The sequence below is a fragment of the Terrapene carolina genome, unplaced genomic scaffold, assembly GCF_002925995.2.
Source record: "Terrapene carolina triunguis isolate 2854851 unplaced genomic scaffold, T_m_triunguis-2.0 Scaffold247, whole genome shotgun sequence".
Lineage (NCBI taxonomy): Eukaryota > Metazoa > Chordata > Testudines > Emydidae > Terrapene > Terrapene triunguis.
This window is the reverse complement of record NW_020664598.1, coordinates 13,736,439-13,808,214: the sequence shown is the minus strand read 5'-3', so window position 1 is coordinate 13,808,214 and position 71,776 is coordinate 13,736,439. Positions and strand designations below refer to the sequence as shown.

General features: G+C 43.9%; 2 protein-coding genes across 2 annotated transcripts; one reads left to right on the top strand and one right to left on the bottom strand.

The window, feature by feature from the left end:
* Positions 1-1,724: 1,724 nt before the first annotated feature.
* Positions 1,725-20,379, top strand: DENND11 (DENN domain containing 11). Its single transcript, XM_024195731.1, has 9 exons — positions 1,725-1,949; positions 13,479-13,578; positions 14,789-14,947; positions 15,795-15,948; positions 16,331-16,469; positions 17,021-17,152; positions 17,461-17,611; positions 18,150-18,218; positions 19,380-20,379. Exons 1-9 carry the CDS (start codon positions 1,745-1,747, stop codon positions 19,573-19,575), a joined length of 1,305 nt encoding a protein of 434 aa, XP_024051499.1. The 5' UTR covers positions 1,725-1,744; the 3' UTR covers positions 19,576-20,379.
* Positions 20,380-27,626: 7,247 nt separating this feature from the next.
* Positions 27,627-64,449, bottom strand: AGK (acylglycerol kinase). Its single transcript, XM_024195733.2, has 15 exons — positions 64,370-64,449; positions 58,201-58,240; positions 52,727-52,806; positions 51,364-51,439; positions 49,927-50,019; positions 48,889-48,921; positions 46,794-46,888; positions 44,557-44,626; positions 43,642-43,721; positions 41,149-41,206; positions 38,568-38,715; positions 37,267-37,364; positions 34,804-34,874; positions 29,983-30,067; positions 27,627-28,408 (listed from the first exon to the last, which is right to left on the bottom strand). The coding sequence occupies exons 1-15, from the start codon at positions 64,447-64,449 to the stop codon at positions 28,205-28,207; spliced, it is 1,311 nt and encodes a 436-aa protein (XP_024051501.1). The 3' UTR covers positions 27,627-28,204.
* Between the last annotated feature and the right edge of the window lie 7,327 nt (positions 64,450-71,776).

Here is a 71,776-nt window from a genome sequence, read left to right as displayed (position 1 = left end):
GCCAGATTACACTTCAATAGCTATGTCTATTTTGGTTACCTTTGTACTAATTGTTATTAATATATATGGAGTCTTAATAGTGCTCAGTGTTATGCATAACACAGTGGAAGTCACAAGGCACAGTCCCAAGGAAACTACATCCTTAAGTACTAATTCTGCAAAGAAGTCTGTGCAGGAGTCCATACTGACTTCAATCGGGCTCTCTGTTGGTATAATGGGGTGCCCACACTCATCCACTTTCAGGATCAGGACCTATATTAGCACAGACAATATAGTTCAGAAATATTGCAGCAAATGACAGTCTAATGTTTGGATCAGTGGCACAAATATCTGTTTTTCAAAAAATAATATCAAAATAATTTTATAATTGAATCTATCTATAAGATCTACAGTGCATGCCACTGAAAAGTTAACATCTCCTGGTACAGTATAAATAACACATATTTATAATTATCTGATTGCACATCCCACTATGCCAGTTGTATTTAACAGGAATGATGAAACTGACAGTTTAGGTTCCAGGTTGTGAGGATGCTAATCTCAGTAGAGAAACTGACTTGCACAAACTCCAGGTCACTTGAAATCCAGCAGTTTCTCCACTCTTGGGGTATAAAACTCATCTCTGAGTTGTGGCCCCAGCTGCACGCTCTAGGAAACAAACAATGTAGATTTAATTCCTCTTAAGAAAGGAACTTTAATCTGTGAGGAAAGAAGATGATAATTTAGTTTTTCTTCCCTGAGGGAACTGATGTACTTCTAAGTTTAAGTAATGGCACCTAATACAATGGGGATGGATATAAATATCCTAAAACAAAGAGCAATAAAAATAATACTATAATAAAAATATTCTAGGCAATAGCACAGTAGCATCATACTACAATACAGCATTTACTTTTTAATAGCACCCAGTATGTCAAATCTATCCAGGGCAGTGGTTTTCAACCTTTTTTCATTTGCAAACCCCTACAAAATTTCAAATGGAAGAGCAGACCCCTTTGGAAATCTTATCTTAGGCATAGTCTGCAGACCCCCCAGGGGTCCACAGACCACAGCTTTGAAAACCACTGATTTAGGGCCCCAGTCTTGTAAATGGCACTGCACTGATGGACCCCTCCACTTCAGCCCACTTATGCAAAGCAGTTTGCAGGGTCAGGACCTAGGTGTGTTTTCATCTCTGTGCTTTTAGACCCGTGGTACTGAACTGAAGTGCCAAGGAGATGATGTAACTGCTTGTACTTGTGGGTAATGTCACTGGCTCCCCTTGGTTAGCTTTGCAGCGCTCACCAGCGCCCTCAATCAACGCTTGCCATGTAGACACAAGCGACCCAGCCAGTGATGCACGAACACCCAGAGCAAAGAGGAACGCCAGCGCGGCTACAGCGCCCTGGGGACCCCCGAAGGGAACAGCTCTGCTGCTCCGAAGCGCTCTCCCCGGGCCCCGGGCTGAGCGTGCCCAGCTCCCGCCTTGGAACGCGCCGCGCGCCGCTGCCCGCTGCCCCGCTGCGACTCCAAACCACACCCCCACCTCGCCCCGGAAGCGCGCGGTCACGTGACTGAATGTGACTGGCCCCTATCCGACTGCCCGGTTGACCCAAGCGGGCTGCGAGATGGAGCGTTTTCACAGCCCGGAAGCCCCGCCCCCAAGCGGGTTTAGCCCCGCCCCCTGCTCCGCGGCCGCCCGCCCCTTCTCCCCCTCCCTGCCCGCCCGCCAGGCTCTCCGCGGCGCAGTCGGCGGGCCGAGGCCATGGGGGAGCCGGCAGACGAGGCGCCGCTGCTCTTCTGGGCCGAGGGCCCCGCGGTCTCCCTGCCGCAGGCCGAGCCGGAGCGGGGCGGCTGGAGCCTGGCCCCGGGGGGCGGCGCGGCGTGGGGCGGCCCCGGGGAGCTGCCGCGGGGGCCGGAGGCGGACCAGATCGTGGCGGTGTTCGTGGTCACCTTCGATCCCCGCTCCGGTAAGGGCGGCCCGGCCCGCGGGGATGCTGCGCCCCTCCATGCGCTGCCGGGGGGGAGCCGCGGGAGCCCCTCCCGCATCCATCCCCGCGGGCTCAGCAGCCGGGCTCCGCTGTGATGGGAAACGCTGCTGCCCCCTGTCGCCTCCTCCGTGACCCCCACCCCGGCGATGTGCCTGCTGGGGATGGGGGAGACTGGGAATCTCCCTTCTCTTTCCCCACCACCACGCTCCCAGGCTGAGCTCCCAGGTCATCGCTGTCGTGAGTTGGGGAGGCCTCGGCAGGTCCCCAGGAAAACGCTGCCTCCCCTCTCGTCCAGGGGGTGAGAGACACCTTGGGAATCCTGCTCCTCTTCCTTCCTTTCCCCCCCCACCCCTCGGGTTGAGCAGCCTGGTCATCGCTGTGATGAGTTGTGGGGGGCTCAATAGGTCCTTTCTCAAGGGAAATATTGCACACCTCACACATCTAGTGCTCATGCCCACAGGGGGATGAGAGAGAAACCGTGTGGAAATCTCTTTCTCTCCTACTCTCTCCCTCCCCTACTCCCTGGCTCAGCAGCCTGATCATCACTGTGATGAGTTGGGGGGTGGAGGTCAGCGGGTTCCCAGAAAACACTGCTACATTCCTCCTCTTTAAATCCTCGCCATCACCCACTGATTTTCATGGGGTGATGGAAAAGCCCTGGGAATCTCTCCCCACTTCAGCACCCTCTATTCTGGTGATGAGCTGAGGCGGGTCTCTGCAGCTTTCTCTCACAGGAAAATATACGGTGTGTCCCTGTTTTCCCCATAGCTATTTATTGGTAGTGAGTTGAGGCAAGCCATGGAAGCCTCACCCACCAAACATTGGCTACAAACAGTCACTTGCTGCACATACAGTGTGTTAGATGGTGATGAACATAGCCACCATCACTACAGTATCTGACCACTTCCCCAGCTTGCATGTTGTTTTCCTGTGGCTTGCACTATATTTGTCGAGTCTAGCGCAACAAAGTGCGATTTACTTCCGTTCATGCAACTTTGAGATCTTGGTGTTGCTTTCCCTTCCTCATCATGGGACCTGTGCAGATTAGTAACACTCTGCTTATCTATAGCATCTTTCTTCTAGGAATTTCAAGTGCTTTACATATGCTAAGGAATTAAGCCTCTCAGAATTCCTGTGAAATAGGTAGAAGAGTAGTACAGATGAGGAAACAAGCACAGAGAAGCTCTCTTGTCTGATGACCATGCAGCAAGTCAGTGGCAAAGCTGGGATAAGAATTCAAGATCTTTGACTTCCATTCTCACTAGATTCACTGCCTTTTTACTGATTCTGCACATCCAGAGGGGATGGGGGGAGGCAGGGCGGAGAATGTATGTAGGTAGGTGTGTTGCCACATCAGAATAAGTAAGTGGGAGAAGAGGGCATATGGGAAATAGGGGTTAGCACTAGGATTTAATTTTCTATTCGTGCAGGAGGTGGCTTTCTCTAAGGTGCAACCAAAATAGGTGATCTCAGTGGTGTTACGTCAGTGTAGTGGACCCCACAATATAATAATCAAGGGGATGGGGTTTAGCATTCCAAATAAGTGTGATGTTAAATATGATTAGAGTCTCCCTGGGCAAACCTCAGTTTTTCCTAAAACTCCTCTGCCATTTTGTGAGTAGGCAGTTGGGCACACAGAGTGAAAAGTGGTTCTGCAAAAGCTGGACTACTTTCCAGCTGTACTTTTAAGAACTGGGTAATGGTGGGTAACGTACCAGTACATCTTGTCTTTGGTGCTGGTTTTATCTGCTGTGGAGGGTTGTACTTAAGTGCGTCCACTTATACAATATAATTCACAGGGAAATAGTGAAAATGGGATGTAAGGAAGTGGTCAAATTTGACCTCTATTGTCCACATGCAACTTTTCAAAGGGGGAAAACAATCGCTCTTCATACTTCTCTACAACAAGTAACTTTAGAAAACTATGTCTAGTAGCAATAGTTAAGGCGACAATTATGTCACGAACTCTGTCACTTCCAGAGACCTCTGTGACGTTTTCCGGGGCAGCACCCAGGCAGCAGGGGGCCCTGGAGCTGCCAGCTGCTGTGCAGTGGGGGGGACCCTGGAGCCCCAGCTGCTGTGGGTGCTGGACACTCCTCCCTTCCCATTTTGTCAGGGGATATTTTTAGTAAAAGTCAGGGACAGGTCACGGGCTTCCATGAATTTTTGTTTATTGCCTGTGACTTGTCCATGACTTTTAGTAAATATATCCGTGAGAAAATCTTAGCCTTAGCAATAGTGTCTGTATGGAAGAGTAAATTACGTCCCTTGATGGGCATGTAGAGCATTGACTTGTGCTGCTGCTTCTTAGTGTATACTCAGCGTGCCTCAGGTGGCATGTGACCAGGATTCATCACCGAATTTGGTCTGCTGGTTGGATTATTAGCTTTCCAGCTTGGGCTGGGTATTGACAGGCAGTGCGACGTGAATCCTGATCCATGCCTCCTGACTTCTTCTGACTGTACCCAACAAATCATACATATTTATTGGTGTCATACCTGTCTTGAGTTCTGTCTGCACAGGCGACTCTGATTCTTTTGTTTGGTGCTTAAGAGATTAATGTTTCCCCAAGGAGTGGTGAATTTATCTCTCAACTGTCTTTCATCACACACTTGGGATCCTGCTCAGTCCTACACGAACTTGGTATTAATTCTCTTCTGTTATTGACCTAAGTAAGCAATGCTGAATCATGACACTGAGATTACAGAAAATGCTAACCCCTTCATTGCTAGCCCACCACTGCATCTGCTGTTGTCCATTAACAACTTCCTGTTGGTAGGTTAGAGCATACCTGCCATATACATTCACACATGCTGTGCTCCTGTTCTGTCTGCCTCGATCTAGGGTCTTAGATACATCATTTATGTATATGTTTGTACATACACTTCAGATAGTGTTCTCTTTCCTTCAGTCAGCAGTGACTGGCTTCTTGTGGCTTTGTGTGAGAGGGCCAGGGTGACTATGGCAGAAGGGCTGGGTCACAGTTTTGCATTTTGCTCTGAATACGCTGAAGTTTCTGTGTATCCTGACCTCTTCCGGGAGTAAGTTATGGGCAGTAGCCAAGAAAGTTTGGTCTCCTGCGTGCACAAGCGTTGCTCTTGAGGTTGACAGTCCCATAATACCGCAGGAACCTGGCTCTCACGGGAGGTCACGACCATGCAGGGTGTGATGGTCCCCTGGGTAACTTGTGCCAAGCCCATGGAGGACTCTGAAGGTGAAGACTTCTTCTTTCATATGGCTTGGGGAGGTAACCACAATTACAGATTTATATCTAGATTTGATAGTAGGGACCTTGCTGCAGCAGTGAGCTGGTGAATGTCCTTCAGGCCCCTGGCGAAAGAACAAAGGGAACACTCAGAAATGATGTGCTCCATCATTTGTGCCTGGTGACAACAGTCTCCTACAGGTGTTTGCCTCATTTTCCATTTAAAGAGGGTTTGTCCACATCTCCCAGGAGATGTCCTCATGCAATTAATCTGCACCAGTCTTTCCGACAGAAATCAAAACGCGGTGGTTCCTTGACAGGGTCAACAACGAGCTGTTTGTTTTGAGCAGTCGAAACGCTCCCTGTGGTTCTCCATTTAGCCTCAGCATCAAAGTTAAATGTAAGAGTCTTGATGCGGACCCATAGAGGGTTGTGGGATTTTAATTTTGTCTTTGGTGGGTTCTGCAGGTCATCGTGCAGCAGGGTCTTTGTGTTTGCATTGACGTGATTGAGAAAGTGAGATGTCTGGGCAGCTCTTCTAATCTACGGAGGCTGGATGTGCAGTAGGACCGAGAGCCAGACGACCAGTGTCAGGAACGCTCAAATTGACTCTATGCGCATAGCGTTATTGAGTTGAGTGTCAAGGCATTTAGTGTGACTGCTGTGAGACCACACTGGTGCACAGTATTCAGATGCAGAATGTACCAAAGCAGTTGTTGCGGTTTGTAAGGTCCATGGACTGGAGCCTGATGATGTTCTGGCCAATTTCCTGATAAGTGCGGCATGAGACCTGACCTTATAGCTGGTGTTCTCGAGATGTTGTCGAAAGGTTAAACTCCGGTCCAGTGTAACGCTGAGATACTTTTGAGTTAGCCTCATGGCTGACGCTCTCACTGCAGAACTGCACCACGAGTTTGGTATTAGCCATTTTATTGTTCAGACGGAAAGTGGTCACCATGTTTTTTTTTGTGTTAGGCCTAAGTTTCCAGCTTTGGAAATAATCAGCCATTGTGCTAAGATCTCAGGTTAGGGTGCAGCTGATAGTATGGAGGCTTGTATGCTGAACAGCCAGGACAATGTCATCCGCATAGATGAATTTCCTCAACTCCGTCGCTGGTATATCCATGATGTATAGATTAAAAAGTATCAGGGCCAGGACAGAGCCCTGAGGGATGCCCGAGTGAAGAGTCTTCGGTCTACTGATCTGGCCATTAAGGTGTACCTTAAACCAGCTGTCCCCGGTCATCGCTGCCAAGAGGCGGATCGTTTGCTGACAGTGAATGACGCTGGAGACCTTGAGGAGGAGGCCCTGTCTCCAGCCGGTGTCATATGCCGAGGACACATCAACAAGGACGATTCCTGTCTTCAACTTCTGTTGGAATCCTGCCTCAGTGTAGCCGGTGAGTGAAGCTACTTGGTCACAGCAGTTCCTCCTCCGGTGAAATCCTGCCTGCTTCACTGGGAGGATGTCTCTGCTAATGTCAAACAGACGGTGGAGCAGCCCCGCATTCCATGAGATTTTATGTCTGGCAGCTTTGTCGTTGTCTTTTGCGCTTGTTTCTTGGAGGGCCATGATGTCAATGTGATGGTCTTTGAGGGTCCTCGAGAGGTAAACCGCTTTTTCCAGGGACATCCCTTCTACAGTAAGTTGGTATATTTGGAGGACTGGCCCAACTGTTCTTTTTTGGTCCTGAAAAGGGTGGTTTGAGGAAATATAATCATTGCTACTTTCACTCGGAGGTTGGTAATGTGACATCCAGTGGCCAGTTGACAACATTGGTATGTTAGTGAATTTACAATTTACATTTAGGGGGGAGGGATAGCTCAGTGGCTTGAGCATTGGCCTACTAAACCCAGGGTTGTGAGTTCAGTCCTTGAGGGGGCCACTTAGGGATCTGGGGCAAAATCAGTACTTGGTCCTGCTAGTGAAGGCAGGGGACTGGACTCGATGACCTTTCAGGGTCCCTTCCAGTTCTATGAGATAGGTATATCTCCATATATTATTATTACATAAAGCACGAAAAACACCAGCACTTAACAGGAACATCACGTGAAGGTTGTCGTCTTGCTCCCAAGGTGAAGACTGAAACGTTGAATTTGACCTGGAATTCCATGAGCTAGTGAAGAGTAGAGCACTGTGGGTGATGTGCTGTCAGAGGCCTGCTTTGCTGAACAGATGGGTTTCTATGTCCTGAGCCACCAGGAACCGTTGTAAAATCAGCTGTTTCATACCTAGGTAGAGAGAATTACAGTAATTAAGCCTGGAGGTTGTGAATGCTTGGATTCCCAAAATCCAAACCCAAATGGAGAAGCCACAGTTGGTCATCCTGCCGGCTGGAGAGGGGAAAAGATGTTTTTTGTGTGGCTTTATTGGGTATCCAGAAACAGCAAGGAGTCCAGATAGGGCTCACCTGTAGGATAGACACAGGAGGGACAAGATAAAGAGAAGCGCTGCTGTGGGATCTTTCAGGCTAAAGAGAGATGCAGCCTCGCATTTTTTGAGGGGCACTTGTATCGAACTTGTCAATGTTTAGCATCTTGGAATGTTGCGCCCAGTGCTGGCTGCCCCATTACTGTTTCCAGGTGGCACACTCTAAAAGAAATAGGAGCAGGTCAAATTATCTCTCTTGCTACTTATGTGATTGTGGTGCGCAGCCAACTATCTTGGTAGTAAGTTTGGGATGTAGGACAAGCCTACACTTAAAATGCTGCATTGGTGCAGCTACACCATTGTATTGCTTTAATAAAGATGTTCTAAGGGCAAGTCTACACTACAAAATTAAGTCAATCTAAGTTATGTTGACGTACAGCCATCGCAGTAATTAAATCACTTTTGCATGTCCATTGCACATGGAGCATTGTGAGACGATTTCTGAAAGGCAGTAACAGTCAATGTAAGCAACAGTGTCTACACTGACACTGCGTCGACCTAACTAAATTGACTTAAGCGCTATGCTTCTTGTGGAGGTAGAGTTATTAGGTCGGTGTAGTGGGCGAGTTACATCAATAGGAGCTACAGTTTAGTGTAGACGCTTAGAGTTAGATGGACGTAATTAACTCTGTAGTATAGAGCAGGCCTAAGTCGATGGGAGAGAACTCTCCTGTCAGTGAAGTTGATCCACGTCCCTGAGAGTCAGTAGCTCTTCTGCTGACATAGCCCTGTCTACATGGGGGGTTAAGTCGATATAACTACGTCACTCAGGGATGTGGATTTCTCTCATCCCTGAGCGATGTAGTTATTATACCGATATAAGTCTGTAGGGTTCTTAATAACACTGTAGCTTGTGAAGGCCCCAGTCCTTCAGCTGGCTTTGAGTGGCCAAACTACTGGGCCTACAAGTGAACCAATAACTGCTTTGAAAAAGTCCAATTCACCATTATTAAGCTGTTTTGTTTCTTTTTTGTATTTCTTTGATTCTCCAAGTTGAGCTAAACCATGTTTAGTTTCACTTTCTGGTTCTCAGGCACTAGCACAGCGTTGCAGTGTTGGGTTGCAGATACTGCTTGGGAGTGTATAGATCTAAAAATGTGTTCACTAACACGTAGATCTTCATGTCTGTGTGTGATGCCCCCCAGCCACCCCCACCCCCATGAACAGATGGTTACTTTAATAAAGAAGCTAAATGCTGGTGTCACAGTAGCTTCTGGGAGCATCCAAAAATAAGAGGAATAGTGCAGAAAGTTACAAGGGAAACTTTCTTTGGCTCCATTCCTTCCAGAAGCTGCTGATGCTGTTTCTGACTTAATCCTGGTGCTGACAAATGGCTTACAAAAGTTCTTCAAGGAACCTGCGAGCTTCTCTCTTTAAAGCCTCGCATTGTGCTCTAAAGTTCAGGTTGTTTGAGTGTGGCTTGGGAAGTCCTTCCTCACCAGCCTGGGAGCTGCTTTGTGCATGGTCAGGGAACGGGATAGGCTTCCTGCTCTCTGAGGCTTCTCCCTTCCCCCTCCCTCCTGTCTGTGGGCAACTAAGCTTGTGCCTGTGGGAAAAGTCGCTCCTTTGTTTGCTCTAGCATCTCGCCTGACTGATTTTTATCTCTTTGCTTGCTCCATGACTGCCACGTCATCGCACAAGGCAAGGTGGTGAGAGCGACTGCCCAGGAGTACAGGTGTTGGTGGCTAATGTTCTTTTTAATGGAAGATCCTAGAAAACAGTGCAACTGAATGAGTTTATTCCAGTGTGAGCATGTTGATCTCCAGTGGCTAAAGCACAGGACAGGGTTCTAGTTCCACTTGCTCTGCCACTGACCTGCTTTGTGGAACTGGGTGTATTACTTAACCTCTGTCTGTTTACACATCTGTGAAATGGAGATAATACTTGCCAACCCCCACAATGATATTTGAGGCTTAACTAATTGAAGGTACTTTGGCTGAAAGGTGCTGTGGAATGATAATGTATTACTATTAACTGTGCAGCTGAAGATCAGTAGTTGATTCATTATGAGCATTAGACTTTCAATTGCATTTGAAAGAGGAACCTGCGGGAGAACTTGGGAACTTGGCGCTAACCACAATTTGTGGTTGAGGGAGCCCTGATCTACTTCCTTAAACTCTTCAGGGAAGGATCATCTCGCGTCTTTTTAAAAACAGTTATACATTTTAAAAAGTGGCTACAGATAACTCTAAACACAAACCGCAGGCATTATCATAGTGGCTTCCTCCGCCAGCCTTGTACACTACCTAACAGGCCCAGGTACATCAATAAAGGCTCTGTCTTCATATGTATTTGTACAGCACCTCGCACAATAGAGCCCTGATTGGGGTCTCTGGGCATTACCATCATAAAATGAGAAATTCCCTTTGTAGGGGAGGGATAGCTCAGTGGTTTGAGCATTGGTCTGCTAAACCTAGGGTTGTGAGTTCAATCCTTGAGGCGGCCACTTAGGGATCTGGGGCAAAATCAGTACTTGGTCCTGCTAGTGAAGGCAGGGGGCTGGACTCAATGACCTTTCAGGGTCCCTTCCAGTTCTATGAGATAGGGGTGTGTGTGTGTGTATATTCGAGTCTTCCGGAGAGTCCTTATCCCCACCTCCTTGCTTGGTTGTAGTGACTTTTCGTTAGCTGTGTGATGACATTGCTGACAAGACAGCCTAGGACTGGCCTCCCCATCTCTGAACAGAATGGATGCACGTGAAATCTCTGCTGTTATTGTAATTAACTCAAAACCTATTGGAAACAATGTCTACTTGAGCAGAAAAATAGGCTACTAAATTCCAGTCGCTAAATAGAATTATGTGCTCCCTCCTTTGTGCAATATGTAAAATACAAAGAAGGGCCAGGATTTTCAGAAATAGTCACCTAAAGTTAGGCACTTATTTAAATGTGGAGCACCCCACAGCTCCTACTGACCCAAATGGTTGCTGCTGGGTGCTCAGCTAGTTTTGAAAAACAGCTACTTATTTAGGTGTCAATTTTTAGGCTCTTGTTTCTCAAAGTCTTGGCCAAGTCTAAGGCCTTGTCTAAACACACAAGTTGTACTGTTTTAACTGCACTGCTATAAAGTGATGTATTCCCACACACATCCCAGAGTGGATGTTGTTATATACGTATAGTGTTTGGGAAGGGGAGTAAGCTATACTGATACCAGGTGCCTTCATACTGGCATAACTGTGTACCCACTAGGGCTTGTAGTAGTATAACTTTTGGTGGAAAAATCTCATCCCTGAATATTTGTATTGGTCCAAAATCTGTATGTAGCCCACAAATCTGTTGTGAAAGAGTTTAGGATTAGATTGACTTGTAATATTTTTTGTCTTTCTGTATGGATCATCTTTCATCTCAAAAAATATTCTCTCTCATCATCTCCACCCCAAGATCAGACTTCTTAGATATTCTTTTCTATTTCAGGCATTAAACTTTTTCTTGTTGGGGTGATAGTCAGTTGCCAATTTATTCAGTCTTAATCTTTTCTGTATCTGTGCACTTTTGTATTTGCTGGAACAATTATTGTGCTGTGGAGTTAGGAGGTTGGGAAATCCGTGAAACATTTCAGTCAGCTCTTAAAATATTTATTAGCTTGAGATGTGTTCCATGGAAGCTGTATAAGGGCGTTGGCTTTAAGATTCCTGTTTGACCAGTCTTACCAAGGAAGATAATGGGCTTCCAGAGAAACGATCCATTGCCCAAGCAGAGCCATCAAGAAGGATAGGAGTGGTGGTGGAGTCTCCACACCCACACTTTGGGTGTGAGGTGGAATACCAGCTGTCCTGTGGTTTGTGGGCTATTGAACCATTAAAAGATCACAGGTCTAGGCGTGAGGATTGTATGTACTGGGCCTTGGACTAGTGAAAAGGAGGAAATCCTTTTTGTAACTAAGTTTTATATACTAAAAATGATTTGCTCAGAGGCTTGGAATGTTAGAAGCTTTGACAAAGATGGATTTGTTGGCAGAGTGCAGGTGAAGCAGTCAAAGGTACACGACAAACTTGTTAACCCAGTACTTAAGTTTTTCACATGAATATCATGGCCGTATATGTGGCGTGCATGTATTTATTTAGATCTCTATCTCTAGATATATCTGTTTTTTTTTTTTTTTAAGCAATAAGGTTCCACTGACATGAGCATGGCTGGTGCTACAGTTTACCATGTGCTGTGCATACACTCCTCCCTACCAGTAGTGATCATAACACTTTCACTTTTGGCCATAAATCTGCATACAAAGTTCTGGCCTGGGCTTTTTAATACCCCTTCATGAGCCTGGTAGAAAGGGGAGAGAGTCCATTTTCCATTCTTCTTGGAGATTTCACTTCTAAATGATTTAGATGTGCACAGAGAATACACCTATAAAGTTTGAGGACGATGCCAAGCTGGGAGCGGTTGCAAGTGCTTTGGAGGATAGGTTTAAAATTCAGAATGATCTGGACAAACTGGAGGAATGGTCTGAAGTAAATAGGATGAAATTCAATATGGACAAATGCAAAGTACTCCACTTAGGAAGGAACAATGGATTGCGCACACACAGAATGTGAAATGACTGCCTAGGAAGGAGTACTGCAGAAAGGGATCTGGAGGTCATAGTGGATCATAGGCTAAATATGAGTGGAGAACAGTGTAACACGGTTGCAAAAAATAAAATAAAATAAGCAGACCTCATTCTGGGATGTATTAGCAGGAGTATTGTAAACAAGACACAAGAAGTAATTCTTCTGCTCTACTCCATGCTGATAAGGCCTCACCTGGAGTATTGTGTCCAGTTCTGGGCGCTACATTTCAGGAAGAACGTGGACAAATTGGAGAGAGTCCAGAGAAGAGCAACACAAATAATTAAAGGTGTAGAAAACATGACCTGTGAGGAAAGATTAAACAAATTGGGTTTCTTTAGTCTGGAGAAGAGGGGGGACATAACAGTTTTCAAGTACATAAAAGGTGGTTACAAGGAGGAGAGTGAAAAATTGTTCTTCTTAACTTCTGAGGATAGGACAAGAAGCAATAGGCTTAAATTGCAGCAAGAGAGGTTTAAGTTGGACGTTAGAAAAAAATTCCTAACTGTCAGGGTTATTAAGCACTGGAACAAATTGCCTAGGAAGGTTGTGGACTCTCCATCATTGGAGATTTTTACAAGCAGGTTAGACAAACACCTGTCAGGGATGATCTAGTTATTACGTAGCCTGCAGGGGACTGGCCTAGATGACCTCTTGAGGGCCCTTCCAGTCCTACCAGTCTATGCTTCTTGCCTCTCTTGAACAGGATTTCTAAAATCCTTTCTGAATCCAAGACTTTATCATGGCAACATGATGCACTTACCAAATGCCTGGCTATTTAATTTTACATCCTTCCCTTTGCTCTGCTTTTGCACTACAGTGCTGAGGAGAGGGGTCAGATTCTCAGCTTTGGAGACTGAAGTCTTCTGTCCACAGAGCTCTCACAGCACAAACATCAGTAGAGTTAGCCCCTCCTTCACTGCCCTGCCCAAATACCTGGAGGGACTATCTGCTGTAGCTGCTGCCTGGCAAGCCTTGGAGGGGCAAGTCTGCAAGATATTAAATAGGTTCTGAAATAACTCTTGAGGCCCATGCAACGTACTGGTGTTCAGTGCAGCATGTCTGTCTCACAGGCAGCACATGGAGTGTGGTAAGGTTGCATCTGAGCTCAGGTACTGGAGAGACCCATCTCACTGTAAGGCCATGTAATAACCGCCCTGTATTGCTCCAAAAACTTGCCTTTTAAAATACTGTTACCAGTGCACTACTCCTTGATACCCAAGTGGTTGAAACCTGGCTGCTGTTGATTTGTTGCTGCTTTATCTTTAGAAGAGGGTGGGACCCTTTCCTACTCCAATGAAAAGTTATCGCTCCCTTGCCCCACAGGTAACATGGTGGAATGGTGTTTGCCCCAAGACATTGACTTGGAAGGTGTTGAGTTCAAATCCATGGCAAGTGGATCGCACAAAGTCCAGTCGGATTTCATGTGAGTATATTTGGGCTGCGCTGCTCCTTCCCATCCTCCTTAGCCACACATGCCCTCCTCCCTTAGTCCAAAGCAGTAAAAATGAACACTGCCCATCAACTAAGGCCCCCCCAAATTGACTTGCCATAAAACTAGCTGCTTTGGAGTGAATTTTCCAGATATTTAGCATCTGCTGCATCAAATATCTGCTATTTATGTAGATCCTAACGTATAATGACTCCTGCTCTGGTGGCCAGCCCGCCAACAAGAGCAGACCTGGTTCCTAGAGGTAAACTGACACTAATGCATGAGGCACGAACAAATAAGGAAGCAAACAGAATTGCTAATTTCAGGCTCGTTAGGAATGTCAGCAGTCGGCCAGGAGGCGTGGTGGGGATGGAGCAAACTCTTTGCCAGATGGAAAAGAGCAAAACGGGGGGGGGGAGAAGGGGAGGGTTTTTTTGTTTGTGGTTTTAAGAGAGAACGCAGAAGAAAACATGTTTAAAAAAACTTGGATGTCTCCTTTAGATGTTGAGTAGTGATCATGTCCTGTCCCCATTTCACTTCCTCGTCCCTCCCGCCTCCTAATGGGAATTCTGGTTCATGCCCTTCCCATCGTATTCCTCCCCACTCTGCTCTCAAGGGCCCCGAGTTGTGGTGCCTCCCTTTGGCCAAGGAGGACCGACAGCTGCTCCCTTTAGAGCTTGTAGACTCCACTCTCTGATTGGCCAGAAGAGGTTTCATCTGCAGTGTTTCCATTCTCTGCAAGCCTGGGAGATGGCTTGGGGGCCAAACAGGCCATCGTTACGACAGCTAGTCTGACTTACTTTATAAAGTGTGGTGTGTTATCCTCGCTGGTCTTTGGAAACACGACGTTATGCTCCCTAGGCCCAGCTTTCTACACGAGCCTCTCTTCTGAAAATTTCCCCATCGTTGCTAACACAGGTTCCACTGCACCAGTGCTAGCAAAGGTCGGGCCTTTAGTGGTAGGAGAGGCACTGGAGGCTGCCAGCTTTCTGAATACTGTGTAATGTAGACCATGTTGTCAATAGATTTAGAAGACATGGTTAAAATGGCAGAGGCCTGTGTGCACAGGAGGAGACGTAGGGGGTGGGGAACTGATATTTTTGATGGCCCTTCCTAGGATCTGCTTGTTATACCTTGCCATGTATGTGCCTCTCTTCCCACCCTCCCCATTTCTAGTTATTTTCTGTTGCACATTTGTCCCCAGTTATTTCCGGAAAGGGCTCTGCTTCGGCCTGGCCTGCTTTGAAAACATGCCCGTGGAGAGTGAATTAGAGCGTGGCGCCCGCATGAAGTCTGTGGGGATTCTCTCCCCTTCATACACCCTGCTCTATAGATACATGCACTTCCTGGAGAACCAGGTCCGGTAAGTTGTCTGTGGGATACAGGATTGGCTGCCTGTACTGAAGGGTCTGAATGTTTGTGTGGATGGTTGGATGTGAAGGTTTCCCAGGCTACATTGAACATCAGGTTGCGTGTCATTTGAAAGGTAATTTTCCCTGCATGTGCAATAAGTTTTTGGCTTTGAGCTCAGACTTTGAAATGTTGCCACATTAAGACCTTTTTCCAAGAAACAGTACTTCCGTGTGTGTGTGTGTTAGTTACAGGAAATGAGGATCATGATGGAGGAAAGAAATTAAACTTGAATTAGTAATACAGGACCACTTCAGTGTGTAACACTTTTTTTTTTTTTTTTTTTAATCTGCTGGAGAATTGCTTGTTTTGAACAGGTATTAGAACAAAATAATTGTTGATTTCCCTCCTGTCCCTTAAAACATCAATTTGCTAGAGGTTTCTTGGAAGATTTTTAGAGCCAACAGTGAGATTTTGTTCTTGGCTACATACATGCTTCTGCTGTCTACACAGCGCTGTCCAGTGGGACTGCAGGATCAGAGCTTGCTAAGGGAATCAAGTAAGGGTAAAAGAGGACTTGCAGGAAAACAAGTTCATCTTGTTTGAACTTGTTCTAAATGTTAAAAACCAGGATCCATTCTCCCATGCATGGAGTATGAGAGTCCTGCCTGACCATCTCAGCCTTGCCCATGTTCCTTGGATGCACTGAAAGATACAGATGCTTATGATGCTGGTGCCACAGCCTGTGAAATCTGAGGCACCCAAGGCTGAATCATGGACTAGGAGATGTATGTGGCTGGGGGCAAGGGCCCTGGGGTCTGTGGACTCCATAAATCTTTCCTACTTTTTGTCTTTTCTAGACACCAGCTGGAGATGCCAGGGCATTACTCCCACCTAGAGGCATTTTATGATGACAAGAAGGGGGTTCTCCCTGCTGGCAAGGGTACCTCCAGCTCTCAGCCACCCGTCCACTGGCTGCCCTCCATCCACAGATACATGTATCCAGAGATGAAGGTGAGGCAGGCGCTGTCCAGCTTGTATAAACGTGCAGTGCATGATGCTCCCGATGGGTGTAGGACTAGCTAATTTGTGTATAGCAAGTCTCTCTGCTAGGCAAGCTAGTGGAGTTTTCTCCATGCATTTCAGCATTTGTGGGCTGAGCCCTAAGCTGCACAAGGTAGATTCCTGTTGTTTAGGCTGAGTATCTCAGGCAGCAACTATCCACCGTTGCAGTGTGCGTGCTGCTCTTGCTCCCACGCATCTAGTGTCACAAGTGTGGTGGGTGGTGCTGGGCTGTGTGTATCTACGACTTGCTCCCATATTTTGCTTCTGTATTTAGCATCTCTGTGTGTTCCTGTAGCATCTCTCATGAGCCGTTCTCTTCCCCGACCCTCAGATCACACACCCCGCAGGCTGTATGTCTCAGTTCATTAAGTTCTTTGGAGAGCAGATCTTCATCCTCTGGAAGTTCGCTCTGCTACGCAAGCGCATTTTGATATTTTCACCACCGCCAGTAGGAGTTGTCTGCTATAGAGGTACGGCGTCAAGGTCAAAGCCTTCAAACCTCTTCCTTCCCACGCCTGAAGGACTGACTTGTGCACACACCCCTCCTAGCTGATATGGAGGGACGCAGTGCCGTTCTCCCAAGCCCACCGCTAGGGAAAGTGATGGGCAGGGTTTGCAAAGCAACCCTGAGGCTCCCCTCCCCTACTTCTTGCAAGCATGTTTTTCCCAGGCCTTGTTGGCCCGAAGAGCTATGAAGCTGAACTCTTGTCTCTGTGTGGCAGCACCAGATGCTGTTGCCTGACTTTCATTCCACCAACAAGCTGGGTGCAGGGGGAGAGAATGTCTAAACATTCTGCAGGAACTTAAGTAAGAATTTAAATAACATGTTGCCCAATGGGAGAGTCAGAGTGAAATGTAAGCATTTCAGTGCCGGTCAGATGCCACTATGCTGTGCTATATACGGTGTGTGTTTAGGAGCACTTTGGGCAAATGGGGACACGAGAAATAAGGAGGGGGCATTGTGGACCCTACTGAGAGGGAATATTGTGGGCATTGTGTTATCCCTTTCTCTCACCTGCAGTGTATTGCTGTTGCTGCCTAGCCAATGTCTCACTGCCTGGCATTGGGGGGACCGTTCCAGAGTCCAAGCCTTTCTTCTATGTGAATGTGGCAGACATAGAAATGCTGGAGACTGAAGTGTCTTATGTGGCCTGTAAGTACAACAGCCTCTTTGCTTCCCTACTGCTTCACACCAAGCTGAAATCTCTGATGGATCAGGAGGTACCTTTTAAAACTTAAGCTGAAAAAAATCTCCTGATGGTGAGAGATACTGTGAAATAAAAGAGAAGAGATCTTAACCTGCCTGGGTGTGGCCAGGTCCTGTTCTCATCCAACAATCACTGGATCGTAATGTGTCTGGGTGTGGCTGTGTCTTGTTCTCATCGAACAGCGACGCAAGCAAGAACAGCCACCCTGCAAGGAGAGTGTCTGAAAATCTTCCTCTCCCTCTGGTCTCGGCAGGCACGACGGAAAAGATCTTTGAGGAGAAGCGAGATCTCTACGATGTCTATGTGGATAACCAGAATGTGAAGACGCACCATGAGCACCTGCAGCCACTCCTGAAGATTAACAGTGCCGACAAGGAAAAATACCGGCGGCTCAATGACCAGAGGTAGTGGAGGGGACCTGAGTGATGGAGCGATGGGACCAGTATCTCAATCTCTTCACTTCCTTTGAATTTTCTTGTCTTCATTTTCCTGATTTCTTGCTGCTTTGGTTTATTCTTTTGACCCTCTCATTTAATACCTTTATGGTGGTGGTTTGTATTACAGCAGGGCCTAGAGACTCCAACTGAGATCAGGGCACCTTTGTGCTGGGCACTGTGCAAACACAGTATTAGTCAGTCCCTGTCATTTTTATATAGACAAGGTAGATAAAGGGTGAGAAGGGAAACCGGCACGGAGATGAAGTGACTAGCCCAGGGTCATGCAATGGGTTTAGGGGCAGCGCTGGGAGTAGAATCCAGATCTCCTGACTCCCAGCCTAGTGCCCTGTCCATGGGACTCTGCTGCCATCTCTAGATTAAAGATGAAGATTTTAGTACCTTTATCTTCAATAAATGGTGATGTCTTCAGTCAGACTCCTGTTTGGCGCTATTGCTCTGGGGTTTGTTGCTTGTACATGTGTTTGATTTGCCCCCCTTCTCCCAGGCAGATGTTGATGTACTCTCAGGAGGTGGAGGACGACTGCAGCTCCTGTGAAGAGGATCTCTTTATCTTGTGAGTTGCTCCCTGCACCACTGAATAACAACCAGGCTCCGGGGAATCTTTAGAGTGGTGGTTTCACACTTGAGGGCCTGGGCACCACTGGCAGCCTGGGGTCCAGTCGTTGTCTCGCTGGTTTCATATCACACTAACTTAGCTTGCAAAAATAGAGATGTCTGGGGGGCTGGAAGTGTTTGGAGGGAATATGGGGACCCATAAAGCATGGGTTGGAAATGGAAGAGATTTCTAGAACACCAGCATCTTCTGACCCGCTTCAGAATTCCTGGCTATGCTGGGGGAGGCCAAACAGCTTGTTGAGATGCAGACAGTGCCCTGGCTGTGGGGAGCAAACTGCTTCTGCTGGGCGGTTACATGTGTGACGGTTTCAGAGGAGGCTGGGGTGAAGGGTTGGGTAATGCTTGTGTGGTTCCTGCAGTCTGTGAGGAAATACGTGGCAACTGAAGTACTAAATAGACCCTGGCCCCTCCTATGGAGCCCTTCACCACACACTACTATTGCTCATGTCCTATGGTGGGAAAGGGATATGCACGAGAGTAATACGATTAAATTGTCTAAAGGAAAATTGAGGGTGAATATTAGGTAGAGCTTGCCAAGACTGAGGTGCTTTGGACTATGAACAGCCTGCCACAGCGCACAGGGGAAGCCTCATTGCTCGAGTCATTTAAAACTAGACTATGGTTGGAGAGGATATGGGACCAGGGAACAGTGCTGTACCTGAAAGGGGATGCAGGAGGTGGCCAGTCGAGCTTTCATCTCCAAGTTCTGTTCCTTGTTTGGTGCTGAAGCTTAGTCATAGCTAGAATCTGGTGGCTCAAGAACAGGTAATGGAGAAATCATTTGGGTCAGCATAGTGGCTTGGTGCTTTTGTCCACTCAGTTCCCCCACTGTATTAGGGGAGACATACGTTGGATTTCTACACTTGGTCTTTTATTCCCCACAATAAATGTGTTAGTTGAGTCAGCGCCTTGCTTAAATAAGCCAGCCTGAAGCCTGTTGAGTAAAAGGTTCGCTATTGACCTACCACATGTGCAATACCATGGTGGAAAGAAGGTAGGAATGTTTAAAGTGGGACTCTGGGGATGGTGTAAAAAATCTGTCTTCCATTTTTCTTTTCAATCTCATCTGCTCTTCCCTGTTGGCTGTGTCCTCCTGCAGGTTTTTCATGGAGCAGAACAATCGGATATTTCAGACACTGATGGAGGTGTCAGCCAGCCAGGACAAGACCTTGACAGCTGACCATGCCCGGGGCATGGGCCTGGACCCACAAGGTGACCGAAGCTTCCTAATGGACCTGCTGGAAGTGTATGGCATTGATGTCATGCTAGTCATTGATAACCCCTGCTGCACTTAAACTGAGGACAAGAGAGACAGGGAGCAGCGATGGCTTTTTAAAGACTATGGAACATTGCTTAGGAGCATCACTGGAACTCACCACACCGTCACTGGAAGGATCTCATTTATTTAATAACTTTATACAGAAAAGTATTTATAATTTTAAACAAAATGTGATTTTATTTTCCTTTCTTCAGGATTGACTGCTCAAGGTTTGGTTTGGTTTTTTCCTGATATCCATAGGAGCAATGGCACCTTTTCACCAACCCTCACCGTTGACATTGGCAGCTGTTTTTGGCCTAGTCTGGACTTCTGAGGGGCTGGAGATTTCAGGGAAAGCACCTTCTCTCATGGGGACCAATGTGAAATCATGCATATTTGAGCCTTCAGGAGTTGACTGTGGAGAATGTCCCCTCCAACTGGGTATTGTACAGTGCTCCCCAATCTTTTCAGCATCCTCCACCCTACCGTGTCTCTCACTGGGGACAGTTGATTATGCAGGTTAGACTCTGTACACCCCACTCGCCCACCCTTTCAGCAGTTGAGTTGGAGTCCAACCACCATTCCCATCTCTGGCAAAAGAAAATGGTTAAGACTAGACACGCTACAGGATCATGTGATCGCTTTGCATTATGGGATGCTAGAAGATGTTACGTTCTCATTTCCAGCATTTGAAAGGTGGAGTGATCTAGAGCCTACCCTCCCCATTTCATGCCTGGAGCGCAGGAGAATGGAGAAACTCTTCACCTCCTGGTGTCTCCTAAACTCCCCCTTTATTTATTATTTGCATGGATCCTGCTTTGATTAAAGATTTTTAAAACAGCAGGATCGTGTCCAGGTAGCCCCTACCGAGCAGCGACCAATATCACAACGGCACCCTGCAGTTAATGTGCTTTGCAGTCTCTTCTCAGGGCAGGGTTGAGCACCGTTGATAGAGCTGTGTGGGAAATGCTTGGCTCTGACACGTCATCAGCCCTTACTTTGTTGCTAACTTCATCAACAGAACAGGCAGAATCTTTCTGCAGGGTCTGCTACTTACTCCGGCTTCCTGTCTTGTTCTCCCAGTGCCATGAGTTTGTATCGGTTTGTGCTTCGCCCTGGCTACCAACTTACCAGTCATTGTTCTGCTTGAGCATTCAGTTAAGTGGATCATCTTTTTGTCAGGCAGCTGTCAATGGGACAGCCCACTTATTTTTCAGTGAGAGGTACAGGAGGTTGTAGCCCTGGTGCCTGGATGGCCTCACTATTTGCAGTGAGTTCCCTTGTGGCTTGGAGTTCTCTTCTGGCTCAGCTGCCAGAGGTGGAAGTGAGGATGTGTGTGTGTTTGGGGGGGGGGGACAAAGTGACAGATTTTTTTTCTTCCTGCCCATTAGCTCTGCTTCTCTTCAGCATAGGGATTTCTCATTCCTCAGCAATGGATGTGGGCCAGTGACCGCTGGCTGGACAATAGGGCCCCTTGCTTGTTCCCGTGAAAGGCTGGCTGTGTTCAGGATGCCTTCCTCCCCTTGCAACACTTGAATGTATGATGCTAAATCCTAGGAGTAACTAGCTGCCTTGCAGCACCTGATGTTCTTACTGGCCTTCATTCAGCAAGGCAGTACCACTGACTGCTCTGTCCTGGTGACGTCAGTAGTTTACTCACATGCTTGAACTTAGGTATATGCTTAAGTACCTTGTTTGAACTGAGACCATAATGATCTAGCTGCCCTTTCCCCCAGACTTATTTCAGCATCTTGGCTCTCTTGTAAGCCATAATTCAGCATTTCATGTTCTAGCCCTGTAGCTACTATGGAAGTGTTTCTTGCCATCAGCAGAGTGGACACTCCAGTCCTTCTTTCTTCTGGATTTTGCTGCTGGATAGGGTTCAGCCTGACCACCCTACATTCCCCTCAGTTCCTTGTTTTAACCCATGTATTTATTTAAACACACCTCCCGCTCAAAGAATCTCCTGCATTGAATCACTGATTTAGCGTCTGTGCCTTTTGAGGTGCTTAGAGGCAGGCACATTCCATCTCTCCATGGGGTTAATCTCCAGCAGACATCTCAGGTGTTAACTTGAGATTCAAGGCCTTTCCTAACCCAAGGGAGCAGAGAGCTTGAGGGAAGGGAAAGGAGGGAAACAACCTGGCACAGGCAAATCAAGGCCCTCCTAGTGCTATTTTAACAAGTATAATACGTAGCACGGCACGGCCTCCGAGTGCTGGGTGAGCAGAGTGGAGTCTTTTCTCTCTGCTTCTCCTGGACTCCGACTGCTTTCCTACAGGAGAAAAACATGCTGCTACTTTTGTTGTCTATCCTCTGTGGTTGTATTGCATTAATTCTCCCTACAAGCCTAGTGTTTGACAGACTGAAGAACTTGAACAGAGCTGGTTGCAATTAAAAGGTCACTTCTGAGGAAGGCTTAATCTTGATTTTTGTTTTGCTTTTGTTTTGACCTCTTTTCAAGCTGAATTGCCCAATACAATCCACATTTGACTCTGCCCTCAGTTGGTACCCTCCCACCTCATTTCTGTTGGGTTCTATCTCTCTAGCCATCCCCACCCAAGATTCTCTCTGCAAGGAGGAGGTACGTCAGACATGCATTAGTGCGGTTTGAGTAACCTATGTTAGGAATAAGCAAAGGCATTGAAACGTGAATCACCTAGTTCCTTTTTGCTACTGCTTGACTAGGGGTTTTGCTCTGATCAGCTTTTGGGGGCCCTCTCCTGTTCCCACTGAAGTTGGTAGTTCTGTTCATTTGAGCAGGAGCAGGCATTTAGTTTGTATCCTTGGGAGGTTACAGCCCTCTGCAACCTAAATCTTTCTAACACGTTTCTGAGCTGTAGCAGGGCCGTGTGTGTTCATGCGCTGTCAGAAAACCAGCTCCATCAGATGGCATTGCCAGAAGAGGATAAAGGAGGAGCAGCAAAGCGATGGCATAGCTAGGGTGAAAGAATCAGCTGACTTGCATCCCAGCTGGATAGCTGTAGTCTATCTGCTCTCCTGTGTAATCTGGTTTCCGTAAGTCTCTCTTGAAAGGCAAATGCTTCAGGAGGTGAGAAGTATCACACAAGAAGGGCCTCCTTCTTGCTGTATTGGAGGGAATTTGCTCCCTAAATATGAGGCAGTGCTGTGACTCATCTGCTTTGGCTGTCTGAAGTAATTCCTCCTCATGCCTCGCTTCTTGGTAGTGAAAGCAGTGGTAGTTCTGCAACCTTAGGGTAGATGTGTGCAACCCAACAGTGTAGTATAGAGGGATTAGTTAAGAATTGCTAAGGAAGCAGTTACTGGTTTCTACCTTTGAAGACAAAGCATTATTGCACATATTTCCTCCTAGCATAACAGGCAACATGAATCTGAATTCTTCCCCCCTTCCTTCAAAAGTCAACTCTTGAGAATTACTGCAACCCTGTGTAGTGCTTTGCTGTTCTGGGTGTTTTTTTTAAACCCAGTGCAGCTATAAGGTCTTGGTAAAGGAGTGCTTTTTGGGGTGGGGGCAGAGGAGGAGAATGTGTTTAACAGTAAAGCTTGTTTGTTGATTGTTTTGATTAAAAGGAGGGCAAGATGTGACACTGTCCTTTTGTCATTGGGAGCTAGTGGAAAATCCTTCTGCGGAAATGTTGAAAGTACTTTGCCTTTAAAGTGGTGCCTTTTAGGTTTTTTAATGTGACTATGGCTGTTAGCATTTGTAGTTGCATGCCATCTGATCCCCTCATAACAGCCATGTGACAAAGTTGTAATGTGTCTCAGATTGGAGTCTTTCTAACCTCACACTAACTTCTGTGTTTAAAGGAGAGAGCAACAGCCTTTCCATCAGACTCTACAGTGCATTCTCACCGTTGATTTGACATGAGTCTGTACGTAAGAACCCAGTTCTTCCCCGCAGGGAGAGAGAGAGAAGGGAAAGTGGAAGCTGGTTAAACTTCCAAGAGTTCTCTGAACTTTGTATTAGTCACAACTACTTAAGCAGGTCATAAGATCTATCTTATGATGTGTAACCCTTGATTATTTGTACTACAGGGCTGTATATAATTGTAACAGCCTGGGCTGGATCCACTGCTGTCAATTGGCTTCACAGAATTGTAGGACTGCAGGAGACCTCAAGAGGTCATCTAGTCCAGTCCCCTGCACTTATGGCAGGACTAAGTATTATCTAGCCCATCCCTGACAGGTGTTTGTCTAAACTGCTCTTAATCTCCAATAATGGAGATTCCACAACTTCCCTAGGCAATCTGTTCCAGTGCTTAAATTTCAGCAAGAGCTAACTGTCAGGGTAGTTAGGACCATTGCTTCTTGTCCTATCTTTAGAGGTTAAAGAGAACAATTTTTTCTCCCTCATCTTTGTAACAACCTTTTATGTACTTGAAAACTGTTATGTCCCCCCTCAGTCTTCTCTTCTCCAGACTAAACAAACCCAATTTTTTCAATCTTCCCTCATAGGTCATGTTTTCTAGACCTTTAATCATTTTTTTTGTTGTTCTCTGAACTTTCTCCAATTTATCCATATCTTTCCTGAAATGTGGTGCCCAGAACTGGACACAATACTTCAGTTGAGGCCTAATCAGTGTACAATAGAGTGGAAGAATTACTTCATGTCTTGCTTACAACACTCTTGCTAATACAGCCCAGAATGATGTGGGGTTGTTTTTGGCAAGTGTGTTACACTGACTTGTATTTAGCCTGTGATCCACTATGACCCCCAGATCCCTCTCTGCAGTGTGTAATCCACTGTTCATTCTTAAGTGGAGTACTTTGCATTTGTCCTTATTGAATTTCATCCTATTTACTTCAGACCATTTCTCCAGTTTGTCCAGATCATTTTGAATTTGAACCCTATTCGCCAAAGCACCCGTAACCCCTCCCAGCTTGGTATAGTTTGCAAACTTTATAAGTGTACTCTATCTAAATCACTTGATGAAGATATTGAACAGACCCAGAACTAATCCCTGCAGGAACCACTTGATATACCCTTCCATCTTGATTGTAAACCACTGATAACTACTCTTAAAGAATGGTTTTCCAATTAGTTATGCACCTACCTTGTAATAGCTCCATCTAGGTTGTATTTCATAGTTTGTTTGAGACAGTCATGCAAGACAGTAGCAAAAGCTGCACTATAATAAAAATATACCACATCTACCACTTCTGCCCCCATTCACAAGGCTTGTTACCCTGTCAGAGAAAGCTATTACATTGCTTTGATATGATTTGTTCTTGACAATAAGGTGAAAAGTAACAGCATGGATTTATCTTCTAGGTGTTTGCAAATTGATTGCTTAATTATTTGCTCCATTATCTTTCTGGGTACTGAAGTTAAGCTGACTGGTCTGTAATTCCCTGGGTTGTTCTCATTTCCCTTTTTATAAATTGGCACTATAGTTGACCTTTTCCAGTCTTCTGGAATCTCTCCCTTCTTTCATGATTTTTCAAAGATAATTGTTAATGGCTCATCTCCTCGAGTATTCTAGGATGCATGTCATCAGGCCCTGGTGACTTGAAGACATCTAATTTGTTCTTTCCCTATTTTAGGCTCTGATTCTACCTCATTTTCACTGGCATTCACTGTATTAGCTGTCCCATTGCTACTAACCTTTTTTGGTGAAAACCGAAACAAATCATTTAATACTTCTGCCACTTTTACATTTTCTGTTCCTGTTTTCCCCTCCTCATTGAGTAATGGACATACCCTGTCCTTGGCCTTCCTCGTGCTTCTAATGTATTATTTTCTTGTTACACTTTGTCTGTAGCTAGTTTAGTCTTTTGTGCCTTGGCCTTTTTAATTTTGTCCCTACATACTTGTTTGTTTATATTCATTCTTTGTAATTGATCTAATTTCCACTTTTTGTGGGACTCTTATTTTGAGTTTCAAATCAATGAAGATCTACTGGTTAAACTAAGGTGTCCTCTTGTCATGCTTCCAATCTTTCCTATGCAGTGGGATAATTTGCTCTTGTGCTCGTAATAATATCTCTTTGAAAAATTGCCAAGTCTTTTGAACTGTTTTTCCCCTTAGACTCGCTTCCCACCTACCAACTCCATGAATTTGCTAAAGTCTGCTTTCTTGAAATCCATTATCTTTATTGTGCTGTTTGTTTTCCTTCCTACCATTCCTTAGAATCATGAACTCTACCATTTCATGATCACTTTCCCCTATGCTGCCTTCCATTTCTCAACCAGTTCCTCTGGATTTGTCAATCCAATCCAATCTAGAACAGCCTCTCCCCTAGTAGCCTATGTGTCTGTCCCATAGCACTTACATTTATTTCTTTGGGACAGAGAAATAGCATCGCTCTGTCTATGGATGGTAATTAAATAGCCCTATTACCACAGTATGCTCACAATAGCCCTGTGAAGGAGGGAAATGCTATTACCCTATTTTACAGCTAGGGAACTTAGTCTCTCTTTAAGTGATGTGGCTACGGTCACCCAGGAAGTCTGTACTGGACAGGGAATTGAGTGCGGCTCTCCAAGTCCCAGGCTTGTACCCTAACCTCTAGGCCACTATCTTAATCAAAAGGGAGCCCCAGATTTGGCAAAATTCTGCAGGGGTTTTCAGCAAGTTTCCTTATTTACTAAACCATGTTGCTCTAACCATCCATGTGGTTGACTGATGAGTGCTGCTGGCCCTGAGGAAGGCTGGAGTTATTTCTTCAACTGTTAGGGTAATTGAACTGGAAAGTGGCTTCCAAACCAGCCACTAAGCTGCACAGGAGCAGTTTGCATGGGTACAGTGAGAAGAGCAGCCCTGGCTTTTAAAGGCTGAATTGTTTGCACAGAACTGAGCTTGTCTGTACACAGAGGGGCCAAGAGGAAGCTGCACACCAAAACAGCAGTTTTGTTTGTTTTTAAACTATTAAAGCTCACATTTTAACATGACTTCCTTCTTGTTTTTCTGTCCTGGGCCTGTAATTATTCATTACTGGTTCATGATGAAAGGAGGAATCAGAGCATTAGGAAGCCTTGATAATTTACTGAATACTGTAACCCAACTCCTTCTGTTTGTATAACATGGGGTGTGGTGAGTAGATAGGCTTAGGTGCCCCTAATAAGTGGCCATGTGAAAAAAAAATTCATAAAAACCTCCCCCTCCCCATAGCACTGTCAGGTTAGTTAGGCATAGCCATTTAGGCAACAGAGAGAAGGAAAGTAATAGCAAAACTTTAGAACAAAATACCACTCAGCTTGTGGTGTAGCTCTTTCAGGTAGGGTGGTCTCTCCTTGCACTATGGTTCTTCTAACCTAGTGGGCAGTGTTCAATTTAGCCTCAGCCTGAGCAAACAGTCCTATTTCCTTAGCCCTACAACCACCCTTTTTTAGCTCGGCCTTTTACACTGAAAAGTATATTGCTGCAGTGATGTTTGGAAAGAGAAAGCAGCAGCAAAAGTGTCATTCAGGCAGGGATGGATTTCCTCCCGAAGTCCTGTAACTTGAAAGTACAAAGGCCACTACCAAATACAAAGTAATGAGTATTAACAGGGACAACTTAACTTTCATGTTAAACACTGCAGGAGTAACCACCACAACCAAAACATCAAGGACTGACTCCCTTGATTTTCAGGGCCAGGCCCCACAGAATACATAAGCTGTTAGGAATATTCAGAGGGTTAAGGGATAGAAAAAGAATGTTAATCAGTGCTATGACTTCATTTCAGTCATGGTAAAGAGATACACAAAGAGCAACACAAATAATTAGGTGGCAGCTTCTAAGAAAGGATAGTGGCCATTTAAGTTTGAAAAAGAGGACTACAATAAGGAATAGGATAAAAGGGCCAGTTCAATGCTCCTTTTTATATGTTATGCTGCTGCAAGAACAAAAAGGAGAATTTACTAGAAAGCAACACACCTAAACAGGATCAAAGGGCTAATTTTGTAGAGTGTCATTAACTAGTAGAACTCTGTGGTGCTGAATATTTTTTGAAGAACTAAAAAATAAATATTCGAAATGTAAAGCCAACCACTCCAGTAACCAGCAAAGGATTTGTTTTGCAGAAATCGTCTTCAAATATGAATGGAGCAGAATCCTCTTAAGTGTGAGGATGCTCTCTAGCCAGGAGGTTTCCTTATGGAAGGTCTTCAGTATCTGAAGTTACACTAGTTACAATAAAATTAACAGTTTCAGTTCCCACACTTAAAGAGCATAAGCTGAGGTCACAGAAGTATTTCCCTCCCTCCAATACCGTAAGACATGATTATGTAAGTGCATTGTGGGAGTTTTATGCCTTCCTCTGAAGCATCCATCACTGACAAAAGGAGATGGGAGATCAGACTAGCCTACCCACATATCTGTTCTTGTGTGGCAATTCCTGAATGTCATAAGCTCCCCAGCAGCATCTTGTTCATAGTTTTTCCATAAATCCCAGAATTCTCAGCTCTAAACACAGGTAAGAAAGATGGCTCCAAACTCTCAAACCCACAGAAGTGTGTTTTCATTCCACTTTAATACAGACTTGCAGTAGAACGGTAGCATCTGTCTTACAGCACTCACCTGTAGTATCGTACATGGAACAGTGACGGCTTCTTTAAAAAAAGACACCACTAACTTAATCTGTTTCTCAGAGTCAAATGTACACTTTTTACCTCTTTGGTACTTGCCAAGTGAGCAGTTCCCACCAAGGTGCCAATACCTTGTGTGTTTACTGGCCAAGTAACTAATGACTCGATGGCGTTAATCAGGTTAGCGCTCGCCTGAGTGACCCCGAAGATCCTGATGAGATTGGTCCCTCTGAGGTGACTTCTGACTGCACTGCTGGCTGGAGCATCTGTTTTCTCCTTCTGGGGTCACAGAAGAATTGGAGCTTCCGGGGTAACAGCTTCACTTCCACAGGCATGGCCTCATACTCCTCGCTGTCTATGCCAAAGGAGCCCTCGGTGCCCTGTGTAGAATCAAGCATAAGTCAGACTTAATAGTGAATCAATTGTTACAGTGATGCTGTAACAGTGGTACCTGTGCCCACTTACATCTCCACTTCAGAGTACAGCTGGGTTCTCTGCTGGGTCTTGACCCCCTCTGCCTTTCAGCCTGTTTAGTCTCACCACTACATAGAGAGCTGTTACTGGTTGCACATAATGTATTAACAGACACTCATGTAAAATATTACCTTGCTTAGTAACTAATTGGCAATGTGGCAGGAATTAAATGCTAGATCGCTTAAATGGTCTGCATTGTTTAGATTTAAGAATTCTTTCCCCTTGGAATTACTATTTACAGCTGGGCAGAGTTTTTCTTTGAGATTGAAAAAAAATTAAACAGTGATTATTTTCGTTCAAAACAATCCCGCTCACACAGCTGTTTTACACTCACACCCACAAAATCATCAGTGATTAATACCAGTCCATCAACATGGTAATGGGTTTACCTTTTGTACATAAATCATGTGCTTGCCTTCTGTTACTAAAGGCCTCATCAGCAGTTAGGGGGTAAACAAAGTTTGTCTTGTTAACAGACCCCCTATTTATACTTGATGTATCCAGCCCTGAGCTGGACGGTTTTTGCACGTATTTTCAAAGTCACAGATTCTGATGATGTCGAAGCCATGTGTGAACGACGATGCTGGCTAATGAAAACATTCATGGTTCAGTCTGGTTGCCTGGGTGAGGACTTTACCAGAAGAGCAGAGTGCCAAAGATTCTCTCAATTCCTGGGAAGGGCCACTTGGCCAGGCTATGGACCTCATTCTCCATGAGGCAGATCAGGTCTCTAAAGAGGATTATAATAGCTAAAGATGTGGACGTAACCTAGTAGATCGACTCTATATCCTTGCAAATGCAGGGCCTAGTCTTCTTAATAAGATGTATTGGGATGTTAAACCCAAGCTAACATCTACCCCCTGCCTTATTTTTAGGAGGCAACTAAACATTTATCTGCTCAAACATTTCTCAGTGTAAGAGCTGCCCACTTATCTAAGGTCTTGGGATTTATAGCTGTAGCACTTTTTTGACCATTATTTCCCTCCTGGCCTCCGCTCAGTTAGCATGGGTCTTCATAAACCCACACCTCTGCTCTCCATCTTTTCACCTCTGGCAGAACCCTTCTAGACTGGCAATCTAAAGAAAGAGTTCAGTACTCAGAGCCTAGCCAGCAGAGGGGATGTGCACACATTAAGACGTGAACTTTAGCAGGAGGCCATTTTCCTATTCTACTCACACTGCAAGCGTGTTGACACTTTTTGCTGGCCAGATGGACAGGAACGAGCTGCTTCTGGAGCTGGGCCACACAGTTCCTACACTAGCCACAGACATGTACAGTAGTGATGCCTGACTGGGGGTTACATCTTGGGTCTCCTGGTTTGGGAGCCCATTTGTCTTTCTGACCTGCTGCACTGGAGGTGGCTTGCCTTATTCACAGTGAGGACAGCATGACCACCTGTCAATGCTGGGAGTTGGGGTTTCTTAGAGTGTCGCACTAAGAAACAAGTGACCCAGCTTTCCACAATTTCTGCCTTCTCACCTCTGGAAGCTGCAAGATGCATCTGCTAGCCTGGACACACTGACTTCCTTCAGGGCACAACTGGGGGTCACACATCTTTTGACTTCTGTTCAAATCAAACGAGGAAAAAGAAATATTAGTTTCCAATAGAAGCAACCATGCTTAGGGGTGCAAGACATACAGGAGGGTCATCAAGTGCTTGTTAATTTCATTTCCTCCTTTCAAAAGACAGTATGAGAGCCTTTGTGGCTGCAAGCATGAGGGACAGTTAGCACTTCCTGGAGGTAGATGTTGCTTCTCCGCCACACAACTGTCAATGCACCTCAATATTGACCTTTAGCACCCCAAGCTTAGTGATGCTCTGGGTTTGTCCTGAGCAGCATCTGCCCACTGTGTCATCTCATAGGGTGGGTTTGTGATGTCCACTTACACGCAAGATGTATCATTCCTGTCTTCCTCGTATAGCACCAAACCCACAAAAATTACTGATGGCCTCAAAAAATGTTCAGTAAATAGTTACGTGATTGAATACAAAAGTTAGAATCAGATGTACTGGGTTTTTTAAGCTAATGTTTGACAAAAGCTCTTCCAGTTTCATCACCAGCACAAGGTAAAGCAAAGGTTGCTTTATTAGTTTCACTCCTGTTTGGAGGTACAAACCCCATTCATTTTACCTATTCTAAATAAAATGTTCACTTGCATAAACTTTATCAGTCTGCCTCTCTTAGGTACTTACATGACCTCCATTGCCTTAGTATATGAGCACCCTAATCTTTAACATGTTTACATTAAACAGTGTATTTAGGGAAGTACTATCATCCCCACTGTACAGATAGGGAATGGAGGCGCAGAGCAGCTAAACGACTTGCCCAGGAAGTTTGTGGGAGAGCAGGGACACGAATCCAGGTCTCCCACGTCCCAGGCCAGCACGCTACCCTCTGGTTCATCCTTCCCCTCCAACTGGTAAAAACAATACTCTTTTGTTTTGTTAATTTATCAAGGGTTAAATTCACCTCAATGCACAGAGGCAGCACAAGGTCTATGCATTCCATAAGTCCCATTAACGTAAGCTTCATTTAGAGGGCTTCAGTAGCACACAGATCTTTTGCTGACCCTCTGTACAAGAGAGAATTCCCCAAACCCCAAAAGAACTGATCGCTGTATGGCTCTTTCTGCTCCCACATGCCCTGGACAGGCAGGCAAACAGAATAATACAGTCCCAACCTTTGTGTATTGTAGCTCTCAAGAAGTAGGCCAGAATAATCATGGCTATTTCCACACAAGAGTTACAGATCTCCAAAACAGGTGGAGTTACCGCAGTATTATCTGTCCAGGGTTGTTCTATTAGGGTTTTTCTACTCTTACCAGGGGATCAACGCGTGGCGATCGATGCATCAGTGGTCGATTTAGCGGGTCTAGTGAAGACCCGCTAAATCAACCACAGATCGCTCTCCCGTCGACATCGCATAGTGTGGACCCCGCGATAAGTAGATCTAAGCTACATCGACTTGAGTTAGGCTAGTCACGTAACTCAAATTGCGTAGCTTAGATCGACTTTTCCCTGTAGTGTAGACAAGGCCTAAGGCACAGAAGGCTGTAACAGGCTGATAAGAAAGGAAACGGGGTTCAAACATCACTCAATAATGGATGTCCTAAGAATATATAATCAGGAAAGCCCCCTCAAAAGAGTGACGTGCCTTTGGGAATGCAAACACTCTTAGAACTCATGCGGGACAGGGGATGAGGGAAGAGGACCACAAATAGGGGAGGAGGACAAAGCAACAGAAAGGAAAGCTGAGATACCACAGGAAAGGGACAGGTGAGGAGACAAGCAATGTAGACATTGGGAAGGTTGTTTTTAACCATCTATATTAAAAGATTAATGAGTGAATGCAAGGGAGTTAACGTTCTCATAGCAGTATATATTTATAAATCACTGACAGCATGCAATGCTGTTGATTTATACTGTGCTTTATAAACGAACAATTACACACCTTCCCTATCTCAGAAGGGTTCACCATCTAGAACTCGGAATCCTGCAAACACATCTGTGCAGGCAGATCCCTCTGTCTGCAAAGGGCCCCACTAAAGTCAATGGGCCTCCACCTGGGTGCATAGTCTGCCCATGTGGATCAAACTGCATGATCAAGGAAGGCAAGGGAGAGACAGGGAACAAAAGATCATGAAAGGGAGGGTGTTAGAGAAGCAAACAGGTATGTAGCTAGAACCAGTGTAATTACCCCCCCAGAGGTCCTACGTAAGGGTCATGAGGGGTTTACTATTTATTCAGATCCTTACTCTGGTCTCTAAAGCAGAGTAAGAAAAAAAAAAAAAAAAAGAATCAGAAACAAAAATACCTAACAATAACAACATTTTCATAGGCAATGATATCCCACTATATACTCTAACCTACACACACACACACACAGAGGCAAAAGGCTACTCCCTGAATCACACCACCAATTGGCAATACATGCTGTCGCTGGAACATACCACAAGAGAACGATTATCCCCCTAGTCCGTTACCTAGTCTCCAGCAGTGGCCAATGCTAAACAGTTATGAGGAACCCAAACCCTATCATAACACACAACAGTGTACAATGGAGAAATGCCTGACTTATTCCACCTGGTAACCAAGCTCATGCCCTTAGGTGATGTCCCTTATAATTTTAAACAGAGCTCAAGCTGGGGAGCGGGAAAGAAAATTAGTGGTGGTACATGGCGTATCGCCTCTTTTTCCCCCACAGAGCAGCAGTTTGAAATGGGGCTATGATGTAATCACCTCAACTTAAATATTGACTTCATCCTAGCTGCAGAGGCTTGTTATTATCCACGACTGAGATTTACAGTCCTGGGGCCCTTCAAAGCGCATGGTATGACATAAATCTCACTTTTCAATCCGATGGCATTCAGCCTCCAGCACTCTCTTCAGGTTCCAAAGCGTCCACTACCTTCAATCTCAACTCATCTTCTGGTTTCCCACATAGATTGCAGAGAGGGAGGCACTATCAGTCCTGACAGATTCACCTCAATGCCTGCAGAAATACAACATTTCCACAAACTTCTCCACCCCCTGGCTAGGTAAAAAGGAACAAAACTCCTCTACACAAATGCTTCCTCAAATGCTTCCAAAGACAAGCTCCTCTGCTCTGGTGGCTGGCAGCAGGGACTCTGTGATGAGGTGGCTTTGATGGTGCTGTCCTTTGAGAGCTTTTCCTTCAGGGGTGGCATTTTCTATTGGTGTCCCTCCCAGTGGCCTGGTTTGCTTCACCTCTGGCTTTTTTTAATCAGTCTTCTCTTTCGAGGACTGAGCAGACCCTCTCCCTCTATTCTCTCTTTCTTGATTTACCTACAAAATTCTGGGACTAGATTAAAAAGAGGTGTTGGGTGCATGCAGCCAGCTGCATGAGTTTACATTCTTCAGAGGCTTTCTGCACGAAGGTGTAACCGCAGTCACAGAATGTGACATACTGCTGGGAACCATGTATCCAATCCAGCTGGGAAACAATCTGTGTTGGTGACTGACTGTGAATGGAAGACACTTTTCTATCTGAATTCCCACTATCGCTGGCACCTTCCTGGTGGTGAGATGTCCCAGGCAAGACCACAATCTCCTTTTTTCCCCTCTCCTGGTCAGGCAGATTCCTTTTGCTGCCGATGGTAACAGTATCATAAACATTTCCTTCTATAAAGTCCTTACAGCACAGATTCAAATGGCAGGCAACCTACAATCAACATGGCTGATGCAATTTACACCCAATGCCATCTGATCTTATGCCACTTAGGTATTCATAGTTCTGAAGATACTGTTCCCACAGAGGTAATGCAGAGTGCTCAAATAAGTTGCCTGCTCCTGCTATTAATATTGTAAACAAGGTACAGATATGCAGTAACCATGCGGCACCTGAAAGCTGCTTATGACATTTCCACACCTTTCCATCTGGTTTCACTAGAGGGGGCCCTAGGACTGGAAAACAGCAGCTGCAACCAAAGGATCAGCCTGCTGGAATAAGCAGAATCTGATATTGCGGGAGACTCCTTGTGACGCTTCTCTAGAAGCCTCACACTCCACTTCAACAAGGAGTAATAATGTGATAAACTTGGTATTGAGGGTCCTTAGAGGAGGTAGGAAAGAAGCTCAGATCAGCACCGAGTGCCTCCGAGTGGCTCATTTACAGAGTAGGAGAAAGGAGCATCTCACAGGAAAGCATCCCAAGCAGAGGGGAGGGGGGTGAGGAAGGAGGTGAGAAGACTCCAGAGCTCCTTCCATGTACCAGGCCCCCATACCTGGAACCCCTGGTCTGCCCATGCTGCCACTCTATTTGTTCAAGTCCCTCCTTAAAATGCACTTCTTCCAAGAGGCCTTTCCAGCTGAGACCTCACTTCAGAGATGTGTTAGTGAGCTGAGGGACTTTACCCCTTCCCTTAAAAACTGAATCCTGGCACTAACAAAGGCATGTGCCAAACATCACTGGTGCCGTCACCTTGATTCTGCTGTATCCCAGCCCCCACATCGTTCATCTAAACTGCAAGATTTCTGGGGCAGGGATGTTATCTTCCTACCTGTCTTTAAAGCACCTGGCCTCTTAGAGATGGTGTTATACCAATAACAATGTTAGTCAGCATTGGAGCGGAGGAAAGGGGGAGGGAGGGAGGGGAGCTCTAGCCACACAACATTGGCTCTTGCTTCCAAAACAAGAAAATTAAAATAAACCTGTATTTGAATGAACAAACCCCACAAGGCATTCCCCACTTTTGTCCTTGCAGCACAAAAGCCAAGAAAACACAGTCAGTTTTGTGACTAGAAAATCTGATGGCCCACGGCAGCCTCCCCGTACTCACCCCCTATTTATGAAGTCTCCCTTGCCGACTGTATCTGGTTCAATGCAAATATTCAAGAAGTCTTCTGTGCGCTATGGAAAAGATTTAGAATCCAAACTGTTAGTGTTTCTGCATACTCCATACTGCAGCATGTGCTGGAAACCCTCTTTAAGGAGACAGCCCTTTTCCACATTCCGAACTGTCCCTCAAAAAAGAGGGTTGGGTTGTATTTTGTAAGGGATGAGAGGAAAAGAATCTATTTTTTCTACTTAAATGGTCAGCATCAGGTTAAAAATGATACCTAATGATTCCTTACCAACCATTCTTCTGTACCAAACACTAAATCACATACTCAACAAAAATATTAAACCAATTTTTATGATCGTTTTACCGTTTATGGCATTGGTTTCTTTTTGCATTCCATGCAACTAGTAGGACAATGAAAGTAGGCTATTCAGTCTGACTTCTGTTCACAAAACAGTAGTTCCTAGTCAACGCTTCTTTCAGGTTCTTACGTAGCACAATGCTGCAACATTTGGCCAGCAAGTGCTGCAAGAGGAAATGTTTATTCGTTTAAAAAAAAAAAAAAAAAAAAAAAAAAAACAATGCCCACTGGAGTTAAAAAATATGAATGATGGAAGCATTTCTTTTTGTCCTTGATTTTGTAAAAGCTTATCTGTAGGAAATGTAGATTTGGGGTCAAAGTATATCTGACATTGTCCCTTTAAATTCCTGGCTCAGTTGACCCGTTGTCTTGATTTCCTACTTGCTATATGCGCTTACGTCAGGCGTGTACTAGGAATGTTTGCCCTTACAGTAATGTTGGCTGGGGGTGTGATTTTTTTTAACAACATTTCTACTATGGCAAAAGCCCTAGTGTAGATTCAGCTAGACTGGCAAAGAAGTTCTTTTGCCAGTATAGCTTATTTCGTCTGCGGAACTGGTGTAAGCTACACTGGAAAAAGCACTCTTTTGCTAATATAAGCTGAATCTAAACTAGGAGGATTGGCTGATATAGCTATACCTGTATAGCTATACCAGTCAACCCTATCTAGTGTAGATCAGACCTGAGCCTGGGATGGGAGGGAGGAAGGAATGACTCATGTTACTCATCTGAGATGCCTATGGCTGATTAATGAGCTATGTGATAGATTCCAAAGAGTCTCTATCCAGTCCCTTCAGGCTGGGGAGACAATGACCATTATATGTGGTCTCAGGGATGAGTGTAAAAGCATGGAGGACCTAAGGGGATCCAGATGGGTGGGGATAAGATATGATATGAAGATGGTTGTTTAATGGGGGTGAAGCTGCACTTATGTAAACTGTTTTGCTCCTCCAGCCACTCACTCAAAAGGTGGCAAGTTCATGGGGCTGCACTGGTGACCACAGCAGTGAGCACATACCCCTCCCCATTGACTAGTAAAGTGCCACTAGCGCTGCTGCTGCACAGAAAGGCAAAGTGAATGGAAATGAAGAAGTGGCCCTCGGGACCGGATTATGGTAATGGAACACTGAGTTCTTCACTTTAGATCACAAGTTCTAATCCAGTCCAGCTCAGTAGTGACCAAAGCTGTTACCATCCAAGGACTGTGGATGCTTTCAGTCCAGTTCCTGTTGGTAGCCTGCACAGGGAGGCCAAAGGCTGTGTGGAAATTAAACTATCCCAGCAGTGCCACATTGTGGCATGTTGGGGCAGGGCAGTATGGGGAAGCTTACACTAAGTAGCCTGTTTTTAACCTGGTCCTATAAACAAAGGGCTTTGATCACTGAGAATGTCAGTCCAGCACTTTCCATCAGAACTAAAGACTTAAATGAACCCAGAAATCTTTGCTGTGATTTCATTGCTATGAAACATGGACTCCAGCCAGAGATGGTGTTAGGGGCGCTTGAAATAAACAGCGGCATATTGCGCCAAGGAGGCTCTCACAGGGACAGCTTTACTTGTCTCTCCCCAGCCCCTCGCAAATAAATAAATAAAAATTACTAGCTCCTATCCTCTTTAATTTAAAATTGCCACTGTCCTCGTTTTAGTGCCAGCATTTCTGAGTCCTTCGCTCTGCGGTTGGCAGAGGGACAGGGTCAACATTCCAGGCACACATCCAGGCTTACTGCTTCATTTCAGCATCAGTAAATAATATCTCCACTTTCCCATGGGGCAAGGAGAGGAGGTGCCTAACCCCTGCCATGAAAGCTTTAGGATTTCATTTGGTTACTGAAAACTTCCTGTTACACACACACTGCCCTCTCTGCCCCAACCTGGTTTCTGCAATCCAGTCTCGCAGGATCTTTAAAACTGTCCCTCTCTCAGATTCTTCTGCAGTCCCACAAGGACTCCTTGTTCTTTTTGCTGATCCAGACTAACACGGCTACCACTCTGAAACCTGTCACAAAGACAGAGTTTACTCTGTGTGGTCAGGAAGATGGGAGTTCAGCGAGGAAGGAGTGCTCTGCACGGAAAGGGATTTATTTAGACTGTGCTCTTACTGTCAGGTCAAGCTGCCTGTTCTGAGTTGTGATGGAGAGTTCAATGGTGGACAGCTGCATTTCTTCCCATGCCTCCAAGGTCGCCTCCTGGGGGATTTCTGAGAATCCAGAAGGGAAGAGACCATTAGCCAGAAAGTAAATTACACAGACCAGAGTTTCACTGCTGTGAAATATGAAAGACCGGTGCCACCTAAAGCGGCTCTGTCCCATTATTTCCACAGGCTTTGTTTCCTTCAAATTTAAAAAGCGACATATAGAGAAGGGAAGCTGTGGGGGCTGAGGCTGGAAAGTTAAGTTGACAAACAGCACATTGCACAAACGCTTTAAAAGCAGTCCCTAGTGACCCCAGATTGACAGGTCTCTTGGGCTCACAGAACAGGAGCACTTAATCTAATAAAGGGATGTAGCCCCCACTCCAACAAAATCCAAAAGCTGTGACATTAGTACAGCAACCTAAATATTTATTTCCCACAGACAACCTCTCCTCATCCCTGCCACAGCCTATGCTCACCACTTAGTCCTGCTTTTAGCTCATCACTACATTTGTAGGACTTCTGGCACAGAAGAACTGGATGGGAGTTGGAAGCCCATCAATACCAGTGGAGCATGCAAGGCACTCTCCTGAGGGGCTGAACGTGCTGCCCGTGTGACACTCCCACCCCCTGCTGGGCCAAGGACTAAGTGCCAAGAACTCCTAAGGAGCAGGGTAGTGGGCCAAATTTCTCACTCCTCTCAATACTCGCACTCCATCCAGTAAACGAGAACATGCTTCCTCTGAGGCCACCATGGCTGTCCAGCAGAAGGAGGGACTCAGGGACCACTAGAAAGTGGCATGATTGGCCCCCTACTGCCAGAAGTGCCTGCACTGTCTCTCTACAAAGTGCTTGACTTCTGTCTACTTGGGCATTCCATGCTCATGGCCTCTGTGTCTGAGCACTTGGTGGCCCAGCTAATAGCTCAAGTTCTTGTTGTACGTATTGTTTGCTGGGAGAGGACCAGAGCATACAAAGTACTTCTCTGTCCTTTTTTTGAATGTCATTATTTCCAAGCTAGCAATAACCACGATGGCCCCATCCCTGCAACCAGCCTGACAGGGCTTTTGGGATGGCAGACATAGTAAAAAAGGAGGGACACCAGAAATAAAACCTGGACAACGTTTATACACTGCAGTGGAGTCTAAGGATAAAAGCACATGCAGACAGGATCTGCTCCAGTGGTCTCTCCACGAAACAGCCTTATTGGATGGTGCACTGTTGGATAAAGCCCACCTCTGAGTCTATGCCCACACGCATGCTGCTTACCCTTTGGGGGAGATGCCCAGTACAGTGAAAGCCTTCTGTAAATCCGCACATACAAAGGGGGTCTGGATGGCTTCTCTTCCGGCTCCTCAGGGGGTCTCTTGGTTGGGCCCAAATACGTAAGGGAAGCTTGATGTTTCTGAGGCCATTCCTTGGATTTACCCAAAAAGGAGGAAGAAAAATGGCCTTCTGGTGAGCAAGCATCTGCTTATTCTGTGTGAGAGAGTGGGAGGTGACAGCTACATTCCCTTCACAGCCCGAGGATCCCACCCCCTCGTAGCCCACTTTAAGGTTCTCCATCCTTCAGATTCCCATGTGGGAGCTGACATTCTCCCAGCTGGGAAGGATTATACAAGACTCCAGAGCTTGTTCAGCTAGTCCTCCCTAGCAGAGCAATGAGGTGTATTTGCTCCCCAGCAGAGGGCTGAATGTGTGTTGCCTCTGCTGCAGGAGGATGAGAAAGAGAGAGAGAGAGAAACCTGTACTAGAAATCCAGTTCTCCTGTCTGGCAACATACAGAACTAACCATAGGGCCACAGAGGCAGCTCCAGTAACTTTATAAAGCATTTGAGAGGCAAAACACTAACATATAGCACACTGTTACTAGAGCCCTGCAAATCTGCGGATATCTGCAGACCATGTCTGCAGATCAGAGGCAGATACAAATTCTGTATCCGTGCAGGGCTCTAACTGTTATCCGGTGATATTTCTGATTCTAACGCCAGAACTTTAGAGGCTAAAATAAAACATTAGCTACTCAAATAGTGCCCGTGGCTAAAACTGGGGACACCATTTACTTCCTTTTTTAACTAACTTCTAAAAGACTAAATACATAGCCAGAGGGAATAAATGATGCCAACCGCTGGTTTGGTATTGAAATTAACACACTACAGAAATTCAGCTGATAGCCCACGTGCACAAGGTACATATATTCTTCTTTGCACAGGACAATGGCGAGGACTGTAAGCCAAAAAAGTTACAAGCTTGTTTTGGATCATAGGACTCACAATGTGGAGCCCCTCCCCTCCACACCTCTAAGCGTGGTGAAAAATTCCATCATAGCTCATGGTCACATTAATAGGACTGATCAAATTGTTCAGAAAGAGCAGTACAAGCATACGAATATTAATGATCCTGGGGGAAAGGCAGGGCCTGAACTTAGTATTTCTTCCAAATTACTGTTATGGCTCAAAACACTGTAAAAGCTGCAATGTTTTGGGCCATCATTTTAGAATAAAGGAGAATAGTCACTGTAATGACTTTATATACAATCATGGTAAGTCCTTCACCCTGACTATTATGATCAATTATGGTCACCCCATTTCAAAAGGGGTACAGCAGAAATTGGAAAGGTGCAGAGTAGGGAAGTGAACATGATTAGTGGCATAGAAAGACTTTAAAAAAAGAAGAGATTAAAATAGTTGGGACTATTTAGTTTAGAGAAGAAGTGAAAAAGGTAACATGGTAGAGTAATGAATGACACTGAAGAAGTCGATGAGGCTCTTCTGTCTACAAGGTGGCTCTCGAGGAAATATAAAGGCAAGAGATTTAAAAATGAGAAAAAGATTTTTAAAAACACAATGTATAAACAGCCTGTGGAATTCACTGCCACTAGATATCACTGAGGCAAAGATCAGAATGCTCTTTAAGTCAGACGTTTATGTGAACAATATGAATACACACAGTAATGCTAGCTAGGATATCAATGTATACTATTATCAACTCTCCTGCTTCAGGATCTAAAGACAACCCCTAGCTGCCTGGGGTTAGAGAGAAACTTCTCTCATGGGCATGCTACTGCATAACTATCAATTATGGAGATTTATGAAGCATTCTGTGCTGGCCACTATCACAGACAGGATACGGGCTACATGGATTTGATCTGCTGTAGCAATTCCTGAGTAATATCAGAGCATTTTTATGAAGGTTTGTACGTTTTAACGTTAAGGGGATCAGGAGGACAATGTGAATAGAAGTGCATCACCTTTAACACAGGTCAGATGTTAAACTTCACCCTGTCCCTTAAAGCATCTAAAAACTTTAAACTGAGATATAAGCAATTAACCTTTGTGTTCAATTTATCCCGCCTGGAAGCCTCTGTCTGATTATCAACACTCGTGTACAGTCTAATTAGAGGCATTTTTTACATCAGATGAATAAATCAGGGTGAAACGTTACCACAAGGAAGCCTGAAGACAGACTGAATTGGAGAAAGATGGCTGAGCTCCCGCTACAGATTATCAGCTGCACCAGCCTCTCTCTAGCTTCAAAAGTGGTTATTTGCTCCCTCTAGTGACATTGACTATGGTTGCAGCAGTTCCTCAGACCAGGCATTTTACAATATATTGTAAGAAACAACATACCCCGCTCAGAGCTTCACAATTAAGGCTGTATGTGTTTCTAGGTATATAAATTAGCTGAATTTCCCTCTTAGTTTATGTTGTCACTGGAACTCCTCAAAGGAATTATAATGCATGGAATATTGCTCCACATACAGTGCACATACTTTGCCTCTCTTCCCCCCTCGCTAGGTATACTTTGCTTTTTATTATTATTTTTATTTAGTAATGCAATAATACTTTACCTTCAGTGTATTGAAAAAGTGAGCTGCTTTGGTTTTTAGAGGCCCGAGGTACCAGTATCTGAAAAGAACCGAGGCAAAATTCATGAGAAAACTCAGGGGGCATTGGGTAAAGTAAAATCTTCCTTGATGCAACACATGCCAATGTATATACATTTGCTTTCCACTGAAGTTTATTCTTGTGCACTTGAACTTCAAGATACAACAAAAATGACTTATACAAGACTTATACACTACAAGATGTGTAGTTCCCACAACATAATAGCAGCAATAAGTAATCATTAGCACTTTTAATCCATTGATCTCAAAGTGCTTGGTGAAAGAGAGTATCACTATCCTCATATTACAGAAGGAGAAACTGCAGCACAGAGAACTTGCCCAAGGTTACACACCAAGTCAGTGGCAGAATCAGGAATAGACTCATGTCTCAAGTCCCATGTGCCATTGCTGGGTTGCACAGATCGGGGAAATGCACTACAAAACCTGCACTACAGGTGGCCCAACGCCTCAGCAGCAGAGTGTCACCAAATTATCTGACACAATCCAAAATGACTCAGGTTCTCATGGTCAACAGCTGGTGGGATGCATCTCAGCAGGCTACATGAAGGGATGGGATGGAGGATGTGAAATCAATGACTTCTGAATTAAAGGAATGGATGCTCCTAATGTTTACTTGCCTGAAAGTGCTCTCAGACCAAATAAGTATTTCAATAAAAAAAATACAGTTACCATAAGTACTGGATAACATTTAATGACACACACAGAAGGTCATTATAGCACATGAACTTCGGCAGCTCTGGAGAGTAGGAGACCCAAACTATATAGGCTCCCAAAAACCTCAACCGGGATCCTGCCACCCATGTTACACTGTCACCACTGACTCATCTGTCTACTAACTGCCTCCCATCCCCAACATGACCACCACCACACAAGACCACAGACAACATCATGGCAAAAAGAACAGGAGTATTTGTGGCACCTTAGAGACTAACAAATTTATTTGAGCATAAGCTTTCGTGGGCTACAGCCCACTTCTTCGGATGCATAGAATGGAACATATATTGAGGAGATATATATACATATACAGAGAGCATGTAAGTATTCTCACACTTCTTATCAAACTGTACTGGGCTATCTTGATTATCACTTCAAAAGTTTTTTTCTCTTACTTAATTGGCCTCTCAGAGTTGGTAAGACAACTCCCACCTGTTCATGCTCTCTGTAAGTGTATATATATCTTCTCAATATATGTTCCATTCTATGCATCTGAAGAAGTGGGCTGTAGCCCACGAAAGCTTATGCTCAAATAAATTTGTTAGTCTCTAAGATGCCACAAGTACTCCTGTTCTTTTTGCAGATACAGACTAACACGGCTGCTACTCTGAAAACATCATGGCAGTCCCACTGGAGAGTGTCTAGACTGGAATGGAGGGATAACCATCAGGCAGCCCACAGAGGTCCCTGGAGCCAGTTACTACTCTTACGGTCCCTTCCCTGCTGAACTTGTGGCTCAACTCCATCTGTGCCACACCTTAGCTGGTGCCTTCCCTTCTACCTACCCGTTATGCCACCGGCGCAATACAGAGTCTGAAGCAGACCAAGTCCTGCAGAAGGACATCACTGCACGGGAAAGATCGGGGGCTGGCAGTGGGTCAGAATGAGTGAAGACGTGGGAGTCTAGCCACTGGCAGGAAGGCTAGTGGGTGTTTAGGGGAGAAGAGAATGCATCCCATTAGCTACTGGCCATGGGAAACTTGGGGCTACATCTCAGAGGCACTCCTGTCACACAGTGGCAAGCACCTTAGCACCCTCACCAACCGCTGAACCCCCTAGTGACAAAGACTCTGATCCAAGCCAGGCCTTGTCACCCCATTCTGCTAACTCCTGACTCCTCGTCTGCTGACTGAGGTGGTTCATTTACGAACTACCACATCCCTTTGCTTCCCAGACACCCAACAGCTGCAGTACAGCTCAGCACTATTCATTTGGAGCAAACCCAGCATTTATTAGTTTAGTGATCAGAAAACAATCATCAGACAGTACATTCCATGCCACTCCTGCCAGGAACTGAAGGACATTTCTATTGCATCTAATGTTCTTTACTGGAGTTGAATTACATTATGAGTGAGTCTTTGTGTGTGTGTCTTTTCCTTGGTGACTGATGAAACCCAACGTACAATTACTCCTCTCAGACCGGACTCAGGAAAAAGCTTTCCCATTGGCTTTGTCTGTGAAAGAACTTCCAGAATTGGACATCACAGGGCAAGTGTGAGGTTAACATTTTCAAAATCAGTTCAGCAGAAAGTAAAATGCTAAATGCATATGAAAGGGAACATTGAAATGCCTTACACTTTATCATTGTAAAATGCTATGGAACGGGCCTATGTTTGTCCTCTTCTAAAGCTCATAAGGACCTCACTGCAAGATTTGGGATGGGAAATACCAAGGGGTATTAAAAAAAGGCACAGCTACAAAAAACACATTGTATTTCTTTACTTGCTAACTTTAACTCCTGTGTCTCTGTAGGATCCCCATCTTAATCCAGTCACTGCAAACACTGGCTGCTCCTTCTCTCCCTGTAAAGAAAAGCAATAAGTGCACATTTACATTCTTTTTTGCAACCATAAAACAGTAATTCAGCTAATCTATGACCAATCCCAGAAGTGAAATTTTATAGCAAGGGTGTCCTACAATAACCAAAACCAATAAGGGCTGGACAAAGCTCAAGTGGTACATTCTGTCTACTCCAACAGAGAGGAAATCATAGCTGAAGGTTTCCAAGGTGCCAGCAGTTCACTTTGACAGCACACCCAGCAAGGACTATTTCAGTTTGTGGAGACCAGGAGCCCAAAGAAAGGTGTGCTGCACAGCACCACTAAGTACCGGCTGGAAAGACAGCTGTTTGCTCACAGAACAGATACACCAGAAAAAGGGGGTACTCAGAAAGGCGACGGGCATGATCAAAGGTTTTCCAGTCTCAGATTTTCCGGGATGGCAGGTTATTAATCCCAATATCTACACAAGATGTATTTTAAATCAATTCAGACAGCTATTATTATCCCATTCCTCCAGAAATACCAGCATTTGCAAGTTATGCATTCATCGAGCACTTTCTGCCTCCCCAAAACATTTTTAAATACTCAAATATTCCCTTTAGCTCAGAACATCCCATTTTATTGTATGCAACCCATTAGGAGGGCAAATGGAAGGATTTCCACTACAATGACAAAGTGATGACATCACTGACTGGAGGGGGATTTTCTTGTGTAAACATTATCTATCAGGATTCCCCAATACTATGGAGAATGGAATGGCCAGAGTGCATGAGAAATAAACAGAAAAGCCTTAAGAATACTGTTTTCACCTAAAAGTGAGAGTGGAGGGTGCCATTTTGAAACAGATTTTTTTTACCTTGATCTGCAGTACATCAAGTGGAACTGTCTCTCCCTTCAGAATGGCCAATGTAGCATCAGCAATGTGTCTGAAAAAAAGCCAGAAGGCCACAAAAAAGCAGTGTGGGCTTTTGAAGTATTATTTATTTGTATTACAGTAGCACCCAGACACCGATCAAGATCAGGGCCCCACTATGCTGGGCATTATATAAATACATAGTAAGAGACAGTCACAGCCCCAAAGATCTACAATCTAAACAGCGTGTCATTTTCTTATTGGATGGGAAGCAAAAGGAGTCAGCAGTAATGAATGACAAAAGCCAGCATAATTTTTTCAGAGAGGTTCATCACCCAATTACTCTTGAGGAACATGCACCTACTATATTCCCTACCTCCTTAAGGATTCTAATTGCAAATTTCTTTTACTATTGGTAAGCAGAGAATGTGCCGGGGGTCCATGCATAGGACTGAACTCAGTCAAAATACAGGTGCATATTACTGCTATTTTTGCAGTGTATCAGTGCACTTATCTGGATAAGGGAGCACAATACTTATTTCCTTGCACAAGACAAGATTCATTCCTCGTTGTCTTAGATTTTGTGGGCTTTGAAAGTAAGACAGTGACTGTAGATAAAATATGGGAGAAATTGAAAAATATCATTGCTCTTAGATAGTGTAATTTATAAAAATGATTCAGGGATTTAATGTACGTTATTATACTAAATTAATCTATTCTACGCTCCTTTAGCCTTATATTGTGCCATCATTATTGCCAATCTTAACCCAGCCTTCATGCTGCTGCTGATGGTTGCTGTTCATCCCCCAGGGTTAATATTAAACCATGACACACGGGCCTCAAAGCTTTTCTCAACAAACTGTTTAAGATTCTGTACCACAGAACCGGTTAAACATGTTTAAGGTACATTTCCTCCTTCAGTCACCGAATAAGACCTGAGTTCAAGGTTGCGCACATTTCCCACGACAGCCGCATATATAAAACACTTCTGGTCAATCCAACATCCACTGAAGTCAATAGGAGTTTTTCCATTGGCTTCAATTGGCCTTGGATCAGTCCCTTAAAGAAGGAAAAGGAACCTTTTTGTCCATTTCTTGGCTCTTTATGGCTTTTGAACTCAGAATTTAAGTCCAATAAGCAAAGGAGAAACCAATGTCCAAATATCTAAAATGTTACTATTTATCATTCTTATGTCTGCACTCAGGTTCTGTTACTAACATGGGCTGTTAAGCAGCTTATTGACAAACTCTTTTCAACTCCACCAATATATTGTGGTCCCCATCTATGTAATTTGTTATCAGCGGACAATGAGATCTCTCAATTCAAATGGCTTCTTCAAAGCCCAAACAAATTATTTTTATCCTACTGTTGATTAGAGCATTGTCCATCTTGTTGAGCTGCAAAGCACTCTGGGAGTTTTAATGAAGGATCAGATGTTATGTCAGTTTGGCTTGCAGGCACTGTGTATACCAGCAACGCTTCCACAGAGCAGAATGCTAATGAGTTACTGTGACGAGTGAACAGAGCTCACAGTGAAGGGAATAAATCCATTAGTATGGGAGAAATTGAAAGGTAGAAAAACATGGGGAGAGGAAGAAAAGTTGGTTAATTTTTTTTAAAACAAACAGAAAAATAAGCTTATATTTAACATAACAAAATGCAGAAATATGATCACTGCCTGACTGGATCAGACCCATGGTCTGTTTTGTCCACTATCCTGTCTCCTGGTGACCAGGAGAATCTTAAACAGATGCTTCAGAGAAAAGCACAAGAAGCCCTGCAGTGGGCATATATGGGATATATTGTCCTATATACTGGGGAAGTTTCTTCCTAGCACCTACTAGGTAAATATTGGCTTATACACTGAAGAGGGAGAACTTGTATCCTTTCCAAAACCATTGAGTTGTTTTGTCTATTGTATCTCTGGCTAGTCTCATTATCCATATGAATTCCCAATCCTTGTTTGAATCCTGCCAGGACCTTGGCTTCAAGGGTATCTTGGGGTTGGGAGTTCCACAGGATAAACTGTGCATCCTAAGAAAAAATATTTCCTTCCACGAGTTTTAAATTTGCCTTTAAATTTCATTGACTGTCAGGCCCTTAAGACTACCAATTACTGTGTAACCCAGAGAGGAAGGGAGGAGAGATAAAAGAAGAAAGATCTGAAAAACCCAAACTACCAAGCAGCATTTTCCCCTCAAAAATAACACCAAATCTCTCCTCTCACATGCAAAACTTACTGGACTTGGTTTAAGCTTCCAGGGTAGAGAGTTTGGCTCAGGGTACTGGACTTTCCAAGGGGAATGAATCCAATAGGAATCTTACTGAAGGTAGCCTGGAAACATGAGGGAAGTAAATTTACATTTGCATCAGCTGAATTAAGCTTCCTGTGTAGACTATTGCCCCCTTGGCAATAAGCAGTCAGGCACTTCCCGAAACGAGGCAGTAAACACATAATGACTCAGAACATGGCATTGGAATCTCTGAACCCACCAGTGCCAACTGGCTACAAAGGAGCTTTCTGTAATCATTAGGAGCATCATTACACACAGGTTGGCAGATATATACTACCTAATGTATGGATTCTGTCAGCAATCTGCCATCTCTCTGCAACTCAAGGTGGCAGCTGAAGCCCTGCTGCACTGAATCTCATTTATCTTTGCAGAAGCCCTCTTGATAGAGAAACCTTGCATGACAAAGAGATTTCCTCAAAAGAAAAAAGAATGAATTGATATAGCAGAGGCTTTGATTGTGGAAGTCATTGCCTGCATTGTTTTCTGGCCCCTGGTGCAGTAAAGGCCTTGTTGCTGGAGCAAGCTAGTGCAGCACCACATCACAATAAACCGTGTTCCCTGAAGTGTGTAAGCAAAACAATGTAAACTACTGTATATCACTGTATATCTCTGCTGGGTATTGCAGCTTGTAGCACTGCAAATCCACATCAGCTAAACTGTATCCCTTTGCCATCACTTTTACCTGCTATCCCCTCACTTGTAAGCCCTTACACCTCCTAGCACCCTCTTCTCACTCTACACAGTGTCATTTTATAGCTTGCAAGAGATTGGCTCTTTGCAGGCCTACTTGCTCCTACTTTGCCTTCCCACTTTACTAAAAGGGCATCTCTTTAGCGCCTTTAATGGGCTCTTCCTATAATCAGAAGTGTTGTTAAGACATAATCCGTAAAGGGAAGGCAGAGCACAAGCAGGTGGGCAAATCTGCAGGAAACCATTACCTCTAGCATGTGGACCGACAGTAGGGACAAAATTCTGTGGGGTAGGAGAATTCTGTGGCCCAAGAAATGCAGAATCAGAAGCTCTGACTATGCTACAATGAACTCCCTCACCCTGCAGAATAATGCAGCATGCAAAATATTCTGGGCTACTGTAAATTAGCAAAAACTGCATTGCAATGCACTATCTTTCAAAACGCTATCAAAAGCTCAAAGTAAACAAATGGAGAAAACAGAACATTCACTCTTTTTTCTCCATTCTCTTTCAATGACAGGGAACTTATGGGTCAACTGCAACAATAAGTAGTACAAAAAACTGCAGAGAAAAATGTTTTGTTGTCGTCATTCGTTTTTTAAATTCACCGAGTCCCTTTTTAAAATTACCGGCTTATTTGCAAAGTTTAAATATAAAATGGTTGTCCTGTCACATTCAGACAAAGTAATTGTTTAAGCAGGCATAATTCCAGTTGCCAAGAGGATCATCAGATCCTTGTCTGGATCATTTCATTGCCTTTTTGCCAGGGTGCTGCCAAGAGGTTTTGGGAGCACTGCTCCCCTGCTTTGTTAATTAGCAGTGTCCCATCCCTGGTAAAACATATCATCGCTTCCAGTGCAAGTATTCTAACATGAGCCCTTAAAATTTGCTTTCTGCAACCATTTATGTCAGTAGAAATTCACTGCTTGAATACTGACGTTAAGTGAGCATACAAGGAGTAGGAGCACAGCCACACTGAATTCAGTTTTAGGTCGCAAATACAGAAAATCACTTGTAGTTTTTTCTACAGCTCTATTGCCAAACAAAAAACTAGTCACAATTGGGCCACAGGCCTTTGAAAGTTTTGTGTCTGGCTTCTGCACATTCCTCGCTCTGTAAGTGGAAGCCTCCCAACAGTTTGGGCTGAGAGCCATTCCACTCATTGAAAATGGGAGAGAGAGAAAGGAAGTGGGCAAAACTGCAGGATACTACCATGGCTGACTCATTAAACAGCAAGCTAGCCTTGGATTATCTGCAGGAGTTCACTTGGACCAAGAGGCTCAATTGAACACCTGGGATGTCCCCCTCAGATATAAATTAAAATAAATAAATAAAAAACAAACACCCTCACCTCATCTGCTCTGCGGAGGAGTCCGGTTATGACCTGAAAGATAGTGGAAATATTTGGCTTTTGGATTCTTTTGTGCAATTACAGTAGAAACCTATGAAATGCAGACATTTGCTGTTCAGAATAGATGCACTTTTACAAGGCCTCCAATGTTTTATGGAAGGAGCTGTAGTTTCTTACACAGAAAGGGGTACATTTTCTGTACCCACTATAGAGAATGGCAGGGGTTTGAATGTACAATCACTGATTGAAGTCAGCATATGCATTTAAGGATGTAAAAGAACCAGATGCTTGTGCACGTGTTATGATGGCACTCAGTGTGCTCTTAACACATGAGGAAATATTAAAAAATTAATCAATTTTAAGGCCAGAAGGGACCATAATCTAAAACATATCTTCCAGAATAGGGTGATCAGATAGCAAATGTGAAAAATCGGGACGGGGTGGGGGGTAATAGGAGCCTATATAAGAAAAAGACCCAAAAATCGGGACTGTCCCTATAAAATCAGGACATCTGGTCACCCTATTCCAGAAAGGCATGGAGAATCCGCTACTTCCCTTGGTAATTTGTTCCAATGGCTAATCACTCTCATAATATGAAATTACTCCACACAAAGAGCACTCTATTTTGAATCCTTTGTAACTGTTTAAACATTCTTTGTCAGCATCCCTTGCTCAGGACTATGAACCCCAGTTTTCAGTCATTATAACTTTCTGGTTTGTGTGTGGAATATCTGCAGACTAGTTTTAACCCAAAAGTGATGGGATGTGTGTGCATAGGAGAGTGTGTCCTTTCACAGAGTTTGAGTTATGCTACTATGAACATCAGTTGCTTGGGAAAGCATTTTCTGATTTCTTTATTGCCCAGTAACTCTCAAGTGGTTTCATTGTCAAAACTAATCCATGGCATGTTTTGGAATGAACATGTCTCAGATCAGAACTATAGCATTCTGCAACTATGATACACAATCCTCCATCTTTCTATCCCCAATATGGTATTGTGATTTTTATATACAAGCCAGGAGAAAGCTCCTACAGTACCTCCTGTACAGTTCCATCCCCTCCTGCAATAATGATCAGGTCCGTATTTTCCATCAATTCCAGCAGCTTTTTTGCTTGTCCTTCGTAATCTGTCTGAGATACCAACAGAGACCAAGGGTCAGAAACTCAGCTTACCATGCCTATGGCCACATGTCCACAGATAAGTCTATAATACATACGATTTGCTCTACTATTGGTCTCGTCAAAACACCATGCACTTATTACATAACATGCACAGAAATCACTTCACTGATGAGTGAAACAAGTCCCGTTTTAACAGCACTTCTTGTTGAAGCAGCTCACATGCCACAGTGAACCCTAGACAGATGTATTTGGAATACAGTTGTATTCGGCTGAAACTGCATGGAGAATTAAGATTGATTGCATGTAGTCTAAAAAGAACTTAACACAAACACCTGGATTTTCACTCTTGTTCTTGCAAAAGAAAATATCACAGGATCTTTTAAAGGTCATCAGTGGTAAGAACTGTAGTTTTGTCTCCTCCAAAAAAGGCAGCACATCCAGAAGGATAATGCCTCTAAACATGCTGGGGAAGTGGTTCAGTGTTGACCAAGAGGGTACAATGCCACCTACTGAACCACAAACTCTACTTCCTGCAACACCTCGGTTTTTGCAGTGGTCTCTTATCCAAGTACTGGCCCAGTCACATTCTGCTAAACTTGTGAAATCTAAAGCAGCACAGCTGCAGTTTGATAAGAGACTTGTAAAATAAATACAATAAATAGAATTTCTTCTTGGGCTGACACTATATTTTTTTAGTAGAATAAACGCCAATAAAAATAGGGGGTTTATCATGGAAATAACAACACAACCTCATCAATACGGGTACAAGACAGAAAGATGCATACATAAGAGTACACATATCTTCCAAAGAGCAGTTTTTATTGCCAGTGTGTAATGAATACTAAACAGCCAACATATCAGTCTCAAGAATTCTTCAGAAACAGCAGGAACCCTTCACATTTGCTTTTCTTTTTCTTTCCAGTGAAGGCTCTTTGCAAATTCAGACCCCTTTGTAGTTCAGCATCCCCCTCAGGATAGCAGAACATTTCATTTTGGGGGAGCCATTAAGGTATGGAAGATTATTTTTAATTAATCTGCAGCTCTCAACCGGATCGCAAAACTTTCTCACATCAATTTTACATGTTGAGGCAGAACTGGTAACTCCAAGGACAGTCTAGACTGTGTGTCTGTATTACCATCTGACACTGAAATATTTGGGAGAGTCTCCTCTCAAATATCAGTTATAGAAGGGTTGCCTCTCACCCCCACAGACGTACACGTATCCTCAGTCAACCCTATTGAAAATTAAAAAGAATTCAAACTGTCTTTAAATTAACTGGGAAGTTTAAAAACTCAGCATCAGTCCAAGTTCTCAGCATAACACACAGGTTAATGTAACAGATCAGGTCTTACCTTAACTATGGTTATATCCAAGCCAGATAAATGTAAAATTGGGGCGGCATTCTTTTCAAAAAGGTTTCTTGCTTTTCTGGAGAAAGGAAGGGGGAAATTATTTAATCACTGAGGAGAGGGGGAGGGAGGTGGTGAAAATTCAAAGCAAAGAAAAACAAACAAAAAAGAGTACATGTTCTGTGGAACAAGTCTTTCAGCCTGTCTGTCAAAAGTCAGTTGCAAGAGGTGGGTTTTGTTTTGGTCCAAATGTATGAATTTTCTAGACTGATTCTTAAGTATGTCAACTTTTTTATGCAGTCTTTATAAATGCAAAGGAATTTTTTTAAACATATTCCAAAAATAATTAGTAATAATCAAAACAAGAGCTTGAAAGAGTAATTTATTATTTAATACACAATTAATGTGTTATGGAGCACTATGCCTTAAAGTCATGAAGGAAGCAAATTCTAGTTTTAAAGGGGAAATATTTTTAAAGTTACTTGTTCTATATATTATTTAGTAAGTTTAAAAACAAAAACTTTACCTGACCTTGTTTTGGTAAAGCTTGCATGCATTTTATGCCTGGAACTGCATAATAAAATAACTATGCCATTCATTATACATTACTTGCAAGGAGCAGAGCCCGGGAATAGAAAACGGAGACTTTAAATTATGGACACTGTACATTTTTCAAAGATGAGTGGTTTGTCGCAATTCCACCCCAGCGCCATAGGACAAAACATGCGCTACAAAGTACTTCCAGGACAGGTAACTCACTTGTCCTTTAATATTATTCACTGAACCCCTCCCCAGATGTGACAGGCAGGGATATACACATGCATCGCCAGCAAGCAGACCATTTTTACCAACACAATTTTCAAGACAACTGTTGGCATCCTCTAGAAACCCAGCTCGGTGTCTTATTTAAGCACGTATACCATGCTCAGAGGCATGGTATGGGGCAGGACCCCTTGCCCAATGGCTGGCTTCCATGCAACAGGATCATTGGTTACCTCTGACCGTCACAAATGTGGAAGACACTATTATTGGTTATTATTGTTGCTGGGGAGGAAATCAAGGTCACTTGCAGGAAGGGAATACTGATGGCCCCAAAGCAGGAAACAAGAAAACCAGCAATGGAGGAAGCTTAAAATGATTTGGGATTCATTCTTTTAACATAAACAACATTTTATTTAACTTCTATATCTTGAGCCAACATTTCTGGTGCAAGTAACGTAGTAAGAGTTAGATAATACCAGGTTTGAGCGGAGTGGAGACAAACTTGAGCCTGACAGGATGGCTGGCCTTCACAATGAAGGACAGTTTAGAAGTATAAAGAAGGGGTGCGTGGGATTTGGGGAATGAAGTGTAAGGGGAATTTTACCCTTTGCAAGCTGCTGGGTTGAGAAAAACTGTTGCTTTCTTCACCTGCATGTTGGAAGGAATCAACTGGTTGCCAAACACCTAAATAAGAAGAAAAAAAGGAGGAAACAGGGGAGGTTCTCTTCTAAGTCACCTGTCACTAGTTTTAAATAATGTATAACAAATATCATCATCATACCCTCACCCCACACTACATACAAATGCCTTCCCTGTCAGGCCTATCACATAGGTTCTCATATTAGCAGAGCCTACCATTATTATTATTATTATTAGTGATTCCTTGTTCCAGTGACACAGGGAATTTCAAAGGCTGAAGTCCTCCTGAGCAAAAAATCCTCTTTGTCTCTCAAGTCTCTGACTCCCACTACCATTCCTCTTTATTTCAGACCTAAATTTTCCTGACACAGACAGAAATCTTGGGAGTTATTCTTGATCCTAAACTTCTTTTCCCTCCTACATATTCCTTGAACGTCTACCTACCACCACCTCCACAGCATGGCCAGAATTTGCCCTTGTTTTGACCCCATTTCTGCTGAAATCCTTACTAAGGCTGTAATCACTTACTAGGCTATTGGTATTCCATCTTGTACATTCTCCTTAAATTCATATTTTCTAAGCTTTCATCTAAAGGGGGAAGGAACGCTGCAACCAGACTACTTGCTCTCACAGAGAGCAGCACCTTCCCACGCCTGTGTTTTCAGACTCCACCAGTGGATTCCTATCCCACCTCTGTCCCGTTCTAAATAGCGCCCATGGTTCTCAGAGCTCTTCATGGACTTACTTCACTCAGCCTCTCATACCATCTGCTCACTCCATTCCCGGCCATCTTTCTGTCCTCTTCCCACAATTCTTCATTGTGGGGATGGGCAAGGGAAGATTGTGCTTTCACTTGTGCTGCTGCACCTCTGTAAAACTCCCTCCTAGCTCACTGGAAGGCATCATCACTCCCATACCAAACCCTTACAGCCTTTATTATTATTACTTTTTATTATTTGTATTGAAGTAGCACGTAGAAGCCCCAGTCATGGACCAGGGCCCCATTGTGCTAGGTACTGTACAAAGAACAAGAAGATGGTCCTTGACTCCTTTTACATGGGAACCTCTTCAAAGCATTTTGTGATGCTGAACAAGGCAGCCACTATATACAAAAAATCTCATATTTTAGTGATTAGCTGTTCAAAATAGTAATTAACTCCAATCATCACCTTTATTATAGGAACCCGAACTAAGAAAAAAATTATACAATTAAAAAATAAAATTATCCTTTTAAAGCAATTGGAAAAGCAGGGAAAGAAAAAGTGTGTATGAAAGTGGTTGTTGGGGGAGAAGAAAGGGGGGGGAAATCAAACCATCAGCTTTTAAGTTTTATTTGAAAAACATCTGGGAAAAGCCACTGATTAAATTTTATTACAATTGTTTAAGGGAAATCAGCGAAAATGAGAGCCCTCATCAATAGTCCCCTGGTATTTTACAGCTGTTAAAAACAATTAATTATTCACTCTGGGGGAAATGTGATATATTTATTTGTTCTAAACAAACAACCCAACACTCTTATGATTTATGACTAATGACAATCATTTCTTTATGTGATATACTTGAGGGTATTTCTGTAGAAAATTCCTGTTTTAAAGATGGGAAATTAAAAATAATAAACAGAAGAGTTTTTAAAAACTGTTTAAGAGTCCAACATCATGAAAACAACACAGGAGCATATTTTAAAATGATGTAATAATTTTAAGACAACATTTGAGAAGGTCAGTTTCTCTTTCATGTTACCTACCAATAGCCGAACTCTTTTACTCTTCACTTATATAGCACCTTTCATACAAATACGCTTCACAAATATTACTACACCACTTTAAGGTGTATTATAATCCCTATTTTACAGAGGGAGCAGCTGAAGAGCAATGTGACAAAACAGAAAGTTCCTTAACGTCCTCAGAGGTCCAACAAGAGTAAGATTCAGAACAACGTCAGCCAATCAGATCACCTTTGCAAACGAGCATATACATGTAGGTCAATGACAGCTAACTTATTCACAAGAAGGAGTTGTAAAAAGTTTTAAATGGTGTGGTGGGTCCCGTAAAGTAGAATTTTAGATGGTCATATAACATCACAAGGTGATGAATGTTCAAATCACCATACCCTGATGGAGTCTTTGCTTGAAATGTAGATGTACTGGTCACTTTAGCACGCAGCTTGCTCCTTCCTGAAGTCTGTATGCATAGGACTTGCAATATGCTTAAGAATTCAATGAAGAATTGATATTTTAAAAATTAGCATCTCTTGTATCTCTTGTATTATTCTTTCACTGGAGTGGGTCTTTTAGTCTGTCTTCCTTGGATTTTTATTATTTAAATGGCACCAGAAGTATGCATGGCATTTTGCAAACAATTAAACACTACTCTTTTCCTGAGGATCTTACAGTCTAGAGGTCTGATCCTATCAGCTCTTGCTGCTGCTTCAATATATGTTTTTATGTCACACTCAGCACCATCATTTTGATGATAAATGCACTTATGGAAATTAGAGATTGAAAAGAACTACTCTTCCACCTAGTCTATCACCTTTCCAATGCAGGACAGTTCCCTGGAGGATAGTCTCCTGCGCTTTATCCACTGCAGTTTAAAGTGTCTCAAAAGATGGTGTTTCCACCCTTTCATTTATGAGACTAATCCATAATCTAACATATCCCATCTTTATGACTTTCCCAATACACAGGCAAAATTTACCTTTCCTTAATTTCAAATCCATTACTTCTAGGGTAGTTCTATCTCCTTGTTCCACCCTAAGCAATTCTCCCTCTTTGCAATGACATCCTTCTGACACGATGCACATTTAGTTCTCTTAAGCTTTCTGTTGGAATTACCAATAATATTTGAAATGATAAATATTAATATGGGAAACCACCAAACACTAATTTAACCATAAATTCTTTTATTAAATCCAAAGGCCAAATCTTATACAATTGCTCTAAACATGCCTAAAAAGCCTAAATAATAGGCAATTTACTACATCCAAACAGTAGCAAAATATTTATAAGTATTTGATCAAGACACTTACAAATAGGCTAAACCTAGGGGTGCTTAGACGCATAGTGGTCAGCTCTGATGTGGTCAGGCAGGCATTAGCAATGAACCCTTTAAGAGTTTACTTTTTATATCCTTTAACAAACAAGTGATGTAATTGCCAAGTACCGACTTTAGCGAAAAACCAAACTGAAACAGTTTCACCCTTCTTTCCAGTCTTAATCCAGATAAGATTTACAACCTCCTTTCCTCTCCTCCTTCTTGCTGCCCAACGGTTTTTCCATTGCACCTGGATTCAGATAGGCTTTAACCCTGGTGTGTGAGGTGGAAACAGCCATGTTGGCTCATTTTAAGACAGATTATCTTTTATTTAAAACCACACCGACTGGTCAGAGGCCTTCTTTTTAGGCACTTCCCCTTGTTTCATTAGTTATTCTTTGACCCAGACATCCTCCCTACTTTTATTCCTTCTGGCCTTATAACTCACTGTTTTCAAGGCATTCCTTCTACTTGCTAGTCAGGGCCTTTCTTTACAACACCCGTACACTTCCTTAATCAAGCTTAAGTTAACTCTAATTCTTCAATTTCATATTTATTAGACACTTCCTTATAAATCAAATCAATACCTCAAACCCCTTATTCATCTTTACTCTTCCGTGAACTCCCTCCAATCTGGCAGCATCTTTCAGGTAGTGAGGTATTAACAGCTATTTATTGGAGGTTACATATAAGGCACTAATCACTTTGTTATCTAAGCACTGAACAAGGCCAGAGAAAGCATAAGAGTCTAGAGCAGGGGTCGGCAACCTTTCAGAAGTGGTGTGCTAAGTTTTCATATATTCACTCTAATTTCATGTGCCAGTAATACATTTTAACATTTTTAGAAGGTCTCTTTCTATAAGTCTATAATATATAACTAAACTATTGTTGTATGTAAAGTATATAAGGTTTTTAAAATGTTTAAGAAGCTTCACTTAAAATGAAATTAAAATGCAGAGCCCCCCGGACTGGTGGCCAGGACCTGGGCAGTGTGAGTGCCATTGAAAATCGGCTCGCGTGCCGCCTTTGGCACGTGTGCCATAGGTTGCCTACCCCTGGTCTAGAGCAACTGATATTTTCTATCAGAATTAGTGGAGAATTTGAATGTATAAATGTGGGGAAATACATTGATTTATTGTGAGCAGAGTTCATGGGGAAAGGTTGGATATTGAAAAGGTTCTCTTATACTTTGATCAGGCTCGGGGTCCATAGACTTTCTTCTGGCGAGAAGCTGCACAGCCTGGATCATGCTGCTGAGAACACTCTTCCTTGCAGCACTTAGTCTAAATTGGGGTTTCTCTGTGGGCCTCACTATTGAGCAGTTACCTTGGGTGAAGGTGTCTGAGGAGAAAAATAATTTACACCCACACCTCTCGGCGGGCCAATACTACAGTGATGGGCGATGGTTCAGAGCCCTACGAGGGCCCTTGTCAAGGTTCTGGCACGGGGAGCATGATCAGAACAAGCTTTGGTTGGCACGGGCAAGGAGGCAGTAAGACTCTTGAAATATCTACTGTGTCAACAGTGGAATGAGAATGGAGTGTGCAGTGGTGCAGTCCCTGGGAAACAGCACCCACGCCAATGAAAGAATACTTGGTAAGAGCAGGCTTCCCTTGCAGGAACACTACAGTAAGAAGTCTGCCCTAGTTAACTGGCCTTACAGACCCCAGATGGCAGAAGTAGATGTGTAAAGAGAAAGTAGTGAGGCCAATGCTCCCAAAGGACAACTACGCAGACTTTCACTAGAAGCTAATATTCTCCTCGGTGACCTACGTGAAATAAGTTGATGGTCTCCGTCCACTTCTTTGTGGACAAGTAGGATTATTACAAAATCAGCCACCACAACTGATACCCTCATTAAAAATCTTGATAGACACACACAGGATTGAATAGGCAAGGATACTGGACTATCCCATCAGCCCCAGAGATAATCTCTCTAGGTTAAAATTAGCATAAAGCAGCTTGCATGGTTTCTGCCGTACCTGTTTTATGGTATATATAAAATTTCAGTCTCCACTCCTGTCGATCCATTTCCTCTTCACTATCACTTTGCAGACAGATGGAATAATTAAATCTCCATAACTGAAGGACTATGCAAACTGAATAGTACCAAGAACTACCTTAATGACGCAACTGCATTGTTTATTATGGCACTGAATTACAGGTACAATTAAGTACACCAGCCTGTCGAAGGAAGGGGGCCTCATTCATCCTGGGGCTTCGTAGCAAACCCCCCCCACCCCCACCCCAAAAAATAAAACCACCACCATTCAAAACAAACAACACAGCCAGCATTCCTGTCAGGTTTGTCACGTAGATGAGACCTGCTCAGAGAATCTCAGGAGTCCTGCACAACTGAGATAAGATGGGGATTTTAATCTAATTGTATCATATTAAATGGTATTACCTGGGCTTCCTGGCATGCAGCTCTCCTTAGCAAGTTATCACTATCAGGAAAAAGAAAGGAGAGAATGGACGTTAAATAATATAAGTTTAAGGAGCTAAGGCAGAAATGGTTAGTTTTTTTCAAAACATATGCATCTGCCCTCTTTCTACTGCTTTGACACCCAGTAAAATATCAGGCTGAGACCTTTAAACACCATATGGAAAACATTCTACATAAGAATAATTTTGCTTTTATATATATATATATATATATATATATATACACACACACACACACACATATATAGCATGTACATATATATATTTTTTCTAGCTATTACCCCCTTTTTCATTACTAAAGACCAGGGTTCCAGGTATAATAATTTACAAGGCCCTAAATCTCTAGCTATTATGGTTGTGAATAAAACCTTCAGATTGTGAACTGAACTTAAACTAATGCAGCAACTGCTATCTGCCTGAGTCTGCAGGCAGCCTGAAACAATAACTCAGAAAGACGTAAATTACCCCATACACCTTAGTGTATGTAACAATACACAATATACATACACAGAGCTGTAACAATGAAGTCTTGTAGTGTATCAGTACTATTTCACTACTGATCATTTCAGCAGAAATTCTAGACTAAATGTACTTATTTGTCATTAGTAAATGTAGTGGTGGATAATGGGCCAGGGTGTAGTGGGTCAATTAGCTAATAATAAAATTTGCTTGGCTGGGGAAGAGAAGGTTACTCACCTTGTGCAGTAACTGAGATTCTTCAAATTTCACTTCAGGACGAAATGCAGAGATAAAATTTCTCGATACTTTAAATGACTGCTTCATGGAGCAGCTGGTATGGGAACCCACAAGGGGAGAGGCAACTCTAGATTTAGTCCTGAGTGGAGCGCAGGAGCTGGTCCAAGAGGTAACTATAACAGGACCGCTTGGAAATAGTGACCATAATACAATAGCATTCAACACCCCTGTGGTCGGAAGAACATCTCAACAGCCCAACACTGTGGCACTTAATTTCAAAAGGGGAAACTATGCAAAAATGAGGGGGTTAGTTAAACAGAAGTTAAAAAGTACAGTGACTAAAGTGAAATCCTTGCAAGCTGTATGGGCACTTTTTAAAGACACCATAATAGAGGCCCAACTTCAATGTATACCCCAAATTAAGAAACAGTAAAAGAACTAAAAAAGAGCCACCGTGGCTTAACAACCATGTAAAAGAAGCAGTGAGAGATAAAAAGACTTCCTTTAAAAAGTGGAAGTCAAATGCTAGTGAGGCAAATAGAAAGGAGCATAAACACTGCCAAATTAAGTGCAAGAATGTAATAAGAAAAGCCAAAGAGGAGTTTGAAGAACGGCTAGCCAAAAACTCAAAAGGTAATAACAAAATGTTTTTTAAATATATCAGAAGCAGGAAGCCTGCTAAACAACCAGTGGGGCCCCTCGATAATCGAGATACAAAAGGAGCGCTTAAAGACGATAAAGTCATTGCGGAGAAACTAAATGGATTCTTTGCTTCAGTCTTCAAGGCTGAGGATGTTAGAGAGATTCCCAAACCTGAGCCGGCTTTTGTAGGTGACAAATCTGAGGAACTGTCACAGATTAAATTGTCACTAGAGGAGGTTTTGGAATTAATTAATAAACTTAACATTAACAAGTCACCGGGACCAGATGGCATTCACCCAAGAGTTCTGAAAGAACTCAAATGTGAAGTTGCGGAACTATTAACTAAGGTTTGTAACCTGTCCTTTAAATCGGCTTCTGTACCCAATGACTGGAAGTTAGCTAATGTAACACCAATATTTAAAAAGGGCTCTAGAGGTGAGCCCGGCAATTACAGACCGGTAAGTCTAACGTCGGTACCGGGCAAATTAGTCGAAACAATAGTTAAGAATAAAATTGTCAGACACATAGAAAAACAAACTGTTGAGCAATAGTCAACATGGTTTCTGTAAAGGGAAATCGTGTCTTACTAATCTATTAGAGTTCTTTGAAGGGGTCAACAAACATGTGGACAAGGGGGATCCAGTGGACATAGTGTACTTAGATTTCCAGAAAGCCTTTGACAAGGTCCCTCACCAAAGGCTCTTACGTAAATTAAGTTGTCATGGGATAAAAGGGAAGGTCCTTTCATGGACTGAGAACTGGTTAAAAGACCGGGAACAAAGGGTAGGTATTAATGGTAAATTCTCAGAATGGAGAGGGGTAACTAGTGGTGTTCCCCAAGGGTCAGTGCTCGGACCAATCCTATTCAACTTATTTATAAATGATCTGGAGAAAGGGGTAAACAGTGAGGTGGCAAAGTTTGCAGATGATACTAAACTGCTCAAGATAGTTAAGACCAAAGCAGACTGTGATGAACTTCAAAAAGATCTCACAAAACTAAGTGATTGGGCAACAAAATGGCAAATGAAATTTAATGTGGATAAATGTAAAGTAATGCACATTGGAAAAAATAACCCCAACTATACATACAATATGATGGGGGCTAGTTTAGCTACAACAAGTCAGGAAAAAGATCTTGGAGTCATCATGGATAGTTCTCTGAAGATGTCCGCGCAGTGTGCAGAGGCGGTCAAAAAAGCAAACAGGATGTTAGGGATCAATAAAAAGGGGATAGAGAATAAGACTGAGAATATATTATTGCCCTTATATAAATCGATGGTACGCCCACATCTCGAATACTGCGTACAGATGTGGTCTCCTGATCTAAAAAAAGATATACTGGCACTAGAAAAGGTTCAGAAAAGGGCAACTAAAATGATTAGGGGTTTGGAATGGGTCCCATATGAGGAGAGATTAAAGAGGCTAGGACTCTTCAGCTTGGAAAAGAGGAGACTAAGGGGGGATATGATAGAGGTATATAAAATAATGAGTGATGTGGAGAAAGTGGATAAGGAAAAGTTATTTACTTATTCCCATAATACAAGAACTAGGGGTCACCAAATGAAATTAATAGGCAGCAGGTTTAAAACAAATACAAGGAAGTTCTTTTTCACGCAGCGCACAGTCAACTTGTGGAACTCCTTACCTGAGGAGGTTGTGAAGGCTAGGACTATAACAGCGTTTAAAAGAGAACTGGATAAATTCATGGTGGTTAAGTCCATTAATGGCTATTAGCCAGGATGGGTAAGGAATGGTGTCCCTAGTCTCTGTTTGTCAGAGGCTGGAGATGGATGGCAGGAGAGAGATCACTTGATCATTGCCTGTTGGTCCACTCGCTCTGGGGCAGCTGGCATTGGCCACTGTCGGTAGACAGGATACTGGGCTAGATGGACCTTTGGTCTGACCCAGTACGGCCGTTCTTATGTTCTTTCTTATGTTCTTAAATGGTTGTCTCTGTGGGTGCTCTACTTTAGGTGTCTTGGCGCCCTGTACTTCTAGTTGGAGACTTGTGATAGCAGTTAGCAATACATGCGCGGCAGCCATCTTGCACCGCTCCGAGCGGCTACCCTATGAGCCCAGCCAACCGCCACCCAGTTCCTTCTCTACCCCAGAGGATCAAGCCGAAACTCCAAAGCAGAGGGGAGGAGGGTGGGTAGTGGAGCACCCGCAGGGACAACCATCTCAAAGAACCTCAGTTACTGCACAAGTCGAGTAACCTTCTCTTCTTCTTCAAGGAGTGTCCCTGTGGGTGCTCCACTTTAGGTGACTGAAGAGCAGTGCCCCTCAGAGTTGATGTATGTATGATAGAGAGCACCGATAGACCAAAGTGAGTGTCTGTAGCTGACTGCTGTTCCAGGGCATAATGTTTGGTGAAAGTATGGGGCGATGCCCAGGTAGCTTCTTCACAAATATCCATGATGGGTACATGTTTGAGAAAGGCTATGGATGTGGACATCTCTCTAGTGGAGTGTGTGCGAAGTCCAGAAGGAGCTTGCAAATTGTAATTTTGGTAACATAGTTTGATACAATTAAGAGATCCATTTAGAGAGTCTCTGTTTAGAAATGGTCTGGCCTTTAGATCGTTCTGTTGTGGATACGAATAGCCAGAATGATTTTCTGAATGTTTTTGTTCTCTCTATACTAGAACGCCAGCACTCTGCGGACATCTAGTGTGTGAAGGGACGCCTCTCTGTTGTTGGCGTGCGGCTTGGGGAAGAATACAGGTAAATAAATGGGTTCATTGAGATGGAAGAGGGAGGCGACCTTGAGTATGAATTTAGGGTGTGGGCGTAGGATGACTTTGTCCTTGAGGAATTGGTATAAGCTGGGTGTGCCATTAGGGCACCCAACTCTCCCACCCTTCATGCTGATGTGATAGCTACTAAAAAAGGCAACCTTCATGGATAAGTGTAGGAACGAGCAAGTCACTAGTGGTTCAAAGGGTTTCCCCATGAGAGCATGGAGAACAAGGTTGAAGTCCCACATAGGGGTCAGGTCCCTTAAATGTGGGGTAAGTGTTCTCTATACCCTTGAGAAAGCGCTTAGTCAGTGGATGGGTGAAGACTGTGAGTCTGTCCACCTTGTCATGAAAGGTGGTGATGGCTGATAAGTGCACTCTGAGTGAGCTAGTTGAGAGGCCCGATTTTTTTAGTGTCAATATGTACTCAAGGATAGTGGGTAACGGGGCCGATTGTGGAATGATTTGCTTGTCTCAGCACCAAATGGAGAATCTTTGCCACTTGCGTGCGTATGTTTTTCGTGCGGAGGGATGTCGGCTGTGAAGTAGAATGTCTTGGACCTCCTTGGAGCAGCGTGTTTTGAGTTCTGCCATCCCTGGATTATCCATGCCTTGAGACAAAGTGCTGGAATGCTGGGGTGACGGAGGCGTCCTGTATCCTGTGTCAGTAGGTGAGGCAGGAGGGGAAGGGTTCGTGGGTCAGGTATGGGAACCATGTTTGTCTGGGCCATGTTGGTGCAATCAAGATGACTCTGGATTTGTCTTGTCTGATCTTATGTAGGACACGACTCAACAGAAGGATCAGGGGGAAGGTGTACAGGAGCAGGGCCTCCCATTTGTTAAGGAAGGCGTCTCTGAGAGAGAGTTGTGTGTCCCAGTCCCGCTCGGGAGCAGTATTGTGGGTATTTGGCATTGTGGGTCGTGGCGAAAATGTCAATTGAGGGGAATCCCCATTGTCAGAATGTAGTTTGCAAAATTTGTGGGTCTAGTTCCCTCTCGTGCATCCGTGAGAAGTTCCTGCTGAGGTTGTCTGCTGTGGCATTCTGGTTTCCAGGTAGATAGGATACCGTGATGTGTATGTTGCTGGAGATGCATCATTGCCAGAGGCGAACTGCTTCTGTGCAGAGCAGGTAATATTGGGCCCCTCCTTGGCGATTTATATAAAAACAGTCACCAAATTGTCCATGAGAATCTGGAAGTTTTGTTGCAGATCGGGGGAGAAAGTGACGGCAGGCATTTCGAACTGCTCAGAGCTCCAGTAGATTTATGTGGAGATTTTACTCCTCTAGGGACCATCAGCCCTGGATGATGATGTCGGCCAAGTGTGCCCTCCATTCCTACCAGAGAGGCGTCTATGGTGATAGTGACTGTTGGGGTTTCCCTTTCGAAGCCGGAGAGATGGAGCAATGAATCCCTCTGCATGACAACGGACGTGGCGATGGAGCGATCCACCGTGTCAGCAGAATCCAGAGAAGCCTGCAAAACAGTTCTGGTGATGAGGAAACTTTCTGCTATATCGGCTTTATATTGCTCTTTTTTGTCAGCTGGGATGTGCTCAATAAAAGATGACATCTGAGAAAAAATAGTGTGTGTGTACTTGGCCAGTAACGCAGAATAGTTTGCTATGCGAAACTGGAGGGTCGCTGATGAATAGGCTTTCCTGCCGAAGAGGTCTAGGCGTTTCCAATCTTTATCATGGGGCGGGGTCGAGGGGGGGTTGGTTTGATGTTGCTTCCCCCTTTGATTAAATGCCTCTATCAATAATGAGTTTGGAGTAAGGTGGGTAAACAAAAACTCAGCTCCTTTAGCCGGCACGTAGTACTTGTCAGATCACTCACAAGAAGGTGGGGCCGTGGCTGGAGTCTGCCATACAGTTTTTGCTTGGTCCAGGATGGCAGCATTAATGGGTAGTGCTATCTTGGATAAAGGAGAAACTTGCAATATATCTGTCAGCTTATGCTGAGTCTCCGCTAACTCCGCCATGAGCTGTCTAATGAATCAGCTACTCTTTTAAACAAATCCTGAAAGGGTAGCTGGGAGGGTGTGACCCTCTGGCCTGTCCACAGATTCTTCAGCTTCCTCCTCCAGCAGTTCTGGGGAAGCTGGAGCAGATGGCGGAGGCGATTGCTGCGTCATGGATGGCTGGGTGTTTTGGGCTCTGTATAATGCCCATGGATCCCAGTAGAAGTGGGAAGGCCATGGGAGAGGGCACCCACTGTGGGGGTTGCCAACCCACGCCCTGTGGACGAGCGGGCCCAGGTTTAGGAGAGGGGTGGTGAGGTGTGCCCGCTAGTGTCTCCATTTCCTCCTCTTCATCACTGGAGAGAGGAGGGGGCTGAGCCAGAGGTGTAGTGATAAAGCTTGGCCCTGACCTGGCCGGGGTGCCATCGGTGCCAAAGAGCGGAGTTCCAGGGGTGGAAGCAATGAGTAGGTCCACATGGCTAACAAGCTGTTGCGGTATCGGGAGACTCGGTCCCGAGCACAGGCAAGCTCAGGCTGGGAACCAGAGGGAGCGTTCTCGGTGCCTCAGACTTGTCATATTGTATTGGTGCAGCAGGTGGCGCCATAATGCTGCTCTGTGCCTGAGGTGTCTGTTCCCTCAGTGCTGACCTATGAGGCTTAGTTTTGCTGCTAGGAGAGCGAGACTGCACAGGGTCTTTCGCTCCTCGGGATGTCTCGGTACCAGACCCGGTGCCTCGCAGTCCGGCGCTCTGAGTGCCGTCGGTGTCCTGGACTCGGGGTCAGAAGGATCTCTCCATGATTAAAAGTTTTAATTGGCAGTCTCTGGCCTTTCTTGTCCACGCTGTGAGTTTCTTGCAGTGGGGACACTTTTGGGTAACGTGTGTCTCCCCCAGGCAACGGACACACTGTGAGTGGCCGTCTGTCACTGGTATTGAGAGTCTGCAGGTCAGACAGTGCTTGTAACCTGCAGAGCCAGGCATGTCTGAGGGACTAGCTGAATGAAGAATGGGAATAGTCCCAGTCTAATGCCTCTTCAGCAGCTGCCTGCCTGAGGCAGGGAGAAAAATGAGAAAGTTTTTGGTTTTTTTAAATGTGAAAACTAAAGAAAAATGAACGGAGAGCTAAACAATGAGGAAAATTAACTGAGAAAAAAGCAGAGATTAAAGAAATTTGAGAGCAGATAAGGGCGCTGCTGTCATTTCGACCGAAATCAAGGGCGGTAGAGAAGGAACTGGTTGGCGGTTGGCTGTGCTCGTGAGATAGCCGCTCAGATTGGCGCGAGATGGCTGCCACACATGCGCGGCCAACCGGGCACTGCTACCACAAGTCTCCAACTAGAAGCGCAGGGCGCCAAGACACCTAAAGTGAAGCACCCACAGGGACAGTCCTTGAAGAAAAAAAAAGAATTCAAACCCCGTCTCCTGAAGTAGTCACTTCTGCCCTTACGCAAAAGAAGGTGAGACGATGCATCGTCTTCCACAGTACCAAAAGCCCCAACTGCCTTCTAAATACCAAAACCACCTCCCACACCTTTCTTCTGAGCACCAAAAGCATCCCTAGCATTCCCCTGAAAATTTTTGAAGGGTAGGTCACTGTCAATACAAAAATCAGCAGCACAATGAAAATTTAAAATCTGTAGTGAGTGCATAATAAATTGAAAATAATATCAAAACAAATGCTGATTGGACAGGACTGGGGGCAGTGAGGGAAAAAGCAACTGGAGGGCAGGGCAGCCCATTTCTGGAGTCCCTGAACTGTGTCAGCAACTCTTGTCAGGCTGACATACTTACTATACATTTCACACTGTTGTCATGATTTATACCCAAAAAGGTGGTATGTTACATATTGTGGGACAACTAACAACTCATGGATCATTAATATTCTTGTGTGATGTACATACAGGTGTGTACAAAGAGTTATGGATATGTGCTAGAATTATATTCTTAAAATGTGTTTGGCAAGCAATGCATAAGCCCAGTCTGCCCTAGACAAAGGGCTGTATTTGCTGGTCATCAAGCAGAGACAATGAAGGCACATTTACTTAAAAGGTAAGCAAAGCCATCAACCTAGGAAGCTGGGGAGATAACATCTTGGGGGAGTCTGAATCTGCAATGATAAGTAACTGAATCAACTGATGGAATACAATATTACTGTATTATAAAAGTGTGTCAAGTAAGATCTTTTATGAAAGCTCATGACATACTGGTGATTAATATCAGTGTGAAATGTACGTATTAACACCATATGAAGAAATATGGATATTTAATGATATTATGCTTTAATATCTGTGACCAAACACAGGGAGAAACAGGTTCTCTCACAGATAGGAGGAAGGGCAGCCATTTACCTGTCTCCAATTAGATTAAGCAGTGTGATCAAAAACAATGGAAGCCCCATTTCCATATGAATCAGCAGGGGGATGGGATGTCCGGAGGCAGGGAAGAATAGCATGAGCTGATCATGAGTCTGGGGACAAACCAGTGAGTTTGGGAAGATACAAGGAGAGAGAGGACACCATCTTGGCATTTCATCAATGGACAGACACAAGGAACTAGAGTTCTTGCAAGTTAAGAAAGACGGTCCTTCAACCAAGAAGTCTCTGGAAACTGAACATAGGTGAGAAACCTGCTTAGGCAAAGATCTGTCACCTACAAGAGAAAATAGCACCTTTGTACTTTTGAAGAAGGTCCTGACGGAGAGAAAGTCAGACATGGCTGGGAAGAAAATGACTAGTAAGAAACCTACCTTGAACCAAGGCTGTAGCTCGTTGAGTTAAGTCTTAGCCACTGGAAAGTGTATTTTACTTTTATTTTCTTGTAACCATTTTTTGTCTTTATCCCTTGAACTTGAATTCACTTAGAACCACTCTCTTCTCGTTAATAAACTTATTTAACTTTTAATCCTAACCAACCCAGTTCTGTGTTTGAACCGAAGCAATTGTTAACTCCAGCTAAAGCAACAAACCACTGTGTGTTTGTCTCTTCAAAGAAGCAATGGACCTTCTCTCTCCTCTGAATGCTCCAGGAGAGCGCCGGACATTCAGGGTAGACAGTTCTGGGGAAATTCAGGACTGGGGATGTGCTGGGGTCACTCAGCAAGTCATAACCAAGGCTGCTGGAAACCAGGCTGGGGCTGTTGTGTTGTAGGCAGGCTGCTGGTATCAGAGTGCTGAACCAGGCCTGCACACCACACAGATACTCAGACAACAGCATGCTTGTCCAGACATGGAGCTACAGCAGCAGAGCATTTTAAGGCACCCAGGGTTACAGGACAGATGGTGACAGTGACACAACCTACTACTAGTCTAGGTTGCACTCCAGAATGTGACACCTTGTTAAAGGCATCTGCATTAAAACAGGATCATCGATTCATACAATTTCACAATCTTAGGCTGTTTATCCCTCACTCGGAATCAGATAGTCTGCTTTTTGTTACATCACCATTGGTTATTGTAGCAGTCAATCGTGATGCCACAAAAGCAGAGGAATGGTGATTTCAGGTGAGGAATAAATTAGGGGAACAAATGAATTGACTTAGCAACACAAAAGCCATGGAAATAGCCTTAGTAATAACAAAAAGACAAAAGGAAGACTAAAACAAGAGAGAAAGCATATAAATAATATATCCTCCAAATAGTGCCTAATTGGAATATTTATCAAAGTTTTCCTCAGAGGCAGCAGCATTCCTTTAACCTAATGTTTACTCTTTAAAACTAAAGTAATAAATCATTTGTATTGAAAAACAGGAACATTACTTCCAGAAGTGACAGATTTGTGACTAATTGCAGTAATTTTACTACGGAATAATAGTTAACGCAATTCCAGCTCTGAAATGGATTGCATGTCAAATATTTCCCTACATTTGCTATACTGAGTGCCAGGGCAACAGAACCCTCACGGCTAATTCCAAACAGTAAACCATGAAGTTATTAATATAGCCCAGTAAGTCCATACTGCACAACTGACTAGATACTTCAGCCCCACCTTCAACCTTCTGGTCTCAGCTCAGTAAGCAAATTATGGCTTGGACTAGGCTATCCCCAATACCAATTCTCCCCTGTGTCCTACAGCAGTTATCAGATGGCATGCTCTTGTTGTTCATACCCAGTACTGATTTCCTAGAGCGAGGCAGCAGTCCATTATTGGTGGAGAACCTCTACTTTAAAATTCACTGTCTCTTGTGATCCACCAAAGCCTGAGTTTGATGGATTTGAGGATATAGAGCACGATGAATCCATCCAAACCAATTTTCAGCCCAGGAGAAAATAGTACCTTATTAATAGATAGGGAGTTCTTTGTCAACAGATGAGTATGGTCTAATTTTTAAGGCCATATTATTTGGACATTCATGTGCGACAATCAGGGTCCAGACACCCTACAGGGGGAACAGAAGACCTGAACCCCAAAAATAAGAAATTGAATCAACTGATTGTATACAATATTATACTATAAAAGTATATCGAGTTTTATACTATAAATGTATATCTTCTATGAAAGCCAGGGACACACTGGTGATTAATATTATTGTGTGATGTATGTATGGTTAGCATGTAAAGAGTTACATGTGTGCAGGAAATATGTTCTTAAAATGTGTTTGGGAGGCAGAGCATAAAAGGCAGCCTGCCCTCGACAAAAGAACATATATTTATCTGTCTGACCAGCTTGGTTACACACAGAGGACAATGGAAGTACATTTACATACAAGGTAAACAAAGCCATCAAGCTAAAGGAGCTGGGGAGAAGACCATTTAACAATCACATCTGCGGTGCAGAATCTGCACAAAAGGAAGCCTTCATGGCTCTTGAAGCAGAGACAAGAGACTTGTGTAACATAAGGGGGACAAAAATACTTTAGCTATCCATCACTGAGGGGACTCGGGGTTCAGTGCCCTCTGAGCCTGTGAAGATGGGGAGTAATATCTTTGTGTCTCTGGACAAAGATAACAACTTGCTGAAATTGACTTTTAGTCACTAGAAAGCATGTTTTGTTTTGTATGTAACTATATTTGTTTTTATAGTCTTACCATCACTTAAACTTCTGTTCATTGTTAATAAACTTATTCTTCTTTTATTACAAAACCATCTCTGTGCTGTGTATTACAGCAAAGTGTGAGTCTTCAGCTAAACTATCAGGCTGGTATGTGTTCTCTTTGGAGGCAGCAAACTTAACTTCTGTGAGTGTCCAGTGAGAGGGACCAGACACTGCAGGGAGAAGTCTCTGGGGAACTCTGGAGTTCACTGATTGTTACCTGCAAGGCAAGTTTTGGATTGACAGTGTCCTGAATAGTCTGTTGGCAAGGCAGACAAGCTGGCGTATCAGGAAGCTGACACATAGCTTAGCAACAGCAAAGCTCTTACTTGCTGAGGCTGAGAGGGGTAACACAGTGGCTTACAATTCTGGGAACCCCAAGCAGGACGTCCCATCATGCTCTCTTTAATATTTGTATTCAAGGCCAAATATGGTGAATGTGGGCAAGTAATACAGAAATAATCCCATGGACCAACTTACACAAACTGCAAGTTTAAACCAGGACATTCCATAAAGTCTGCAGCTTCTGCAGTTCTCATACCAACTTCCAGATGCAGGTTTTCTACAGTGAGCTGTCAAGTCACTGATATGCTAAACAGCCTCATCAGAGCATGCGCATGACACTTCCAAACACAGGAACTGCTGCCACTGGTGGTTTTTCATTCATTCATTTCCTTCTTTGTTAATTTTTAGATTCAGTATATGTTTATTTAAGTCATAATTGTTTTCACCCCATGGTTGGTGCTACCCCTTATTTTCTAGGGTCAAAGTGGGCGAAGTTATGAGCCAGTACTTTTTCCAAGGTAGCTGCTAGCTTGTGCTCTAGTTTTAATTTCTTTACAAATTTTGTCTATCCCTATGGTTCCTTGGTAAATTGTTTTTACCCTCCCTGTTAAAAAAAATAAAACAAAAGCTGGGAGAAGTACCAGTACTTTTCCTCTATAATTCATCTGCCCTTATTCATTCCATATAGTAGAACCAAAGCTCTGAAAAATAGGTTTTTGAGGGCTTCTACAGCTAAAGTTTGTCATAGTTTGAACCATACTGCTCAAAAAACAGCAGATAAGCTGGTAACATTTCAGCCTTCTGTCCATAAAACATGATTCAGTCTCTGTGCATACTGGGTTATCAGACCATGGATGTTTGAAATGCAAGCTAGTAAAGAATGATTAGTTAAATATGGGACATTTTGTACTGCTTTCTGTATTTTATTTACCAGCACCAGATAGTAAAGTAATGAAACAGTTATTGTAACACTTTGATAAGGAGGAGAAAGAGGCAGAGAGAAGTTACATATTTACCAGCTGACTGATCTATCATATTGCCTGAAAGAGTGCACAGACATTTCCTATAACTATGCTGATATCCACAGGTAAACCATGAAGCAATTTCTACCCTGGTCTTTCCCTCGAGGCTTACAGACACAGCTTATGCCTTACAGCAAAACAAATTTAAAGTACAGCATCTGCTGGTTTATCTGGTGCTGCTTTCCTGATGTCGAAATTAACCATTACATAGCTAGCCCAGTTGTAAGCAAGGTTACCCCATGAAAGTGAAGGGAGAAGAAAAAAAGGGGAAGAGGTATCTCATCGACCGACTCCATTGACAGAGCCCAGAGTGAAGCTCTTTGAAGAGTCCCATCCAATTCTCCAGTAAGAACGGTCACAGTGGTACAAAGCCTTGGAAGGGTGGACAGGGCAGGAGGGGATTTTATGTGAAGAACCCACATGGGAAAATACTATCTGTTGCTTCTGTAAATTAGTTTTGGTCTTTTGTTACATAGTGTTGAACATAAAGATAGTGGTCCTGATTCCAGAACCTGCCATCCGGAAACACCCCCAGTGACACAGACCCAGCAGAACAGCTGTATGGCATCCTCCCCTTCCCCCACCCCAGCACAGGGGCATGCCACAGGAAGAAAGGACACATGGCCAGAGTCTATTGCACCCTAGCTATTCTGGGCTGCCATGCCAGACCACTGAGAGCAGTTGCAGCACAGTGTACATTAATATCCCTTGGGGCTCCTCTAACTCATACCTCCAGAATCCTGAACATACAGAGGTGCTCTCTACCCCCGGTTTCGGTACCCAGGACTGAGAATCAAGGCCAATATTTTACTCAAAAATCACCCAAGGGGAGTATTACATCTTCCTTTGTCTTTTGCATAGCACCGAGCACAGGTTCAGCACTTAACAACTAAAACTACCACAACAGCAGCTCCTAAAAGATGTTGGTTATATCAAAGAGGCCTTTGGCTTTTCCTGATATAACTGCAGCATCCGTACCACTTGGCACGACCAGAATACCAGTGTTTCTATTACAAGCTTGGCTTTGGGAGGATGTGAAAATCAGATGCTCAGTCTGAATCAGCTTCCCCAGACTTTGCATTTATGCTCAATGTTTTTAATGAAGTTAATATCAAAAAGCTGCAGCAGCTGCTCAGGATGGAACCTTCAAAAAAGTGACAAACCGA

Coding starts and splice junctions, on each gene's coding strand:
- DENND11 (XM_024195731.1), top strand. CDS start 1,745: ATGGGGGAGCCGGCAGACGAGGCGCCGCTGCTCTTCTGGGCCGAGGGC. Junction 1,950..13,478: donor CACCTTCGATCCCCGCTCCG/GTAAGGGCGGCC, acceptor CTTGCCCCACAG/GTAACATGGTGGAATGGTGT. Junction 17,153..17,460: donor TGAAGTGTCTTATGTGGCCT/GTAAGTACAACA, acceptor TGGTCTCGGCAG/GCACGACGGAAAAGATCTTT.
- AGK (XM_024195733.2), bottom strand. CDS start 64,449: ATGACGCAGCAATCGCCTCCGCCATCTGCTCCAGCTTCCCCAGAACTG. Junction 52,807..58,200: donor CTGCATGCCAGGAAGCCCAG/GTAATACCATTT, acceptor CTTCTTATTTAG/GTGTTTGGCAACCAGTTGAT. Junction 48,922..49,926: donor GGGATGGAACTGTACAGGAG/GTACTGTAGGAG, acceptor ACTATCTTTCAG/GTCATAACCGGACTCCTCCG.